Source organism: Mytilus galloprovincialis, chromosome 8 (assembly GCF_965363235.1).
Source record: "Mytilus galloprovincialis chromosome 8, xbMytGall1.hap1.1, whole genome shotgun sequence".
In the NCBI taxonomy this organism is placed as follows: Eukaryota; Metazoa; Mollusca; class Bivalvia; order Mytilida; family Mytilidae; genus Mytilus; species Mytilus galloprovincialis.
The window spans coordinates 34,287,906-34,340,794 of NC_134845.1; the positions used below are offsets into that span (position 1 = coordinate 34,287,906).

Genomic DNA, 52,889 nt, shown 5'->3' on the forward strand with positions numbered 1-52,889 from the left:
TGAGACAACAAGCCAACGAGAAGTGCTGTAAAATTGTGAACGAAAATCAGCAAACGGCTGAATTGAGTGACAAGAAAAAAATAACAGAACCAAAGCGTGTACAACCCTATATATACATAAAGAAGCATTCGAGATGTGGTATGAATGCCAATGAGACAACTCTCTATTCAAACTACTGGTATCATAGATTTCTTTTTTTTAATAAATTATTGGAAATTAGGAAAATGATTGACTGGGTTTACCTCCTGTAAATAAAGCATACTTGCTACCCTTTTTCTGTGTTTAGTAATACACTGTAGTGTTGTATTCATGGGTCCTAATGGTTACACTTTAGTATAATTTGATTGTAGCAAAACGTGTTTTACGCTGGAGAAAATGTTGAGTAGATAAAGACCTTTGGTTGGAAAGTCAGAGGCCGGATCGAAGGTCATAGAAGTGTTTGTGAGATATTCTCGTGTTCATTAAGGGGAACATTTAGGGAATACCCATATACAGGACATATTATATTCGCCCAGGAGTATAGAAAAAAGTAAAATCACAAAAATACTGAACTCCGAAATTCAAAACGGAGAGTCCCTTATCAAGTGGCAAAATCCAACACATCAAACGAATGAACAACAACTGTCATATTCCTGACTTGGTACAGGCATTTTCTTATGTAGAAAAATGATGGATTGGCCCTGGTTTTATAGCTAGCTAAACATCTCACTTGTATCACAATGGCATCAAATTCCATTATATTGACAACGATGTGTGAACAAAACAAATAGACATAATAAGTAGAAGTGACAGATGATAACCATTTGGGTTCGATGAATGTTCTTATGTAGAAGACCAGTTTATAAGCATGTTGATGATATTTTGATACGGAGTGGCTATTCATCAGGCAAGATTTTTATATGCGCCTCGACAAAATATCGGGGTCATATTAATTTACACCTGTCCGTCAGTTCGTTTGTCCAGAGTAAGATACATTCTCACTCCTTCTACAGTTTTGGAGGTACAACTTTAATATTTTGCTCATATTCAAAATGAAGTTGTACATGGCCACAGGATTTAGATATTTTTTAAATATTCTGACAATTGCATGTAGTTGGACTTAGTCATTGTTTTGGTACAAGCTGCATAAAGATATCATGGTTTGTCTAGCTATCTTCTACAGTTTTAGAGATGCTGCTTTAATACTAGTATTATGTAAGATGTTTAAACACATAATGGAGGTGTGGATTTTGATATCTTTTAATTATTCTGAAAATTACAGATAGTTGTATTAAGTCATTTTGTTGGTACTAGCTGCATAAAGACATGGTTTGTTCGGCTAAAGTCCCTACAGATTTAGAGGTACAGCTTTAATATCTAATAGGATGTAAATACACACAATGAAGGTGTGCATGGCCACAGAATTTTTTTTTTAATCCTTCTCAAATGATAGAAAGTTTTTTAAAAGTTTAGTAATTGTCTTTGGTACAAGCTGCCTAAATAGATCAACGTTTGTCCGGCTGTATCCTTCTACAGCGTTTAATACATGGTACAGCTTTAATATTTCGTCAGTGAAGCCAATTTATAATTATATTCAGAATTCTCACTAGGACAAATGTATATTATACTATCAGAATCGTCAATGAGGGCAATTTTATATTATATTCAAAATTGTCAGTAGGCCAATTTTCATTATCTGGGGCAAATTTCTAGAATTCTAGCTATTATAGCTTGCATGTATCAATTATACATCTTGTCACCATTTGGGTATTTTTGTATTTTGTAAATAAGGTTAATTGTGTGTTCCTTGAACACGAATTTTATAGTGTGTTTCAATGCTTTTTATAACAAAATTCATACTATAGATTATTGTGTAAGTTATAGATTTATTGTAGTCCAATTTTGAACAAATTGTAATTTGTAAAAGCACTCTTTGTTCAAATTACAACTTGTACGACTTTTTTGTACAAAATGATGACTTGTTCACAACATAAACATATGATGAAGGTGGGCATGGCCACAAGATTTGGATTTCTTTGAATTATCCTGAAAATGACAGAAAGTTGGATTTAGTCATTTTGTTGGTACTAGCTGCATAAAGACATCATGGTTTCTTCAGCTGTCTTCTCCTACAGATTTAGAGGTACAGCCTAAATGTTTAATATGATATTAATACGCACAAGGAAGGTGTGCATGGCCACAGGAATTTGATTTCTTTTAAATATTCTGAAAATGACAGTTAATTGGACATAGTCATTGCTTTTTTGGTACTAGCAGCATAAAGATATCATGATATATCCGGTTATATCCTCTTACAGTTGTGGATACACAGCTTTAATATTTTGTAGGAAGTCATAGACACAAAGAAAATGTGAGTGGGCACTTTATTTTGTTTGTTCTTAAATATTCTGAAAATAACGAGTTCATCCCTTTTTAAATTCAAACTGACCATTTTTTCGTGCTTTCATCGTGTATCATGAGTGCTGTGTGCGTGTATCGTGCGTGTATCAATCGTGTGCTCATCAATCACATTTCGTGAGTTGTTCGTTCAACGTGCGTTCATTCATCGTTCATTCATTCTTAACCGTGTAACGTGCACTCATCCATCATTCATTCTCAACCGTGTATCGTGCGTTCATCAATCAGTCAGGCTTATAACCGTGTTACGTGCATTTGTCAATCGTTCATCCTTAATCGTGTAACGTTCATTCATTGTAGTTTTTACTTGATAGTTGGTTGTAGAGCTCATCTAAACTCATATTTAATCTGTAAGTGTGTATATATATTCCGCATTTAGATAAAATTAAAAATCTTATTAACTTTCTTGTGTACTCTTAATTAACTTCATCGTACATAACGTTTTTTTTTTTTTTTAGAATTCTTGACTTTTGATGTAAAATTTATTTATCGTCTGTAAATTTTTCATGTTTATTCAGTGATTCTTAGCTGAGACTGGCATATTTTAATATGACTGTACATATTCTACGTTTTTTAAAGCTGCATAAAGAGATCATGGTTTGTCCGGCTATCTTCTACAGTTACATCATCATATACAGTGTTTAATTTATAACTTCAGATGGTCAGGCGGGGGCATTATTCATCTCTTACAGAAAACGTAACAATTTTAAGTTGCATGCCAACATCACTGTTTGTCATTAAATTAACAATTATACATTAATTCAAAAGTGTATTTGCTGCATATTAATCGATGTTGATATTCGTCTTCACTTGTCTCATTCGACAACATGTTTACTGTTACAGGGAATCGATGTGTTCCACAGAACAGTCATTAGAAAAATTAATCAAAGCTGGTACATGATGACTTTATTTCCGTTTTTGTTTTTCATTATTACTATTTTCCAAAACGTTTTATCTCGAGTTAATAATCAGTGACGTCCGATTGGAGAACGTGCATAACATGAATAGTTCCAATTTTCAGTGTTTACCTGCCATCGATTTTAATATACCAAATCCAATTACTTCAGCTTTATCTGCATTCACGTCTGATGTTGCTGATACACCGGTACTCGTTTCTATGTTTCTCATACCCTCTTCCTCAACATATGGCGTTTTCATTTCAAGAAAGGAAGCAAATATCATCGTATATTTAGAATCCATTTTTGACGACTTAAACCATCTTCTTAGTGCTGATTCGATGAATAGAATTTTGTTCCCGTGAATGACGTCTTTGCATTATTTAACTCAGCACAATTAGGTATAGATGAAATCCATAGTGCTCTCTGACTTTCACCCATACTCCCTCCTCTGGTTAGCCTGTAGTCTTAATGCTTCGCATTAAAGCTGGCTCAATAGCCAAAATTCCTGCTCAATATTGATCTGTTCGTCTGATCACATGGTAAACTGCTTCAAATAGAGCTGCTACTTCTACATTGTTCCTTGAGACATTCCATTTGGTTAATTTTTTTTGTCTACGTGCAATGCTTTCGAAGCATTGGGAATAACATAGGTCATGTAACCCAATAAGTGGAAATTTATGTTAATATTTAAAACAAGAAGAAACGATTATGAAGGGTTTACATTGTTAGTATTGCAATAGTAATAAAAACATGGTCACTGCATAGCTAAGTGTATATAATTATAAACATTTGGTTCCTTAAATACAAAGAACGTTTAATGATTTGAATACTATTGAAAAGTTAAATGTCTTAAATCAACATTGTTAGTTAAACAAATGTGTCCTATTTAAATAAATGATACTACTAAAAGTTAAAGACGATCACTTCATGTGGTGAGTTTTTATATATTACATTTCTGCTTTACCTATTTTGCACGTAATTTGTTCACTGAATTTTCTTGGTTTTTATCAATTTTGCAAAAACCTATGATAGATAAAATATAAATAAATAATAAAGATTCTTGGATTAACGTGATTAACTTGAACGTCTCATGAGTGCAACTGAGAAACCGAGTTTTTTTAAGGATACAATCATCAAATTTGGCAGTTGGGGTCATCGAGCACATTCTTAAACAAGATGGGTAAAACAATACAAAAATAAATTTGGTTTAGCTCACCTTGTTCGGCAATATGAGTGAAACAGTGACAAAATCCTGGAGGATATTATTTTCTTACTTGGATTATCCCGTAGAATGTGTGATTTATAATACCTTGGGAGAATCACAATATCATACATGATGTATTTTCTGGACTAAAGAAAAATCCATCAGTAGTAATAAATCATTTCTTAAAGGATATTCTTTTATCCAATAGGATATTTGTATAATAAAATAATCCTGTGGAATAAAAAATATTAGACAAAATTAATAAAAATTCAAATGGATGGCATTACAAAAAAAGATATCCTAAGGGTTAAAAGAAATTCTTAGGGAGAATCAAATTACTTATGGGAGGTTAACGAAAATCATAAGGAGAAAAAGATCCTATTGAAGGAAAAAAATCCTCATTTGAAAATGAGTTACATTCCTATTATCTTAAATGAAAATGTCAAACACTTCCACGGTGAAAATGACAGAATGTATCAATAATGGGCAGTAAAATCAGTTGCATAACGAAATCTAAATGAAATTCAAATCGACAAACTGAATGCCAAAATTTGGTTGAAAGTTGTACAACATTAATGATTATGTTAAAAGTTATATTTTTCTGTAAGCTTTGTTTAATATGAAAAATTCGAAATATTGAACTAGATGTGTATCGATTTTACACACAAATGGCAGTATACGCAATTAATACCCGTCGCCATGCCTTAAATATGTTCCTGAATCATGACTTAAAAAAACAATTCATTTGATATGGCAACATTGTTATTATCAAATTCAAAAATGTTTGACCGTTGTCAAGCGTAATGCAAATACCTAATATGCTCCTTGAATAAAAAGAACGTTAAATGATCTGAATACATTGAAAAGTTAAAGGTCTTAAATCTGTTAGTTAAATACATGTGTCCTATTTAAATAGATTATTCTTCTAAAAGTAGAAGCCGATCACTTCATGTGGTGAGTTTTTATATATTACATTTCTGCTTTACCTCTTTTGCACGTAATTTGTTCACTGAATTTTCTTTGTTTTAACATCTTTAATGACTTTTATATTCTTAATGTAATATAAAATCCAGTGTTGTTACATAGCTGTCCATTTTCTTTCACGATTCAACATATGGAGAGACTTTTAGTCGACGTATTTTTTAACCTCCTCTTGAAACTACTGGGCCAAAGTTCACTAAACTTCACCACAAGCATCATTTGTGATATCTTGTTTATATTTGTGTTCGCTGACCCCAACTGTTAAAAAAATTACTAGAGATATAACGGAAAAAAGCACGTTTTAAAACCGCTATTAAATGAGATAATTTGATATAGACAGAAATCATTTATGTTAAGAATGATGAGGTCTGATTATTGCCCTTGACATCAAAACTGTCAGATTAATTTGTATGTGGGTTATTTTCAAAAATGTCGAATTTTGAAATTGAAAAATTTATTAAAAGTTACTCATTCAAACAACCCTCCACATAAACAAATCAAAACAAACAGTACTTTAAGAACATCATATTAAAAGATGCAATCTTAAAGATGTCATACAAGAATATCTTGAAACATTTTTTGATCGGTGGTACAATATTTTGTCTATCCTGTTACCATTTTCAAAATAAATTTTGGGTTATTAAGAAAAGGTTTAGATAAAATGTTAAGCTTGTTTTACGTAGCCAGATAGATGGTTTTCAAGACAATAAACTTGAGTCTTTTGTAGACGAAACGCGCGTCTGGCGTATATACTAAATTTAGTCCTGGTATCTATGATGAGTTTATTTCTATATATATTCATTCTGTAAAATAATAGTTTATTTGCCAATTTTCCAGGTTGTACTGAAAAATCCCCCTTAAAATTATTTTTCAAAGGTTGTAAAAATTACCACCAGTAATGCAAGTCTAAGATATCAATTTATATTGTTCGGCATTTTTTCACCCTTTCAAACAAACCCAACATCAAGTAAATCCCTCATAAGTTAGTTTACTTTTCTCTTTATTTCATTGGTAACAGGAACGTACAGGAACGTACATTTCTGATATATCACTATATAAAAGTCTATCCTGTTACCGATATCAGTATTGCACATGCAAATGCTTAATTGGGAAGCTTAAGACGTTATAACCTCAAGATGAGTTCAAACAACGAAATATTTCATTCGTTTTGCACCTATATGTTAAGATAAAAAAATTAACGACGTTTTTGGTTACAATTGTCTATCCTGTTACTGTAACCATATCAACAATTGTAACAGGATAGACAAATGTCTTCGTTCTTGATTGCTGTTGTGAAATAACTACTCCCTTTGGCGAAGTGATTATGGTTTTCTATTGTGAATTTGGTTTCCAACATGTTATTGCATGCACTTTTTACAAGCATACTGTTGGTGTAATTAATCAAAATTGTTGGTAACAGCATAGACATGAAAAAAAGTACATTATTTTTTTTCACTAAATGTCTTGAAATTTCTTTTCTCTACACTGCCGTTAAAGAAACGAGGCGTTTTATATGTAAAGATTACTTTATACTTTTAAAATCAATACTGACTGATTCAATATTCATAGGGAGAATAATTTAACGGCTGATTTAAGTAGCGGTAACAGGATAGTGCGAAAGACGAGAAGGATCATTCAAAATTCAAAATTCAAAACTCAATACTCAAAAATCCTACATTAATCTATCGTGATTCCCCGCGCTTACGAAAGCCAAAAAAGATCGCACTTTACACTTTAATATACATGTACTACTGAAAGCTATTTAGAAAGTTTGTTAAGAACACGAACCCATTGAAACAAGACAAAGGGTCCGTTACACCTTCATAGGGATACATCCAACTTTACCATTTGAAACCCTTGGTAACACAGCGTCCTTGCAAGTAGCAACCCTCTATCAAGAAAATAGGAAAGGAAACCCGAGGCCTATACTACTGCAGTTGGAAAGTCGCTTCACTGAAATGGAACGTTCACAATGGAAAAATTGAAATCATCGCTTTTTCGTAAAGTTTAAATATGCATGAAATATTTTTTTTTTTTTTTTTTTTTTAATATTAAACATATTTTATTAACAGTCACCTGTTACATCAACCCTCAGTTGCCCAGGGAAACAACTAAGGGGGACCAAATTTTTACAGACTCATTTGTCGGGGGAAAAGTAAATGAGAAAAAAAACTCCCACTATAAATTATTAACATCCACCTTTATAAATATTATCTATCCTTGTACAAATGTACATGTACCTGCAATCATTATCGATCTATTATATCTATAATACCTCTCACCATATAAAATTATTTGAATAAAGTATGTTTTTATCGTTATTTATTTTTCACAAAGGCTACCTGTATTTATTAAGCAGTTTCAATTTTATCGTACATCAAGTCTTTTGTTATGTTAATTTCAATTACATTAAATTTCTGGTCGAGTGATCATTATGCATGAAATATTAACCCCTGGAGGTTATAGTACTGCAACTGACATCGAAAAAGACGCTTAGTTAACGAGTTTAATGGTCCGGAATAACACACGGCTGCAAATTGTTTTAAATAATAGAATAATATCTATATTTTAATTTCCGTCGGGTCGTAAAAAGTTTCTATGGTAACATTTTTGTATTTTATCCCTTTAATGGGGGTACCCCTCAATTTACGGTTTTGGGTAGTTACCTTAAAATCCAAAAATATATTTTTTGGTTAAATTTCCCGCTATTTTCGTAAATATTTTCTATGCACATATCATCAAGGATCATCGTAATGATGAAGACATAAATATAATACCATCTCCAAGTAAAACTTTCAAACTTAAAGTTAGCTGTTTTTTAGGTAGAAATTTAACGCGTTTTTCTTTGAAAACGAGAAAACATATGATTCAAAAATAGTATTTGACATTTGAGAGGACAAAACATATTATTGCGATACTGCATGCAAATTTTGTTTGGCAAATTCCAAACAATTTTGTCAAAAACTCAAAAATAAAACATCATTTGTACCTTTTTTAATTACGGAAATTTCCTATCCGTCAATCAGCTCCACCATTTATTTTTTCCTTCGCCATCAATTTGATAGTTTCGATGTGATTATGTAGATTTTGTAGGAGACGTTAATTTATTTTTTAGTGATTTGAATATATATAGTAGTTCTTTCGTGTATTTTCTGTAAAAAGTTATATTTTTGTTAATAAAATTTTGACTTTATATAAAAAGTTAACCAAATCCTTCGGATAAGAGGTTTTTCCGGATAATGACTATAGTTGACATTGTGTGAAAATACATTGTATGTCAATGTTTAACCTCAGAGCAATTAATATGCATGCAAGTGGTCGGGGGAAAAGTATTATTGAAGATTCGCAGAGATTTGGTGTGTGACAAGGTGATGCTAAAACCAACTTCTCTTAATATTCTGCTTTCCGTGGGCGAATCATCAGTGATGTTATGAGACTTGCACCAGAAGGCAAATTTGGTGCGTCTTTAAATTAGATTGATTGATTGATTGTTGGTTGCTTAACGTCCAGTGACAAATATTTCATGCATGTTCAGGACGAGAACAAGTTCACAATAAAAACAATAGGTAGGTTTTGTCATAATAGAGGCCATTCGGGATGATGATCGGGAAAATTTAGACTGCCACTGGAAAATGATGGTATATTGGATTGGGACAGAAATTTTCCATTGCAACAGGCCACCTTCGGACTCCTCAAAGAGTTGATGCAAGGGTTTTAACATGCAAAGAACGTGATACTCCCTTTACACGAGGCATCGGACTTAACGTCCCCATTCTGACCGGACGTGACTGCGAACTTGATACATCCCGCACTTCGTTTTGCTGCCGGTCGGGAGAAGACCAAGTGACCATATTTCGTTTCCCCAGTCACCCTTGGGGAACTTTAAATTAGAAACAACAAAAATCCGTACATGTGATCAAACTGATCGACATGTATCCTCACAACCTGACACTTTTATACGATCTCGCGCTCAGTTCTTCCTTGTAGTTTGGATATGAAAACAGAGTTTTTGTGTAAAAGACAAACCTTTAAAAAAAAAACCAGAAAACTACGCAAAACTGAGTCCTCTAAACGTGTTGACAGTCTTTTAGGTTGTGCTAATTAATGTGAGTAATCATTTATCCATGCATAACCAAGTACTTATTGAAGTCAACACCTGTGCAATTAAGTAAAACAGATACCATATGCTTATGATTGAATCGTTTTTGTAGCATTCTATTGAATAAATATCAGAATATTTCTCCTTTTTGTCCTTGTGGTTGAAATGTTGATATTTTTAGGTCTGACCTTTGACCTCAATTTCACAAAATTGTGACCACTCTGGATTTTTACGACCCAACTTTTCTTATTATACACGTTTTCCTCTTTCCATCGATATATAATTTAGGTGTGTGTTCTTCCGGACCATTAAAGTTTTAAAAAATGAACTCTGGTTGCAGTACTAATATGTATAAGAATAGTTTTGGTAGCATAAATATAATAAGACATATATTTTGTTAATTTGAAATTTCAGTTTAAGCTGAATATATAGAATTGAATTTGAATTGGGGTAGCTTTACACTGCCTTTAAATAATCAACAAGTTCCTACAAATTGAGGGGGGGGGAGGGAGGGGGCAATTTGCTACATACAGGGTTGGGTTGTAAAAATTTCTAGTCAATACAAATATTGCAAATTGCAATAAAGTCATTAATTGATAAATTCAACAACACTTACCGTTATCTTGATGATATTATTCGTTAAATAATCAAGAATTTTCTTACTGCTGAAATTTACCCCAAGGAACTTACTTTAAATAAATCAAATTTATTCGTTAATAACTGTCCTTTCCTGGTTTTAGAGATTTCGGTTTTTAAATGTATACTGTTTACAATCTCCGAACACCTGTGCAATTAAGTAAAACAGTTACCGAAAAATTAGAATTGTTAGATTGTTAGTGATGTGATTTGTTCTTCCATAAGAAAAAGCCTTTTTCATATAGCACATCCTCTATATATACCGATCAATTTTACCCAATATTGTCTCTGATGCTTACCAAACTGCCAAACTCCAGAACTAACTAGATATTGTGACACCTTACAATTCAGACACAGTAGGGCCAAGGGATATGAAATAAAGAGTTTAGCTCTGAACTCAATTTAGGGGATGCCATATCTGCTGCAGGAAAATCTATGTTAAGACTTTCAGAATTACACCAAGGTGTGTCTGAAAATATTAAGGATACATTAAAAGAAGAACAATAACTTCACCCTGCCACCAGTGATCTTATGAGCTATGTCCTCGTTTTGGTATTTCTATGGAAATGCATAGCTTGTTAATAGATATAGGAAGATGTGGTATGAGTGCCAACGATACATCACACCATCCAAGTCACAATTTATAAAAGTAAACCATTATAGGTCACGGTCCGGTCTTCAACACGGAGCCTAGGCTCAAAAGTTCATTTGTTAGTTAATTGATAAAAATAACACAAAGGCGCTTCTGAACCGTATATTGTCCCTAAAGATAACAAAAATTCGCAAATGGATGGCTATTACAAAATCAATCGTTTCTGTAGCAACATTCGCCCCATTACATTTTGGATTGGCAGTGCAGATACATCATGCATATGCATATGGGAATATGGGTCACTAACATTGATCGAAACTTTGTACTCACATTTCTTTTGTGTTTCCTATGCAAAGGTAAGACTATATCTGACGAGTTTGACCGAATCATGACGGTATTTACGCTCCAGATAGCATTTGTACTCAAAAACTGTGTTTGCTTTGAACAAACTCTGTCTTGCGCCAAACTTGTTCTTATGAAAAAGGGAAGTGTCTTGTAATGCTAATACGCGTACTGAATCCGCATATGATGACTTAGAGATTGATTCATGTCCCTATTTTATGAATACTTGAGCTATTGTGTGTCACTTTTAAAAGTTATATAAGGATCATATAGTCTTGTATTATTTTAATTTTAGTTTTTAGTGTACAATTTGGAAATTAGTATGGCGTTCATTATCACTGAACTAGTATATATTTGTTTAGGGGCCAGTTGAAGGACGCCTCCGGGTGCGGGAATTTCTCGCTACATTGAAGACCTGTTGGTGACCTTCTGCTGTTGTTTTTTTCTATGGTCGGGTTGTTGTCTCTTTGGCACATTCCCCATTTCCATTCTCAATTTTATCATGACTGATTTTGAATTACAACATTAGAAAATTAGCATTGCATTGTATAATTTTTCATCCTTCCCTTAAAAAATTAATAAGTTAACTTTTTTACCAGGATTATCCCACTAAAAAATGTTCATGCACCAAACTGACTTTGTTTTACACTCATTTTTTTTAAACCTCGCATTCGCCTCGTGTGACTATCGTATATTTTGTGTTATAACTGCTCTGTCTAGACTTTGCAAATACACAATATGTATTTATCTATAACTAGATACTAATTTTCACAAAATACACAACCTTTAAGATGCAAAATTAAAAACACTGTTTGAGCGCTTGAATTTTGTTTTTTCAAAGATAGAAAAAATATTGAAATAATTTGATAAACTGGTGTTTTATAATTCTGTAATATACTATAGTGAAAAACTATACACAATATGAAAGTTTATGGATGTGAAAAGGTCAAGGCCACTTCTTCTTTTGCCATGTTTTAAATGGAAAAAAATCAGAAGGTTCCAAATCAACGCCATTTTTTAATGGCAGCTTTTCATATAAGTAGTCAAATTTGTCGTTTTAACATCGTTTATACCATATGCTTATGATTGAATCGTTTTTGTAGCATTCTATTGAATAAATATCAGAATATTTCTCCTTTTTGTCCTTGTGGTTGAAATGTTGATATTTTTAGGTCTGACCTTTGATCTCAATTTCACAAAATTGTGACCACTCTGGATTTTTACGACCCAACTTTTCTTATTGTACACGTTTTCCTCTTTCCATCGATATATAATTTAGGTGTGTGTTCTTCCGGACCATTAAAGTTTTAAAAAATGAACTCTGGTTGCAGTACTATTAAGCAAACAACAAATCTCTTATAACAACCTAGTTTTCCAACGGAAGAATCTAGTTATTAAAATATGTATATACAAAAGACAGATTTTGTGTATCTATCGTTCATCAAATTCTGATAATTTTAATATGTTGTTATATCAACCAAATTCGTGTTAAGTTTTTGACGATTTTTCTTTATGTTATTTGGGAGTTACGCTCTATGATTGACGAAAGATGATACTTTTGGCATTTACTTATGTAATTCCATTTATTACGAAAGCTTATTAGGGTCATCCTTTTTTATTTATTTTTTTCAAATTGTCGACTTTAATCTTGGAATTATCACCTTTAATCTCGTAATTTCCAACTTTGGAATTATCAATTTTAATCTGGGTGGAGGGGTTAACTTCGATTTTTTTAGGTAGGGGTGTGCTATGTTTGTTTAAAACAATGTACCCATTTTTATATAATATTAACTAATATATGGTACCTATATTTATATATTAAAATTGTGACCCGCTATGACATTTCCAGGTTTATGGAGGTTTAACGTCATTGTTAGAAAAATTTAAACATGATAAATATCGAGATTCAATGAAATACGTATGGCTTCTTTTTTGCGGACGCCGAACTATACATTATATATAAGTTTTGAAGAAGTTTTACTTTATTGTTTGAAGTGAAAAATATTTGAATCTACATTTTAAATTGATACACAAAAAAAAATCAAAATTCTCTACTCTATAGATTTTATTTCATAAATGGAGTCTAAAATATATCCATAACAAATGTACCGTATCAAATTCATATATCAAAACACTTAGCTATAAACTGTTACGCGTCGCATACTATGTATAGAGATCTAAAATAAAAGAAGGAATTCTTAAAGCTTAATTTGACAAATTTTAAACTAACTTTATTTCAACAAGTTTAAATCACATGTTCTAAAATAGAGCTACAAAAAACCAAAATGCTCTGCTCTATATATTTCTTTCTTAAATGGAGTCTGAACTATATTAATAATAAATGTACCGTATTAAATGCATATATGAGAACACCAAGACTTATAAACTGTTACGCGTCGCATACTTTGTTTAGGGACATGAAAAATCTAAATTAAAAGACAAATTGAAAAAAAGGAATTCTTAAAGCTTACTTTAAATTTTAAACTAACTTCGTTTCAACAAGTTAAAATTACATGTTCTAAAATAGAGCTTAGAATTATTTGTATTGTAGTAAATTTGCTTCTTTGAAATTTTATTCAAATACGCTATTGAACATTACTAAGAGCAAATAAATACAATAATTTTGTATTTTATAAATTAGTGCCTTCAATAAATAAAAGTCGTCATAAAACAGTCTCATTTTCAGACCGGTATTAGAAATGACTCGTTTCCTTGCTATTACAAAAAATATGTCATAATAACAGTGTACGTATAGAAGCCAGGGGCAAAAAGGGGACAAAACTATGCCCCCTGCCATTTTAAGACAAAAATTGAAACTAAAAAATGAAAATGAAAGAGAACAATCACTAAATTTAAGATTATTACACTACATAGAAAATAGTTTTTTTTTTCTTGTCAATTTCAGAAGTTTGCCTCCCCCTTTTCCACATACAAACTTTTTTTCAAACTTATCCATTCTTATAAATGGCATATTTCTATACGAAGGTATACACAGACAGACGTGCCGCCGGAATAATCTTAGCTACAGCAGAGGGAGTATTAATTTTAACTTATACATAATGCTAATTACCACCAAACTGAGATCAAGTTAGAATTTGGCTGATATCACTTTCACCGTTCACACCCAGAGAGGTATACAGCCGGTTAAAACATAAATTAAAGCTGATACTCCAGGAATATATTCGCATAGTAGTACATTGTATTTTCACCTAATTTGACTCAAAACTTCTTCTTTTTATCTTTATTATACACAAAGTTTCTGTAGCCTGTTGTACTCGTCGTTTAATTGCTATTTTAGGAGGGAAATGATAACTTTATTTGGAAATGTTATTTTTTAGTGCAAATCTTTTTTAGCTCACCTGGCCACAATCATCTTTGGGGTATTTAATTTTAAAAAATGTGTCCGGTGACCTGGCCATCGAATCAAGATGGCCGACACGGCTAGAAATAGAACATAAGGGTAAAATGCAGTTTTTGGCTTATAACTCAAAAACCAAAGCATTTAGAGCAAATCTGACAGGGCGGAATTGTTTATCAGGTCAAGATCTATCTGCCCTGAAATTTTGAGATGAATCGGACAACCTGTTGTTGGGTTGCTGCTCCTGAATTGGTAATTTTAAGGAAATTTTGCTGTTTTTGGTGATTATCTTGAATATTATTATAGATAATGATAAACTGTTAACAGCAATAATGTTCAGGAAGTAAGATCTACAAATAAGTCAACATGATCAAAATTGTCAGTTGACCCCTTAAGGGGTTATTGCCCTTTATAGTCAATTTTTAATCATTTTCAAAAATTTTAGTATTTCTTTTAAAAAAATCTTCTCCTCTGAAACTACAAGACCAAATTTAACCAAACTTGGCCACAATCATCATTTGGGTATCTGGTTTAAAAAATGTGTGATGTGACCCGTCCAACCAACCAAGCATGATGGCCAAAATAGTACATAGGGATGAAATGTAGATTTTGGCTTATATCTCTGAAACCAAAGCATTTAGAGCAAATCTTACGAGGTAAAATTGTCTATTAGGTCAAATTCTATCTACCCTGAAATTTTCAGACAAATCGGACAACCAGTTGTTTGGTTACTGCCCCCGAATTAGTTATTTTAAGGAAATTTTGCAGATTTTGGTTATTATCTTGAATGCTATTTTATAGAGATAAAGTGTAAACAGCAATGATGTTCAGCAAAATAAGATCTACAAATAAGTCTCATGACCGAAACTGTCAATTGACTCCTTAAGGAGTTATTGCCCTTTATAGTCAATTTTTAACAATTTTCATAAATTTTTGTAAATTTTTAGAAAATATTTTCAACTGTAATTACTGGACCAAATTCATTATAAATAGAGATAATTGTAGCAACAAGAATGTCCAGTAAAGAAAGATCTACAAACACATCATCATCACCAAAACACAATTTTGTCATGAATTTATCTGTGTCCATTGTTTAGTATGCACATAGACCAAGGTGAGCGAAACAGGCTCTTGAGAGCCTCTAGTTATTGTTACTACCAGAAGGTTTTCTTGTGAATTTCTAACTTATAGTGTCTTTGCTAAAACAGAACCAACATTGAAAGATCAAGTTTTCAGTGTTTACTTAGAAGTGTAATATTTTGACACTAGATTTCCCAATGACAGCAATGAAAAAATCCGAAAACCTTTGGTAAAATTGATATCCAGGAACATTGCAAAACATTTTCACCAGTTTCAAAGGCGGTTCCGGGTTACAGAAATAACAGAAATAAATTAATAAATCATTTGAAAAAAAAACCAGTTGAAATTTTATATAACAATCAAATATAGTATGTCAAACATATGTAAGCATCCTCTACAATGAAAGAAAATTTGTCTTTTTAGACACAATGCGAAATCGTCTTAATTTCTTACAGCATAAAACTCTCAATGTGTTCCCTGTGTGGATAAAAAAAAACGCTACGATCTCCATTCTTCGCCTGCCTATTCTCTAATTTTACACCTGACAATAGTTCTTATTCACTACACCGAAAAGTGTACGACATATTTTTTGTGTTGTATAAATGAGGTTGGTGCACATCCTGTTCCAAGTCAGGAGCCTGTAATTCGGTGGTTGTCGTTTTTTGCTGTATATCAAATTTGTTTTTTCGTCTGAATTGTTTTACATTTGTCATTTCGGGCCCTTTTATAGCTGACTATGTGATATGGGTTTTACTCATCGATGAAGGCCTTACGTTGACTTATAGTTGTTAATTTCTGAGTCATTTTTTTGGCACAACTTTTTGGAATTTTGGATCCTCAATGCTCTTCAACTTTGTACTTGTTTGGCTTTATAAATATTTTGATATGAGCGTCACTGATGAGTCTTATGTAGACGAAACCGACGCGTCTGGCGTACTAAATCATAATCCTGGTACCTCTGATAACAAATTAGTCTCTTGCGGAGAGTTGTCTCATTGGCAATTATACCACATCTGCTTATATTTATATTATGAAAGATTCTCAAGTCATGAAAAGAAGAAGAAAAAAAATCGAAAAAGGATTGAAGTGACACTCGATATCTGTCTCTTCCGGAGTAAAAGTGATAACAAGAAATGTTTCACTTGTCTGACATAATGTCGGCACATGTCCTTTGAAAAGTGTTATAATGTTTGTCTGTGCACTATTATATTATTAATCTACGGTATATTTTATCAGATAAGTTGACCAGATTAAGATAATATTTATTGTGTTTGGATTGCAACTGCAATAAAACAGGATTATCTTTCTTGATTTGCGAGTTTTGAATTCTGAATTATGAATGATCCTTCTCGGCTTTCGTAGGATAGACACAAACCTCACGTACATGTTGTACGCTGATTGAATTTAGTTTGTAGATGATGTTAAATACAATGATAAAGAAGCTGCAATTTTTCGTCAGAGTAATAAATAACGTTCTTAAAAAGTCCCTTTTGCAGATATCAAGGCGACGGCCTGAAAATCGGAAAAAAATCATATGAAATGTGTTTTTCTGACACTGTACGCACACAAATACCCTCAAAATCGGTCTTAATAAATGCGGCTTAAACTTATCAAAATAGATGTAAGTTGTGTTTATTATTAATGTTCTGAATCACAAATCAGACAAGCTTTCATTTACATGATTTAAATCATTACAACTGAAATTTTCATTAGAAATACAAAAAAATATATATAGCATGGGTGTAATGAAAATTCGACATTTTTTGAAAATGACCCATATATTGTAGGAGCTGTTGCCCTCATATGACAAAGTTGACCAGTTGATTTCAGTTTTACATAATATATCTTAAACTGTAAACAGTAAAATCACAAAAATACTGAACTTTGAGGAAAATTAAAAATGGAAAGTCCGTAATCAAATGGCAAAATCAAATGACAAAACACATCAGATGAATGGACAACAATTGTAATGTTCCTAATAGAAAGTGTTAATATGGGAGAAACTGTCCTTATTAGAGTTATTACAATTTAATGACCATTTTTATCAATTTTGCAAAAACCTATGATAGATAGAGAGATACAAAATTTAAATAAATAAGAAAGATTCTTGGATTAACGAACACGATTAACTTGAACGTCTCATGAGTGCAAATGAGAACCCGAGTTTTTTTAAGGATCGAATCATCAAATTTTGCAGTTGGAGTTATCAAGCACATTTTTAAACCAGACGGGTAAAACAATACAAAAATAAATTTGGTTTAGCTCACCTTGTTCGGAAATATAAAAAACAAATACCAGCTTCAAACCATCCCTATCAATTCATCCAAGATTTAACGGAGATCTAAAAGTGGTTTTAGGAAGGTGTGATGATATCCATATGCTTGTTCTGTAAAGATGCTGGGGAAACATTATACGAGACATACACACTATCCTGAATTCGCTCAATTTCATGGTTGGCAACACTTATTAGATAGCGTCCCACTTTACTTTAAGAAGCACAAAATCCATTGGCATGCAATGTTTCAATAAGGTATTTTGAACCAAACTCATGGTACATTTGTAAAGCCAATCCTAAATGAAAAGGAGTAAAAATAAACTTGGCCACATAACTGATTGACTCAACAATTCCCAAGTATTTACACAATTGGATTTCTCTGGTGCCATTTCATGAGAATAGACTTGGCTGTCTGCAGTATCATCGAGTAACTAAAAAATGAATTGCAATAAATACGAAGGCATTGACTGAATTGAAGAAGGAAGAGACAATTCATCCGAAGTTGGGTATTCTTCTGTAGAAATTTGTAGAGTTTCAAAGTCTTTTCTAAGTATACTTGCAGCGGAATGAAATGTATGTCCGTGATTTGTGTTAAATACAGTTGACATTGAGATTTTGAGGTCAGTTTTCAATTGACTAGCACTTGATATGGCATCTCAAATAGTTATGCTGCTACTAAATATTATGTTAGATTTGCCTTGAACTTGTTGAAGTTGTTTGACAACTGAGTTTCTATAGAAATCAATTAGTTTAGACTGCATTTTACAAATATGATATTTTAAATTAGAATCAATAGGAAGAAAAGATCTATATTTATCGAGTAACGGTATCATGAGGAATGTTTTTTTTTATCATTGAATCGTTGTCAATAACCAAAATAAAGTTAGTAAAAGCAGTATCGTGATCTGAGATTTCTGTTTCCACGGGTTTTGAGTTGTTTTGTTTGTTTGTTTTTTTTTTTGTTTGTTTTTTTTTCGTTTTTAGCAAATATTTTGTAATGCAACCAGAATGACAGAGTGCTTAAAGTTTAAAAGATGGACGAGAAATTATTTCAACATTTACTTTATCTGACACGGATAAAACTTCTTAATACGCTCATCTGATTCAAACTTGCGTAGTTTTTGATCCTTCTAAAATATTTTGTTGCAATATGGGGGAAATAGATAAAAAGATGATAACATTAAAAAATATATAGATCAGCAAAACATGATCTGCAAATAAGTCTTATGGTGGACAACATCAGTCGAGTCCCTATTGAAGTTATTGCTCTTCAATATGATTTTTTACCAATTTTAGTGGTTATGCCTTTTAGGACAAAAACAAATATATGTGTTTGTTATTACATCATTTTTTTATAATATTGTAGGTAGGTAGGTAGGTGGGATTTTTTTTATCGGAGAAAGTAGTGTGGTGAGTTTAAAAAAATTTGACTGTGATTTATAGGGTTTGGTATGTCAATTTGACATACAAGTATAGTTTGTGTTGTGGTCTGATCGCAACATGTACCCTCCGGAATTGTTATGGAAATATAATAATATTATTCAACGGGAACTACCAACAAAGTAGCATTATTGAATTAAAAAAAAATAATATAAGAAGGAAAATTTCCATTTATCAATAAAATTTCAAACTTTAATTCTGTTAATGAAGTTCATTGTTTACTTTATCTGACACGTAATATTGTACCTTTTCAACACTTCGTATGTGACGTCATGGTTATGACTTTTTGCGTTCAGGCCTGGTTTGTCACTGAGTCGGGTGTGTCTATTTTCTGTGTTGGTCTTCAATGCATTATGTATTATGGTTTTGTTTTCTGTAATTAGTTAACGTCAGTTTGATCATGTAAATCTTTTATATTAATTTGATAAAATTTACTGTTTGCAATAGCATAAATTGTTCTATATAATAAGGATGTTCTTATCACAAGCAAAAAACCCTAGCCGTATTTGGCACAACCTTTTTCAACTTTTGATCCTCAGAGCTGTACAACTTTGTCCCCCTTTTTTTGACTTTCGAACTTTTATATCTGGGCGTCACTGGTAAGTCTTGTTTGGACGAGGCGCGTTTTTGACGTAATGAATTTTAAACCTGATGCCTTTTGTTATCTATTATTCATGTGTGTCTATGCCTAATACGTTCTGCTATTTATTTGTATTGTAGTCCTGTATTATTATGTTGTCATTTTAATGTTATATTTAACAATGCCATCAAAATGCGAGGTTTGGCATGCCACAAAACCAGGTTCAACCCACCATTTTTTTCTTCATATCCAGAAATCAACGCCACTTTGCTTATTTGAATATTATACTAAAGAAATCGGATACGGGTCACGGAAATTACATTAAAATGATAGGGAATTTTGAAAAAATGTCTGTTTTAATTTTAATTTAAGTGATAGACAGGTTGCCGGGGCAGAAAATGAATATACACAACAATATACACCATTTAAACGAAACATAATGACGGTTGTTGCAAAAATACAGGTTCCTGAGCTATTTTAAAAATCGAAGCGTGAGGCTTTATATATTGCAGTGTAAAATACAGGCTAAAATGGCTGAAACGTCAAATTTGCAGACTTCGTGTTGAAAATTGGCTACTAAGGTCATTACAAAAACAGGTTGCCGGGGTGAAATTTGAAACTTGAATTTCCAAAGAATAAGCAAGTCCAAACCTTGTATGTGTAGTCGTTGAACTCTAGGTTCCCACGTAAAGTTAAAATGTCACTATTTCAAGAAGAATAAACTCACGAAAGCACGAAAAATTCACTAAATTCGCGTTCATTGTTTTGATTTTGACCGCCTGACACCTTTACGGAAATATCAAAGTGATTGTAAATAAGGACTCTGTGACGGGCAACTTATAATATCCGTGTTTTAAAAATTTTAATGATTTTAATGATATCAAACCAGTCCAGTTCAAACTACTATTACGTGGTACAATTCTCATTTACATATTATGAATATTAATTAGCAAAACCACTACTAATTTCTGGCTATGTTAAAAATGTCCTGTACCAAGTCAGGAAAATGGCCATTGTTATATCATAGTTCGTTTCTGTGTGTGTAACATTTTTACGTTGTGTTTCCGTTGTGTCGTTTGGTTTCTCCTATTTTTGAGAGTGAATTCACATTATTATAAGACGTGTCACGGTACTTTTCTATCCCAAATTCATGTATTCGGTTTTGATGTTATATTGGTTATTCTCATCGGATGTTGTGTAATGCTTAGTCCGTTGCTGTGTGTGTTACATTTTGATGTTGTGTCGTTGTTCTCCTCAAATATTTAATGCGTTTCCCTCAGTTTTAGTTTGTTACCCCGATTTTGTTTTTTGTCCATAGAGTTATGAGTTTTGAACAGCGGTATACTACTGTTGCCTTTATTTACTATATCAAAAATGTATAACATTTTTTTACAAAAGACAAGGTTCAATAAGGGGCAACTTATATCAATTAATTAAAACACTTCATTTGCTTTAAAATATATACTTGTAACTACGGTGATACAACCAATTGTCTATGAATGTGTGCTGAATGAGTATTTTTCACTTTTGCAATGATTATTTTTCTGTCATCTGTGTCATTCGTCTGAAGTTATAATCATAAGAACGGATTTCCATTGACGCGTCTCTTATAAATTGTCTATGAAGAAGAAAAACTTTAAAAGAATTATTTATTATAGTACAACCTGAATATACAAATAAGTACATGTTTAAAAATACAAAAGAATCGGCCAGCCAAATAAACTTATGGTGCACTTTCTGATAATAAAAGGTCTATTCTAAATCATGAAACATATTTATGAAATCAAAATTTAAGTTTGTCACTTACATGAAAGAAAAATTGAACGCATTTACAACTTGAACATATGTTATAAGATATGACAATTGTTTGGTAGTTTATTTACACACTATGTTGATTGATTTTGCAACTGTTTTACTCTTCTTACTATTTAGGAGCTCTTTTAACTTATCCATTGATGAAAGGTCCGGGAACTCTTAGTCATGAAGCTCGAAGGAACTTTTTACGAATATTGTTATACAATGAAGATTTAATCATGAAGTGGTGCTAATCTTCTACTTCGTCACTGTTACACATTTTACATAGTCTTTGTTCAACGGGAATATTTCTGATACGCCTGTCACATCTGACTAGACACACTATATCTATGTGTATTGATATAAAAACTATGTCTACTTCACTACTTGTATGGACTTTTTGAAAGATCTAAGCCGATTTTTTAAAAGATAAATGGCTTAGAGGTCATAAGCTCTGTACCGATGATATTTATCATTTAATAGTAATTTTACTTGTCTAATTAAGTTTTTAAATTAAGAAAATTTTCAAAATTAATATTCCTTTATTTTGTATGTACTTTTATTTCTAGCAGTTATCATGTCTACCATTCAATGGTATTTATTGGTGATTTTGCATAGTGTGTATTTGAAACGTGCCACTGCAACAGTCTTTGTAAATGAATCTACGCATATTGAATTAAGAAAACTTTGCATCACACTTGCTTTACCTGCTAAAGCATCAGGTCCTGATTTCGAAATGTCTGAAAACCTATATAATGATCAATTATTTAAAGCAGGGAATAATATATTTGATAACATAAATGATAACGAAGCTCGCATTAACACTACAGAAGCAGAATGCAGTGTTTTAGATACTTCAACTGTTGGTTGTGTGTACTTACGTTTGTATAAAATTGGGCAATATACGAAATCCGATTTACAGAGACTCAGTAGTGTTTTGGACAGTGAACATGACAACATATCATATATGTATTCAGTTCTGCTTCTTGCCTGGTACCTTGATCCAGTTTTATTAAAGTTGAAGTGTGGCCCTGTTGATTTGATTTCAAAAATACCAATAGCTCAGTGGAAATATGCTGCTGAGTTTGAAACGCATCTGTTAACACGATCTAATTTATGTTCATGGACTAAACCGTTCCGAAAGACTGTTTCTGAACATCTAATTTCTGAAGTTTCAGAGTGGTGCTTAATCAACCGTGACGACCCATATTGTCAACTGATTCCCTTTTTTGAACTGGTAGATTCTATAGATAATCTGTGTGGTATGGTGACAGAGGCAGATTGGAATGAATCTTCATTGGAAATTAAAGCTGCAAAGTTTTCAATTTTTACCTTATTCCAAAGAGCACCTAAAGATATGCATCAAAATTCTAAGATAGAGAAAAGCGAAATAACAAAAATAACAACAGAAATTCTGACTACCTTTTATGATGAGTTCAGATCCAAACAATTGATCAAGACAAACAACCTTCTTAAAATACTTCCTAAAAGTTCTGCTATTAAATGCAACTTTATGGCCGAATATCCATCATTTGATTGGCTTCTGTGTGCATTCGCTAAAACATTAGACCAATTAAGGTCATTTGTGCTTACGTATGGAATAGGTGTCTCTGGATATAGTTCAAAACGAAAGGTCTTGGTAACGTCAATTGATTATAAAGAATACATAAAGAACATGCGAATCTCACAAATAAAAGAGCTGAGTCAGGAAATATCACTTGATCTGCAGGTTGCTGCTGTTCAAATAAAAAACGAAATTCAAGATCGCTTCCAACAACTAGGAACTTATTTCAAAAGCCTGGCTGAGTTTGAAAGTAAAAAATTAACAGCAGATATAGATAGTATACAATCTGATATTGATTCATACACAATTGTTCACGATGAAGCAAAAACAAAACTAAAGTCGTCACTTGGGGCTCTTCTGCTGCTTTTTACTTCAGCAGCAACAGGTGATTTAGTTGAAGCAGGCGTAAAATTAGCAGCACGTGCTGCAGAAGCATCAAATCCTCTTAAATGGATCTTTAATAGTGGCAATACAGTTGATGTTTTGGAGGCTACCAATGAAGTAGCACAAGCTACTGCAATCCTTGCTAAAGCCCTTTCTAAAATAGGTTATTTGATAAAGCTTCAAAAACTATCGGCCGAAATCAGCAAAAAAATAAATAAAAACGCACCCTTACTTCAGACAATCAAGAATATCCTAGACAGAGTCACACCAGAATCAATATCCGACGAAAAGTTTAACAGCCTGCAATCTGATTTTTTTAAACATTACGAAAATTACTCTGGAAAGCTTCAAAAGTACGAGTTGACTGTTCTTGGTAGCTATTGGGAAGGTTTCATCGATGACCTTTGTTCATCAATTGAAGAAACAAGTGGCCTGGCGTCAGCGGCGTTCAAAACAACATTATGGGCTACAAACGCTTGTCCAGATGCAAAGGCAAATGCTATAAAGCTTGTGGTGTCATTAGAAGAAATCTTTGATTTTCAAGAAAATCTACTGGAGAAGATGTCTTCGTTGATGAGATCACTGACACAAATACAAAGCTCTTCAATACTTGGTTCAGGAACACGATCAAGGTTTCCTAGTAATTTAACTATTTTCGAAATAAAATCATTTGCAGCTGCATCTTATATATCAACGAGCATTGTACAATTTACTAACGTGTATATGCTTTGTGACATCCTAGAATACAAGATGGGAAGAAGGCCAAATGACTGTCAAGGTATTTCTACAAATGTTGATAGGTTACTGTCTTTGCCAGACGTAAGGTGCAATCCAATTTTAAAATACGTAGATTTACCCACTCAATCAAACTCATTTAATGAAACAAATCGAAACTGGATAGATTTATCAAAATTGTACAAAGGTGAAACTGTTCAATTTCAAATTCCGAACTCAAACTGGCTTATTGACAGAGGGTGGATTCCGGAAGCCCATAAGAACTTTGCGATTTATGTTGACGGATTTGAAATGTACTTGCCAGTGCAAAGCAGTTCCTCAAATCAGGTAACCAAAAATATGTATAGTGAAAATTTTCATTTGATACTATTATTTTTTATTTCCTCAAATGATCAATACATAATAAGAATATCTATGTAAAAAAACAGGATTTTATATACTAGTGAAAAAAAGAAACGTTACACAAGTTTTTATTAGTTTTTGGAAAGTTCGTGCATAATTAAATTATGTGGTATCTGAACATTTAAAAGTTAATAGAATGTTTGTATTTGTATCGATTTTGAACGTTTGAATACGTTTTAGAATGTTGTAATGTCGTTTTCAGATCAGAAATTGACGTTTTTATTTATTACTTTCTAAATTAAACTTTACGGAAGCGTATTAGGGATATAGAAAAAATTAAATTAGCAGTGAACTTTTTTTTGTCAAGGTCGAAATTTTGACATTTCAAATCTTAAAATTTCGACTTTATCTCGAAATTTTAACTTTTCTTATCTTGAAATTTTGACTTTCTAAATCTTGAAATTTCTTGAAAAGTCGAAATTTTGACTTTTTTAGAATTCGAAATTTTGCCTTTATAAAATGCCGAAATTTCTACTTTAAACTCGAAATTTCCACTTTTTTAAAACTCGAAATTTCGGCTTTTTCTAAACTCGAAATTTCGACTTCTTTTAAACACAAAATTTCGACTTTTTTAAACTCAAAATTTCGACTTCTTTTAAACACAAAATTTCGACTTTTTTTAAACTCAAAATTTCGACTTGTTTTAAACTCAAAATTTCGACTTTTCCTAAGTATTTATACGTTTGCGATTACCACATTCACAGTCATTTATATCAGCAGGCGGAGAGCCATAATACATCATAAACTTAATAAGCATATTTAAATAAACTAAACCATGATTTTAAAGAGGTTATTTTAGATAGAAAATCTTGTTTTGCCGAAGAATAGATAAAATGTGTTTCACGTTCAAATACATATTTCAAGTCTGGACTTCAGATATGTGTATCAAGACGACCCCGTTATTCCGACATACCTATATTACGACATACTTTTATTCAACAGTCTAATATATAAAGACAAGGGTTAATAGTTGTGTCATAAGAATGTCAACTTGTAGAGTTTAATCAATGTTCCAGAAAAAAGAACCATTATTTCAAAATTCCAAAACTAGAAACCCGAGCAGCTCATTTGTCATCCCGAATATGCATGGCATTTTTGGCTACTTGATTTACCATTGTTTAAACAAGGCAAAGTCAGTGACTTACTATTGGGAAACCAAACAGGCCTTTGAAACTGCGATGCTAAATGTTCTCAGATCTGACAATTCTATGACAGTGTCGTGGGAACTAAAACATGGAATATGGGAAAACATTTTTTTTTTCTGTCAACATGCATGTCCTTTCCGAATTCAATATTAAATGCTAACCCATATCTTAATTTAAGAAGAAAAAACAATTTCAAAATATAAATTGTCAAAATGTGTGGATGACGCTTTAATAATTTGCGTCAATGTCTACTCCTGCTAAAATTGTAATAACTGTGTTTGAATACAAACATCAAAGTTTTAAAAGTACTTAGAAAAAGTAAAAATTTCGAGATTTCAACAGCCGAAATTTTGAGATCAAAGTCGAAATTTTGAGTTTAAATTATTAAGTTGAAATTTCGATTTTAAAATAAGTCGAAATTTCGAGTTTTAAAAATGTCGAAATTTTGAGTTTAAAAATAAGTTGAAATTTCGAGTTTAAAATAAGTCGAAATTTTGAGTTTAAAATAAGTTGAAAATTCGAGTTTTAAATCAGTCGAAATTTCGAGTTTTAAAAAAGTGGAAATTTCGACTTTTTGTAAGTCGAAATTTTGAGTTTCAAAAAAGTCAGAATTTTGACTTTTCAATAAGTCGAAATTTGAAGATTTTAGAAAGTCAAAATTTCAAGTTTAAGTCAAAATTTCGGGATTTGAAAACTCAAAATTTCAAGTTAAAGTCAAAATTTCAAAATTTGAAAAGTCAAAATTTCGACTTTGAAAAAAAAGTTCACTGCCAATTTTATTTTTTCTATGTCCCTAATATGCTTCCGTAAAACTTTATCCCGGTGTGTTTGAATTGCTATAACGGTCACACATTGTGTCGATTAAATCAGTTAACCCTATACGTAAGTCAACACCCAACTCCGTTTACGTCAAAATGAGAGGGAAAGAAGCATTGGGATGTTGCAAGCAGGAATGTCAAAAAAATCATTTGAAAACCAAGTTAACTTATATATATGTTAGGTTCGTCTTGGGGGGAAAAGGCACACCACAGGTCGCCCTCGATCCGGAAGAGAAGACCTCGAGCAACGACGTTACATCAGGACAGGCAAATTGGTAGAACGCAAATGCAAAAAGAAAAATAACGGCTAGTCGTGTAACCGGAAAAGCTAACAACAAATTTTTAGACAGAACTATCCGAAATTGCCTGTGTCAGTTGTTGACTTCGGACACGACGTCCGTTGAATGGAGCCAGCTTCATTTATGTCTTTATTTACATTGATATAAAGATGTATAATTCATGGTTATAAATGTGTTGTTATTTTATACGTTATATGACATGAAATTGATGTAATGTTTCTTTTTTACTAGTATATCTGTATCGATGTTCTATGCATAATATTGAGACGAATTTTATTATTTAAGGAATGACTGTAATATTTATTCTGTGACCTATGAAGAAATAGCATCAAAAATGTGGTGCACACTGAATAACCCGCGTAGCTGGTTATTTTTAAGTGTGCACCACATTTTTATGTTATTTTGAATAGACAGAAACTATATTTCAGTCATTTCTTATAATTTATTTCTAAATTCCATTTTAACCGGAGTAAACTATGAAAAACGTTGATGACGTCACAATCACATGACACAATGATTTCTTTGAGCTGATAAACAAAACAACGTTAGCCAATCAGAAGACGCGTTACATCCAAAATTAAATTATAATTATAATAACAGTTTAATTTTAGTTGTTTTCATCTTCAAACAAATTTTAATAGTCTAAAATAAGTACATGTAATGTGTAATGTCTTCTTTTTTTATCATAAAAATGATGTCATTCTTTTTCATTTTTTGTCTACTTTTTTATTGAAATATTTTGCTTTTCAAATTTTTATAAAAACTTTTTTCTTGCAAACTTGGAATAATGAAATAATGTCATCTGATTATTTGATATTTTTACAGACGAGTATTAAATAATTATAATTATCATCATTTCAATCTGTGCATAGGTAGAAGTGATTGTTACTCCAAGCAATACCGGAAACAGATTGTATGATTACAAAGACGGAACTGACTATATAATAACACCCTCTGTTCCTATGCGGATGTCATACTCTCTAGGCAAAGACCTTACCTGCCGTCAAGAACGTATCGAAAATCCATACCGTGTTTGCGATACTGATGGAGGGAATTTGATGCCACAGATATGCATTCACACACTAGGTAATAATGTAAAAAAACAACTATGATAAAGTATAAAAGATCAGACCAACAGCCAGCTTTTGTAAAATAAATATTCAGAATCCATTTGGGAAAATCATTTGGAATCGAAATACTAGTATACTGCGGGGTAACTATACATGTTGGTTTACCGATGTTCAAAAAACGAAAATCGTTTTGAATATACAAACCAAGAAAACGTTTCCTTTGAACCGTATCAATTTCATCCGTACAGTATGTGACAGTACAATAAAGCAGTGTCGGATGTGTCGACAGGTTCAATTTTCCCTACAATGCATACATTTCTAAGAATTAAGATCCAATTGGGATCAAGCAGAACATATAGAAAATCTCAGTAATATTAAGACTAGATGTAATATTTTTTTATTTTATTTAGGTACCGATAGTGTGATTGATCCTGATAAAATCAAGCCATCAATATACGGTCAACTAGATATTACAGTTTCCGGATTAGAAAGGTCCCATCTTTCAACACCTTCGACTAAAGTCCCAATCAAAGTTGGACTTAAATATTGCTTTATTGACCCATATGAACGGAGAAAAAAGAGAAACACGTAAGGCATTAACTAATTACAATTCTCATTATTCATCAATTACGTACTTCCAAAAATATTTATTCATTGTATCGGTAACTACTCGTGCATCTATGTAATTTTCATACACACATAAACATGTGCCACACATATCAGATTGGTGACAATCAAATACACCAATTTAAATGTGTCACGTGTCATATGAGTGACAAAAGTGACTTTTGGATTAATTTCATTCATTTTTTTTCGTAAATACTAGTATTGAGCGCCATCAATTCTACAATACATTCATTGAAAAATCTGTATGTTCTTCTCCCAAGTCTCGAGCCTGTAATTCAGTGATTGTCGTTTGTTGCCGTAAAACGTGTTTTTCGTTCATTATTTTGTACATTGATTAGGTCGTTAGTTTTCTCGTATGAATTGTTTAAAATTTGTCATTTCGGGGTCCTTTATATCTGAAAATGTGGTATAGGCTTTGCTCATTGTTGGAGGCCGTACGGTGACATATATTTGTAAATTTCTGAGTCATTTGGTCTCTTGTGGAGAGTTTTCTCATTCGCAATCATACCACATCTTCTTTTTATAATTGGTAAGATGATAGAAAACAAGAAAATTTTGCTTGAAAAAAACATTTGTACAAATCAGCTCAGGGTAGAAATGCAAAATCTAGACGAGCGCGCGCGCTTCATGACTTCAGTGAAAATAATTTATACAGTTGAAATGCCAAATATATAACGAAGTAGATTAGAAAACCTGATTATTTTGAATGATTGCATAATTAAACAGTGATATCTCAGAAAAAGGACCGTATTAACCACAATCATCGATCTAATGTACATTGTCAATCTCCTTTAATGACAGGCTTGTCGTCCATTTTTCCTCAATCAGATTGAGGAGGAAAGGACGACACGTCTGTCTATATATGAGATTGCATGGTTTTGTGGTTGTAAGCATTCGTCAAAGATACCAAATGTACCAGTATTGGTAATATTTATTTTCGTATCATAGCGTTGAAATGTTTATATTCAAGCAATGAAACTAAACGAAAATAATATGAAAAGGTTGCCTCCTGTAAAAAGTACATTATGTGTATGTGATGGAGTTTGGAGGGGGAAAATATGTTCCATTTTCAATTTATTCGTAATACTTGTATAGAAAATTGCTATGCTACGAAAATTATTGATGGATTCAAGCTGCAAGTGAAGAACTGAAAAACTTGCTTTAAACATGATTTTCTTTTTGTAACTCTAAACTCTAAAACTAAATGATTTGGAAGCTTAAAATGTCCCTTATTGCTGTCGAACTTTTGATATTTAAATTTTGTTAAGGCCTCATTTACAAGAGCCAGATCAAGAACGACCATTATGACAATTTTCAAAATTACAGATCTCATGAAATAAAATTCACAAGTCAGCTTTTTCATTATAATTTATGAGAAATTTATCTTGTCCTTTGTAGGAGACGGACGGTAGGTGACATATGTTGTAGCGGTAATAGTTTTTACAAGGATGGCCATTGTCAGGATTGCCCTCCAGGTACCATTTCAAAGTTTAATGGATTGTTCTGTGGTGAGTTTGAAAATAAAATTGGTTTTACATAGTTGGAAGCATTTTAATCCTTGCTACATTCTAGTCCATTTTTTACGAAAGACGCTTACCTTGAGTTTTGAGTTTTGAGTCTTGAGAACTAAGTATGTATCTTGGTGATAGGAATTATAGCATTTGTGGAAAGTTTTACCCAAGTGTTTATTTTATGTTGAGACATGGCACCGCCTGTTCAATCTAATGGAAAAATACAGGAGAGAAAAAATTGTATCAATGCAGTTAGTACGTCTTGTTTGATCGTAACTTAACGTTAGCAAGGACACTTTTTTTTACAGCGATGACCGTGAGGTCATTCCCGTGTATTGCTATTGCCTAGATTTCCACAATGTAATATTCGTTTTGGTTTTTTAACCGACCTATAAACATTATGAATACGCAGACATCATCAAGTGCAAACTAACATTTCTTATCGCTTGTTATAAATTCATTTCTACAATGAATACTCATCAAATTCTGTTTAAAGAATATAAATTGATAATATTAAAATGTTTTGTTATATGTATATACATGCAAGTGAAAAATCATTAATATCTATGAACACGTATGCGAAAGAATATCTCAAGAGCGTTTGCAATCTTAAGGAACGATAACTCTCCATGGATGATTAAACATTTTTTTGCGGAAAAATACGAATAAAATTGAGAATGGAAATGAGGAATGTGCCAAAGAGACAACAACCCGACCATAGAGCAGACAACAGCAGAAGGTCACCAACAGGCCTTCAATGCAACGAGAAATTCTCGCACCCGGAGGCGTCCTTCAGCTGGCCCCTGAATGCCTACTCAAATCCATTCTATTAGAAAAATCGTATTATTACAGAAGAGTGACGTGTCATCCCTGCACTTGCACTGCACTTTTATTAATATAGTAGAATTGAATGGTATACAATAAACCAGAGTATACTGATTTGTCTCACTACAATATAATTACGAAAAGGATGAATTCCCTGTCATTTATTTTTCATCTACGCACGAACTTGTCCCCCAAAAAACATATCTGTACATTAACCTTACTTTCAGGTATAGAGATGTGATTTTTATGCCCCACCTACGATAGTAGAGCGGCATTATGTTTTCTGGTCTGTGCGTCCGTTCGTCCGTCTGTCTGTCTGTTCGTCCGTCTGTCCCGCTTCAGGTTAAAGTTTTTGGTCAAGGTAGTTTTTGATGAAGTTGAAGTCCAATCAACTTGAAACTTAGTACACATGTTCCTTATGATATAATCTTTCTAATTTTAAAGCCAAATTAAACTTTTGGCCCCAATTTCATGGTCCACTGAACATAGAAAATGACAGTGCATGTTTCAGGTTAAAGTTTTTGGTCAAGGTAGTTTTTGATGAAGTTGAAGTCCAATCAACTTGAAACTTAGTACACATGTTCCTTATGATATAATCTTTCTAATTTTAAAGCCAAATTAAACTTTTGGCCCCAATTTCATGGTCCACTGAACATAGAAAATGACAGTGCATGTTTCAGGTTAAAGTTTTTGGTCAAGGTAGTTTTTGATGAAGTTGAAGTCCAATCAACTTGAAACTTAGTACACATGTTCTCTATGATATTATCTTTCTAATTTTAATGCCATATATATTTTTTATCCAATTTCATGGTCCATTGAACATGGAAAATAATAGTGCGAGTGGGGCATCCGTGTACTTTGGACACATTCTTGTTTTTTCTGAGATAAGTGCTTGTCGGACCATCCACAAGAACTTGCGGTCATCCGATGTTTAGTACTTTAGTACTTTGTTTTACCTTATCTAACCTAGAAATGCTCTTCAGTTAGGTTGGTTACACTCAATCATATCAAATAACGTGGTTCATCTGCCTGTTGTAAAGGTTTTGCTTAACATATTAACACTATGAACATTAAAAAATCAAATGAAGTTTGACTAAAGAACAGTTTTATACGGAAGTCCATAGGAGACCTTAACAACATTATATCATATCGTTATTCAAATATAGATATCGTTATTTCGATATGGTTTAATCGTTATCTCGATACATTTATATCGTTATCTCGATACATTTATATCGTTATATCCATATTTTTATTTGGTTATCTCGATCAAATTAAATCGTTATCTCGATATATTTTTATAGTGTGTCCAGATATGTTTATCCTTATACTGATATATTTATTTCGTTATCTCGATATAATTATATTTTTCTAAAGTAAAAAGAGCCATTACGCCCCTCTCAATCCGCAACTGAATGAATGCGCCTTACAGACAATTTGCAACAGACGACACATATCTCTTTGAACACTGTCATAACTATGGTCATATTGGTTACACCTAGGCCCAACACCTATATATATAGTTCAATTGTAATCAAAAGGGGTTTGATAGGTTTAGAGCCAAACTATTCGATCTAAATGTATGTCCGTTTCGTTCCCCTATTATTGTATGTCCCTTTTAAAGCACAAGAAATGCCGGGAGGACTGTAAGTTGTTACAAAAAATGTCCAACAGCCCAAAAACTATCATAATATTACGTTGGGCAACTGAGTATGAAGTAATCTATTCCATGAGATAGTGATTAAATTATATCGATACAACGATATAATTTTATCGAGATACCGAAATAATTATACCGGGACAAAACGGTATAAAATATATCGAGATACAGATTTAATTATATCGAGATAAAGATATAAAAATATCGATATAACTATATCGATGTAACGATATAGATATCGATACATGTATATGAATATTGAGATGACGATATAAATATATCGATATAACGATTTAATTATATCGAAATAACGATATATATATTGAGATAACAATAAGATATAATATTTTTAGGTCGCCTATTAGCTCCGTAGTTTTATCCACAACCTTTGATATATGTTCATTTTAATATGTATGTATAAAGTTTGGTTTAGAGGTTAAGATTGACAATGTTGTTTCACAGATAGTGATTTTTTAAATCGGTTCTACGTATATCTGAGAGTATTGCAAAGAAAAGTTAAAGAAAGAGTTGATAAAAAGCGATAAAGCTAGAGTAAAGAAAGTGACTTCGTATTATCCATGTTTATTTCTGTATTACATGTACATTACTATGTCGTATGATCATCTGAAAGGTCTCTTTTATTATTTTTTATAGGTAACGTTATTGACGTCATATATGCTGAACAAATTTTGCAAGATTTTACATATGATGATGCAGTGACCGGATGTAAAAACAGTGGAAAGAAACTAGCCAGCAAAGATAGTCTCCTTCTGGCAAGAGATTTGGGGAGTCAGAGCTGTCTTTGTGGATGGATAGAAGGCGGTATTGTCGATTCGGCAAGATCAAGAGCTGATTGTGACGTACAAACACAATGTCAATTTGATGAATATATGAAGTATGCATACTGTGATTCAACATACGAACTTGTCACACTACCGTTAATCAACAATAAAGAGCAGACGACAAGTGGATTATCCATTGGAGCCATTTTAGGGATTATTGTTACTGTTATTGTCATATGTGCTCTGATTGCTTTTGTTCTATACAAACGAAACAACTTGTGCAATGTGTAAGTATAAGTCATGAAAATCCTTTATAATACATTTACACAGTTTGTTTGATATGATAACATTGTTTGAAGAATATAGTTGTTCAAACTAACAAATGTTTGAATTTTCATGACAAAATGGGGAAAGCTGCTTTTTCTTGCAGTATCAATATAGTTACATCACACAATCTTTTGTCTCTTAGCAAATATTGCCATTTCAAGCGATCTCGACTGGCAAACTACATTTACAATTGATGTACTTAGTTATAATATGAGGATAAACCTTAAACACATTTTATAAAACAAATACATGTATTAGTTTTGAACTTCGTTAAGCACAATGCTTTAGGCATGTTTTAGGAGACTTGCACGTTTCGGAATGCCAAAAACTCTATAAATTTATTTATTTAGAGTCTGCTCAATAGATTATTTAATCTATATTGGGTTCTGCCTAATATTTGACATACCACAATCATCTAAAATGTTCTTTATAAATTTTGACCACTTGAATACGTACATAACCGTAATCTGTGTAGTAAACATGTAGCAATACAAAAATGAGGATAATTTCGTAACATACCCTTTAACCACTACACCAAATAGTTGTCATACTTATCTTTATTGATAGTGTTGTAGTAAAATAGGAAAATATCCTCACTCGCCATAAATGAAGAAAAAGAAAAGTTGACAAGAAAGACGATTTCGGTATTCATTTTGAAATATTCCTTCTATTTCAGAATCAAAAGAAGAAACATCCCAACCGAAGAGTCTGGTATGAATAGCAATAGCGCTTATCAAGACTTTGATATTATTAACGTGAACGAAAAACCAGCGAAATTTTAAAATAAGAAATTACAATGACATGTTATAAAATTGTTACTTCACTTTGATTTGACGGTTTATTTTGTTAGTTTTGGAATTTATTTAACTTATGTAAAATACCTGTGTCTAGTGTTTATATTTTTCACTGAGGTCTTCGTTCCACCCTTTATAAATACAGATGTTTTGTTATCTACAGATTGACAAATAGCTTACCAGGGGCCGTATGCATAAAACATCTTAACTTAAGTATTCCTTAAACTTAGATTTCACTAAGAATTTCCTTAGTTAAGTCAAATTCTTAAATGGTATGCATAAACTTACTTAAGAATATAGAGGTACCTTAGACTTAAGTGTTATCTTAGGCGTTTCCTTAGTATAAGGAGTTTTATGCATACCACTTAAGTTTTGTGGGCGTGACTTAAAACAACTAAGATTTTACTTAGGAAATACTTAGTTTAAGATTTTTTATGCATACCACTTAGATAAAAAGGGCGGAGTTTCCTTAACTTAAGTGTTTACTAAGGAAAATCTTAACTTAAGTAGCTTTATGCATACGGGCCCTGGACCTAATATTATTAAAGGACATCGTTACACCCGATTTCATTGAGTGTGTAGACAAAGGTATTATCTTTCAATTGGTTAACTTGCTTGTCAGCTGAACCGTTAAGTCATTATTATTTCAGGTATAATACCCTCCTTTCGTAGTAGCCTAGTCCAACAGACAGATAGATAAGTTATCTGTCGGACTAGTCTACTCTTAAAGGAGGGTAGTTTACCTAGCCTAACAATGACTTCACGGTTCAGCTAACAAGCAAGCTAACCAAAGATATTACCTTTGCCTACACACTCAATGTCATCGGCACGATAAGCAGCATATTTTAACTATATATTATGAATTGCACTTATTACATTGGTTGCAATAAATTACATTGATTTCCAAGTTAAATAAAAACCGATAATTTCACATGTGAAATAAACGTGGTTATTTCACTCTCTGACGTCATACAACAATAGGCGTTGTCAAGACGTCGATAACGTCGGATCAAAACAAATTGTAAATGCGTAGGAAAAACATATAGTCCCTTACATTTTTTACATTAATTTCATAAAAAAAAGCCATTTGACAATGTAATAAAAAGTATAACTAATCGCCGTATTTGAATATCAAAAATAAGACAACTTGTGACTGAACGCCGCTATGGATTAAACTCGTGCTGCGCACTCGTTTAATCCATGCGTCGTTCGGTAACGCGTTGTCTTATTTTTTTATATTCAAATACGGCGATTAGTTATACTATAAATAATTAATAGACTAGATAATTCTTCATATCAAAATACAAACGCATTGTTTATTTGGGTATTCGTTGACAATGCACTTAGTATGGCGAGTATTGAAATGCAGTGTACAGAACAGATATCTTTGCACAAAATATGCAGCATATTTTTTTTTTTAAAATGCAGTGCCTCAAGTAGATTTTCGGCTCCTCATATTTGTAGAATTGTTTAGTTAAACTTGGTGCAAGTAACTTTGAAAATTCTCAGCTGTGTAATATATTTAAAAGGTATTTTATTTTTATATGTCGTTTATTTTATGAACCACTGTACTTTTTATTATTGAGTATCACAGTAGCAACAAATAATAAAATTTATGAACTTCCATTAGGATTTTTTATTTTTCTTCAACGTAGGCCGTATACGTATCGCCGGGAATCCTGATTCGAAAACATCGAAAACACCGGATATTACAATATTTCAGTTTAATGTTTTAGTCATAGATCTTACGTTTCTTTATATTTATAAATCGCTTGTTTTCAACGTTTTTCTTTTAGAGTTTCTGATGAAGATATTTTGAAAGCTTCGGAGGCACTTAATCCATGAGTCTTGTTCCATTTTAATTGTATTACGTTACCTTTCCATTAACAGTTTGGCGTCCATTGCGCCACAGATGTGGGAATATTACCTTGTGGTCAACTGCATCTTTCAGGGGAATATTTTCTAAAAAGCTTGTAATAGGATAAGGCTTTTTGAAAAATGACGTGTCGCCGTTTCAATAACAGTTTGGCGTCAGATGAGCTCCCAAATGTGGGAACATTACATTGTGGACAATTGCACCCAAGCGAAATATTTTCTAACAAGCTTGTAATAGGATTAGGCTTTTTGAAAAATGACATGTCGCCGTTTCAATAACAATTTTGGCGTCCGTTGAGCCCCAAATCAAGGTACATTGATATATTTTACATTGTGGACAATTGCACCTTTTAAGCGATATATTTTCTAAAAAGCTTGTAATAGAATAAGGCCTTTTTGAAAAGATGTGTACTATGTGAAAATATAAAAAAAAATGTAGTATTTGGCATTTAATTTTTATCCAAACATAATAGTTACTGTTAAATATATATATAGTACTTGTAACAAACCTTGGACAAGACAATTGGCCAAGATTTGAATTTTTAGGGGGGGGATGTATAATTATTCAACCGAGTTTTAACACTTTTCTTAGCTTGGTTAGATTTTGGTATCAATAGTTAGGTTTAATGCCCAAAGGTTAACTGTTTTGATCTTACATACTTACTGTTTGTCGATGTGTACAAGAAAAGTTTTAAACACTTAGTCTATGTACCTGTTTGTGAATTCTGCATTAATAGTCAATATTGAAATTTTAGTAGAAATTGAAATAGCTAGATCATTTAGAATGGATTAAAACATTTGAAACAGGTTATATCTTAAATTAAAAACTAAATAAAAAAAAAACAATATTTATCTTACTTTCAGGTCAATCAATCATGAAAAAATATGCCTACCCTACTTTGAAGTTATTGCCCGGAAATTTTGATTTTCAATTTTTCTAACCGAAGTTTTCTTTGCCATTGTTTGAAAATACTATATGAGCTAACTAAAAAGAAATGAACTGCAAATAGGATCAGTATGGCGTGATGTATCCACCCTGGCAATTGTAGAAAAATCTCCCTACTTAATTTGAATAATTGCCCCTGAAATATCTATTTTTCCCCAATTTTTAACAGTTAATGACTTTACCGTGAAAATCGTCGGAACATTTATGTTAAAAATGTAGCCTTGTTCCCATCAGAATTATTGCCTCTGAAATATCATTGTTTTGTTATAGAAGCTAAGTTAAAAGTGACAAATAATAACTTAAAAAATGAAAAATGCAAAAAATACTCAGCATTACAATATCTATCTAGTATTTGGAAAGTTTCACAACCCTTTTTGGAGTTATTGTCCCTGAAATGTATTATTCTTTTTTTTTTTGCATTTCGGTTGTTATCTAATAAATAAAACTATAGGAAAAAGATTAAACATGTAAATACAGACACGACCAGCATCAACAGAGTAATTATAAAATGTGTATGTAAAAGTTCTAATTAGCAAACAAGCGACTGTAAAGTATGTGATACAGACACATGTGTGCCGATTTTTTATTTAATTATATATTTGTAGACATCTGTACATAATCAAGCAGCACATAAAACATAACGGAGTGGCTATTTGTCCGACTAGCCGGACGAATAGTACCAGGGCTATTTGTCCGGCCATTGCAATGTGCATATAAATATCATATAAAGTGCGTTCGGATGTGTGGTGTAATATTATCTTCAGTAGCAACAGGGGGCGCGTGTAACCCGATCACTGATTTTCAATTTTAAGATCATTGCTGAAAACGGCGATATTAATATTTGTGATAAATTTTGCAGTTCTCAGAATATACAATGGAATACGATAGTATGAACTTCAAAAAATGATATAATTTGGGAAAAGGAGCACACCGTGTCACCCTGACCACCTCACGTAAATAAAAAAAAAATCCACCTGGAATTTTGATATAAGGATTTAACATCTTTTTTTTTTTGTTTCCTTTTTTTTTTTAGGGGGGGGGGGGGGGTCATTATAGAAAAATCTCCCACCTCTCACTCAAAAAATGGATCAGACATAATGATTTTGTACCTTTTCAGCTAGATAAAATCTTTTACGTTAACTTAAAATGCAGGAGTCAAATACGACCCATGTTTGTTTTACAAATAATTTCTTCTCTCTTCTTACAATGTAAAGCCATAGATGAAGAAAATATATATTTTTTTTCTTATTATTCGTTATCAACATTGGACTATATACTAGTATGAAGAAAACAACAATTGCAATTACCAGTAACAAGATTGGCTCCTAACAACAATTACAGATTACAAACATTCGCTACCCCCTGGTACTGTTGAAGATAATATTACACGCACACACAAATAGTGACATGCGCATTGTATTGACCTGACAAATACAGTCCTTGTACTATTCGTCTGGCTAGCCGGACAAATAGCAACTGCCATAACATAAATATTCGAAAAACCTTTATCAGATATTAACAAGATTGGAAACAAAACAATGTGAAGAGAAAAACCCAAAAGACCTTTAACATTTTTAAACCATTCAACTTTTGTACTTGGTTTACGTAGTTGAATCTAATTCTTCTGACTAATGTTCCATTATAATTGTAGTATGCCTGTTCTTCGCTTTTGTTTTGCTATGGTGTTATTTTGCAATTTATGCAAACCACTTGATATTTTCTTTTCTCTAGACATTCTCAAAACTCTATTTTTTTTTTATCTCTGAAATAAGTACTGATCATTTCAATAAGTAAGCTCAATATTAATTTATGGTTGCAGCAGACATATAAAAAGTAGACAAGAGATAGCAAATGCACAATCAAACTAATAAACCGAAAACACATTGACAATGCCATCGCTAGAAAAAAAAAAGACCAAAAGAAAACAAAACACAGTACAGGAAATTAAACACTGGGCAACACAAATCCTATCAAAACCAATGTAGACCCTCAGGTGCTCATAGGAGTGTAAGCAGACCATGACCCACATGTGACGCTCAGCATAGTCCATGTGATAAATCCGGTCGATTATTGTAGTCTGAAAACAATAAGCAAAAATTAAGTAAGGTATAGTCGACCACGAGGAGAGTATGTGTATCACTGAAAACATCAGTGTGTTTGGTAGAGCAGAAATGTTTCCCATGATAAAGAACGCATAAATAAACCTTGTTGATCTATTGAAAAGCGTCGGTTTCTTGCAGGTAAAATGGTAACCATAACATGGTCATCTAATTAGCGTTAAAAATCGAATGAAGTTTGCAAAATGTCACACAACAAAACAAACGACAATTCGTCACATATCGCGTTCAAAATCATTTGGTCGAACTTGGGTAGGGTGGTCTTGCTATCTTATGGGATTCGGTTTTTATGTATTTGTTTGCAAAACAAATTATAATAGAATAACTTATTAAAATGTGAGTTTCTCATTTTGTTTTAATCTATATAAAATAGTGACCGCAACGGTAAAAATATTTTATTTCATATCGCTCGGTTATTTGACTGCAAAAAACACAATTCTAGTTCCTATGTTGTTTTTTTACATGGACTGCATTACAACTCGTTTTATGAAGAGCCTTTTAAAGTTTTTGAAAACTGAGTCACTCATAAAGAGGTCGTTCAATGTTACTGAAAACAAATAAACCCCAGAACAGGCCTTTTAAGTATATGAAAATAAGAGTAATATAAAATTTTAATGTACATTTAAAACTAGGGAATAGATGAACACATAGTTAAAATAAACACGTTATACTGGTAGTTTAATTTAACAAATACTTTTTGATCAATATTTAGCTACACAAATTATATACACTGATTCAATGCGACATTTAAGTACGTCAATATTTAGAGATTTAGATATACGAATGTAAATGGGTAAGAATTATAACAAAATGGATTTACTTTTTTAGCTTCACATTGAACAGAATCATGAAGGTGGCTTTAGCTTTTGCATTGTTATCATTTGCCTATGCAACTCCTGAACAATCCGTTCTAGAATACTTCCCAGTATTCAATGCTGCAAAAGCTGACATTGATGAACTGAAGCAGTTGATGACTGACTTAAAAGCAGAGGTTGCAGATTTGAGAGCTGAAAACCAACGATTTCGAGATGAACTAAACAGTAATTATACAGGTATTTATATGAATAAGAATAAGTATTTAATTATGATTCATGTATATGAAAATTTGTATGTTTTTTTCTGCATTGTTAAATGTTTTTCCACGTAGGCCCTCTGCAGTACATACACAATCCATGTTATACAGATAAGCGTTGATTGATTGTCTCTTTATGTAATAAACAGGAGTATCGTCTGGCGCTTATGATAAAGGGATCTGTTCAAAATAAGCCAAAATATCCTACAAAACACAGTACACTATTAGTGTGGTGCTGTAAACAGCTTTTTCAATATGATCCTTGCGTGACATGAATTGAAGGGACATTTGTCCTACCCATTTCCAAAGACATATATGTCTCTGCCATTTCAAATTTCAAATTGATTCAAAATTTGCCTATGAATAATTATATTATCATGATGAATAAAAATTTTTATCATTAAGACAAATATTCATGTCTGCAACCCTAAACAACGCAATTTGTACACGTAGTCGTAAGGTAGTGCAGAAGAAATGTCGAAATCTCACTACAATTTAACATAATATATGTATGAAAGAGGTAAATAGAACAAGTTTTATTTTGTCTTTTGTAGCAACGCGAGTTGCATTCTATGCATATATGTCAGTTGACAGAGGAATAGATTGGTTTTCTCTAGATAAGAAAATTATTTACGACAAAGTCAATCTTAACATTGGCGATGGCTACGATGTTTTGACTGGTGTTTTCACTGCGCCATCTAGCGGAACGTATATTTTCAACACAGGTGAATCTTAATTATAAAATTTCATTAAAAAATAATTATACAAACGTACTGGAATTCTCTTGTTGTAAGTGCGTGTTATGTATTTCAAATAATGTATTTGCAAAGTTCAGCTTGTAATGTATACATGTCGAGAGACACAGAAAATTAAGGTTTCAGCGTTTAGTATATTGAATAATTCGGGGAAAGATCTAAACCTCATTCAACACAGAACTGTAAAACGTAATTAAACTTTTACAATCAGTTAAAATAAATAGTAAAACCTGTATCTTTGTGAAAAGTAATAACATGATAGAAATTTGTCTTTTACAGTAAGTGTTGCATATAATAAGTCATACATGACCCTGTTATTGAAAATAAATGGTAATACAGCTGACATTGCATTCCCTGATGCTTTTGACCATGATGATAGGAGTACTGCAACTACTGTCACTATAGTGATGTTGTTAAAGGGGGATCAAGTTTACGCCGTAAATGGAGACAAAAAGGGCGGGAGAATGATGGAAAGTGGTGATCATGACGCTAGGTGTAGTTTCTCCGGATACAGACTATATTAACGATGACCAACATTATCAGATTCATACAGCTTATTGTTATTTACTTATTAATAAGTGTATTTCTACTGTTGTACATATGAATTCGAAGCTATTAATATTTTTTTTTATTGATTGGTAAAATGGTATTCTGTTACATTTTAAAATGTAAACTAACAAATATACCGAACTCCGAGGAAAATTCAAAACGGAAAGTCCGTAATCACATGGCAAAATCAAAAGCTTATACACATTATACGAATGCATGGATTACAAATGTCATATTCTTGACTTGGTACAGGCATTTTCTTAAATATAGAAAGTGTTGGGTAAAACCTGGTTTTATAGCTAGCTATATATATAGTTAAACCTCTCACTTGTATGACAGTCGGATTATAGTTTGTAGTCGGACTATGAAATGACAGGGACTTGGTGTATCACTAAATAGAGATTGGGTGTTTTTTTGTACTGTGTAACATATGAAGCTGTAAACTGTAGATATTTCACATTATTGTATTGGGAGCTAAAATCTAAAAAACGATTGAGTCATATTCTTGTTGTAATTTTTCCCCAATTTGGATTTGCATGTCGGGTACAACATGCGAGGATGAGACGTGATAACATGTCGGCTTCGTTTCGGTTGAATTTCAAGCGATTCCATCTTAATTTTTCTTTTAGTTTGTTTAGACGAATGTAATACCTCTAATTTGTATTTTTTAAACAAAAAATAAACTTTGGCCACTAGAAAGGCAGATTAAATCAATTATCATAACGTAGTTTTAATCTCATTAAAATAATATATTTTATTTGTCTTTAATTTGCAGGAGTGCTAATTCAAGCTATTAAATCATTCTTTTGAAAACATGAAAATTACTTCTAGAAACACAATGTAAAGTTGTTGCTATAATGTAATGATGATTAAAGCCGTCTGACAAAATCAGAGAGGCTAGAGCATGGTGAGAGTACTAAATTAACAACGATGAAAGTGTTTTCTGTGTGTGTTACATTTTAATGTCGTGTTTCTGTTGTGTCGTAGTTCTCCTCTTATATTTAATGTGTTTCCCTCAGTTTTAGTTTGTAACCCGGATTTGTTTTTTTCTTAATCGATTGATGAATTTCGAACAGCGGTATAGTACCGTTGCCTTTACTTTTTTTTTTATCTTATAATGGTTTTTTTTTTAGGAATGGCGTTGTCATTTTTTGTTCAACTTATACGTTGGTATCTTCTACATCTCTTATGGTCCTGACATTGGCTTATCTTTACCTCTCAAGATTTTTAATCAACCAGATATTACTTTAAAAAAACTATCAGTTAAAATGACATGTGAAAATATAGTGCATTTCATATTTTCGTTAATATTGTAATTGCTCAGGCGTGTTTTTTTGTTGAGATGAAATTACTAAAAGCTACCAAATGTTAACAACCGTTATCAGGATAATTCATTCGGGTTAAATTTCGGGTTCGCTGCGGGGTATATTTGCTACACTGATTTTAAAATAAATCAGAGAATTCAATTGAAAGCTACGTCTACTCGTCCAGAATTTGAAAGAAGAAAATGTTGTGTCACGTAGTCGGGGTAGTGACTTCTGGGTATCGTACCAAAGTTTACCCCTGGATATTGGAAGCTGCACCGTTTCTTATATTTTTATCTTTAATTAATTTGTTAACTTTGGCCTCTGACACACAATAACAATTTGTGGGACGTGTTGCTGTCTTTGAACAGACCTTGTGTTAAGCAACAACCAGTGCTAACCTGTGCACTATTCCAAACCTTGCTTATTTCTACCTATGCGCTACTATCCTGTTCACCGCTATCCTGTGAACTATCTGGCTTATTCAGCCTGTGCACTGCCTAACCAGTGCACGTATTTCCGCACAGTCGCCTATGCACCTATTACCCGGTGCGTAAATACAACTTTAATACTCCTGCAACCTTATTCAGGTACGCAGATAGATTCTTATTCAGATTCTATTAATTCTTTTATAAAGTGTAAATAATTACCTTTTCCCTTCTTTAAGGCGTCTGGATTATCCATCAAGCGACCCTTGTTCTGACAGCACATCAGCTTATTTACTAAGGTTTTGGACCATACCATTTAATTTGGACGATACCATATGTCTTATTCATATGAGTGTTTATAATTACCTAACCCTTTATGCTAAAACGTTTGAATGACGGCCCTTATGTTTACGACTACCGATCGGAATATTTCCGGGTATGCTAACCACGACCGGTCCGTTACTGATTCTAAATATTATAAATATCCATAGCAATGTAAACAAAACAAAACCGAAAGTAGACAACTGTTCAACTTTCAAACATAACGAGTTCGTATAACAATGTTTCAGCTTGATAAAAGAAATAAGATGAACCCTAGTAAAATAAAACAGGTGATCCATGTTCATCACAGTTGTACATTTATTCATGTCTGCTGTCAATTTGAAAAAGAACGTTTAAGTTATCGCCCTTTTTATACTTTATCATTGGAGTTGTTATAATTATGTCACTACAAATCATCTCAATCAATGTTTAACATGAAAATTAAAATAAAATTTGATACATCTTTAGAATGATTCGACCATGGGGAAAAAGTAAAGATTCCGAGTTTTTGATTGTAACCGTTTAGTATAATCTCCATTTTGTACTGTCTTTCTGTAGACTGTACCCTTGTGAACTAGCACGTTAAAAAAAAACTCAGCCTTTATGCCTAGTACGTACACAGCAGGGTTCATATCATGTCTAGTTCTAAATATTTATACTTTTTTGCTGCTGGATGTTAAACAGTCATCATCATCATCATCATCATCATCATCCGTTTTGTCCGTGTTTTTGTTTTTTTTTTGTTTTTGTTTTTGTTTTTTTTATAATTTTAACACATTTGTATATTAATCTTGCAAGGGAAACACATTATATGGATTTGACAAAAAAAAATGTCTATGCATTAAACATATGTTTTACTGCACCGAATAGCGTTTCAAGATTTATATATAATAATACATGTATGTTACTATTTTTCGAACATTATTTTTAACAAAGACAAGATAAATAATTTCAGGCTTTTTGAATTAGTTCTGAATGTGTATTAGGTGAATATAAATTTACATAACCATAATGTTACTTTGAATTACAGTAATGAGGTATTTTACTATGTTCTCTTATTGCTATATTCTAAAATTTGTAAGTTGGCTTTCACTATTCTTTGTTGAATTTATACGTCTATATTTTGTTACAACATAAATGAGAAGATGTGGTAGACATGAGTGTCAATGAGACACTTCTCCATCCAAGTCACAATGTTCAAAAAGGTAACCAATTTACATGTATGTCAAAGTAATTCCGTCAGTATGAAATTGACTTACGCAGAATCGCAAGCTATAAAAGGCCCCAAAATGACTAGTATAAAACATTTCAACCAGGAAAACCAACGGTGTTAGAAGTTGTGATAAAATTGCCAATGACACAACTCTCCACCAGAGACCAAATAGCATATAGACGTTTGCTTGTTTGCTTATCGTCAAAGACCTGCGAAGTGGATAGGAAGATTACAAAGCTTAAAGAAAAAATGTAATATTAAAAGGAGTTTAGCATGACTTTGTAAAGTCATATATCATCAACAACAAAAACCCATGTACAATAAACACACCAATAGTATATAGTGATACTGTATCAAAGAAGATTCACACAGTTATATTAGTAGCAGCAAACTAAAAGAATATCAATTTCTGGTCTAACTGAGAATATCGTAGTCTCCTTCACTCCACTTTTAGAGATTTTCTACAAAAAAATTCACATATCATTTCCAATGTCATGTACGGCGAACTACAATACAATATTGGATTTAGTGGGTTTGTTCTTAGACATTGTAAAAGTCATATTTCTAAGTGACATATCAGCTTCATGAACAGGATGTAGCTAGGATACAAGCCTGTGTATCTCTTTGTAAAAGCCATTGCTTTCAAGTTTAACTGCTTATACATGAGAGATGATTTACTTCCGAAAGAAGACAACTGACTTTACAAAAACATGTTAATTTATCTAAGACTGAAATTTAATAATTTTTCCAGAATTCAATTTTGTTATTGTATTAAAAGTGGATTTCTAAGCTGTGCAGTTCCATAGTATTCTATACGAAAATGTGATAAGAAGTAAATGACTAACATTTTTTGATTAATGAAGGCACGTCGTGATTTCGTACTGTCTGCATGATACATAATTACAGGTGTAACAGTTGATACATTTCTTTTGGAGTCCTGCTATGGACGAAATTGTAAAATACCTGTACAAGGTCTTATTCGAAATTATAAAAAACACAATGGCATACATTTTCAGTCCTAAGTTCGTTATGTCCTGCAGTTAAAAAACCAACAACAAAAACGTTGGTCTTTAAAAAACCCAAAACAAACATTTTATAATAACCGAATCCTTTGCATGCGCGATATTAGTTTGTAAGTAAAGTACAAGTCATTGACAGTAACTTGTATTACTTAGTGACATGTAAATTGTTCAGGAAAACACAAATGATATTTTTATGTTATGTCTTAACATTTAACTAACAGTAAATGTCAAACGCTCTAACTTTACATTTATACAATTAATGTTAACCTTGAGATTTTTTTATATATGTATTAAAAATTGAAATTAGAATCGTCTATTCGACAATAATATGTTGTACTGAAAACATCAAATATGACTCAAAACAAAAATACTAAAATATGTAGAATGCAACTATTTATTCGAACATTGAATTAAAAACTCTATATTCTAGCATAGCATCTAACATATCTGGTGGGAATAAGGCATTTTTCTTGTTTCTTGACTTTTGTATTCTTTGGGTACAAAGTAAAACCTTCATCTGTATATACATTAACTCATCATAGATACCAGAATTAAATTTTGTATTTACGCCAGACGCGCGTTACGTCTACAAAGACTCATCAGTGACGCTCGAATCTCAAAAAGTTAAAAAGTCAAAACAAAGTACGAAGTTGAAGAGCATTGAGGACCAAAATTCCTACAATTTTTTTGCCAAATACAGCTGAGGTAGTCTATTACTGAGGTAAAAAAAAAAGTCTTAGTATTTCAAACATTGAGATTTTTGTAAACAGTTAATTTATAAATATGACTATAATAATGATAGTTCATGTCAGCACATTTCCAGTTTCTTGTTTACCTCGTACGCTTGGCTTGACGAAAAATCATGAAAAGGAAAGAGTTTAACAATATAAAATTCTATCAAAGGCTTTGAATTAGTTTTTAGACGTGAACGTAATAGTATGCAAAAAGTTAGCAGAATTGTAATGGATAAAGCAGAATCTCTAATTCTTAGCATATTTATTTTTTCCTCGGAACAAGTAATTGTTGATATTTAATCCGCACATTGTAACAGATTCCTACGGATCGGGAATTGTCCAGAGAAGTCGGTCATTCACCCCGACAGTTTCAATGAAGGTTCGTCCCATAACAGTCGGGTGAACTCAGCCGATTGTTTCTAGTAGGAAATACAAACGTGACTATGTCGTGACAGATTCCAAAATAAAAGATCAAAATCGTAACAACGTTCTGTTAAAAAAAGACAAAAAAAAACAATGTTCTGTGTTTTTTGAGTGATGTCATGTGTAACGGACATGATCTGGAGAAATTTATCCTGCTGCTTGTTTGCTGATAGAGTCCAGATTGAATTTAGAATGCATTTAGATCTTGACGTTACTGTTCCGGAACAATCCCGTTATCAGTACGAAGTTCTGCAATAAAACTCATATCAGAGACTCAACAATTACAGAACATGATACAACTAGGTCTAGACAAAGCCATTTACAATGCGGTACAATAGACTGTGCTAGGATTGCGTTTCGACAGTACCTGAGATTCCCAAATGTTAGAGCATTTTTCTAATGGACATTTTCCGTCAGTGTCGGTTCACTGTCGGAACTCTGTCGGATCGCATTCGGCAGAGTCGGGACGCTGTCGGGACATACTCTGTCTTTTTTTATCATGCAAAAGATAGAAATCGGATTAGAACCGAATTGAGAACGGGATAATCGGGACAAATTCGGAATGGAAACGGCGGAATATACGCGGTCTGAAAAATATCTGATTGTTGTCGTGATTAAATATATTTTTTCTCAAATTTTGATTAAGCCGCGGTCAAACATTCACGATTTTTACTGCCGTTCTTAACAGGACCATTCCCGATATAAAATGGCCAAAAGTCTGATAAAGATCCTGTGAATCGTGGATGAAAATTGTAACTTAAATTAAAATTTCTAAAAAAAAAAATTTATCCGCAAACAGCGCATAAAATGCCTGTTATTTGTTCGTAGTTAACAGATACATCGTAAAAACTAGTAAGTATCTGTAAATAGATCGTTTCAGTGTGTCAAGGTTTATTTTTTCTTTAGTTTGTGTTCTCGTACAACGCAAAAGTTTAATCTAACCCAATCAAACTGTTATTCTACTAAACATTTATGTAAATTTGATGGTCTTATGTTATATATATACTTATTTCACCTGCACTTGATATAACACTTGTTAGAGTATATATTGAACATAAAACATTCGTATAGTTGTCATAAATGTTCTGATTGATGTAACCATCAAAACCTATTACCACAAAACTGAAATTTCCCCATTAATTTTGTCTGTTCTACCGGCGCAGGAAATGGAAAGGATTTATTATAAATAATAACAACTTTACAGACTTATTTTGTCTTTTTCCTCAAGTGAAGGTGAGAATACATCATTTTTGTTATATTAACGTTGATTGAGATTCTTAACTATTGTAAAACACAATTACAATGAACGTATTTGTGTTTGTTAATCGCTTTGAGTCAAGTATATTTCAATGAGACGTTGTAAAATCTATTGTTTTATTCATCTTTCAATTTTTTCCAATGTTATACTTTCTTTTGCTATAATATCTAAATATTATCTACTTGAAAACTTTTTCATAACGAAGTTTTAGTCATGTTGAGTTCGAATTTTGTTAAGTAAGTTGTGGGGGAGTTAAAAGTTTCTTCCGAATCTTAAGAAACTCTGTTTGGTTTTTGTTTTTTTCTTTCGTTCATATATTATATCTATCAAATATTTTTCCGTCCATTGTACATGTACTTTATTTCTGATTTTATAAAAGTATTTTTCGTCAAATCTTTAAAACAATTTTTATTCAATTTCTAATGCTGTAAAAATTTTAATTTCAGGTTTTTAAACAAAGAGAATGAAAAACACGATATGTTACACGTCTATGTTCATTTGTATGGTTTTGATTAACATCACGTTCACAAAACGAATAACTTTACAAGGACTTAATAAACGATCAAGAACGAATCATGAAGTGCGAGACCTTTCAAATGCATCTGATGGGAAGGGTGTCATGGTAACGCCTGGAAAGCCTCTTACTATCAACTTTTGTCTAAGAGTGCAGTCAAAGGTGCATTTAAACAATCTAAGATTTTCTAATTTTAACACCAGTGCTTTATTCAGAGTTTCATTAGATCATGGTAAATGGATGGGAACATATTTTGCACCTCCAGGTGATAGTTATAATAAATTCATAAACACGGGTCTGTTTCCAAAACAGCATGAATTTGAATCCGGATGGCATGTTTTGAAAATCAACGTGAGTGAAACATCCTCTCCTATAGCTCTTGATCAAATAGAATTTGATGTTTTTGACAATTACATAACAGAAAACATTTTAAACTGTGAAACCATATGTATACCGGATGGTAACTTTCCCGTAAAAAACTTACAATTAACAGCACGAGCAACCATGGGGACTATTTTACAACGCTCAGAACCAACTAAATGCGCAGAAGTTGATAACATAAATATTGCGCTATTTCATCCTTACATCAGCGAGTTTTCAATAACTGCATCCTTGCCTCAGTATCAATCATTCTCGAACAGAAAGGATGAAGACCTATCAAACTGTCCACATCTATCACACATTGTGTGGAAATTCAATCATTTTCGTCCACAGCCAGGTATGCAGGTATTACGAGACAAGGACTCTTCTCTACTTGTAACTAACGGAAACGGCCAAGAACGAAAAGGAAAACACATTGTTGTATTATTTTATCTAGAAGGTCTAAGCAAAGGAAGTATCGATTCTAGAATTGGATCGCATTTATTTCTGCGTTTTAAATCGCTTAATTCACGTACATTAGTAAATTTGAAATACAGAGAGGCCAATGGTAGCATGACGGAATCAGTCGAAAAAGTTTATGACTCGTCTGCCTTAGAGCATATGTGGGAAATTCCAGATTTTACATGGAGGGAGCATGTCGAAAATTATCTCATTTTATCTGTAGAAAGTCAATCAAATGAAGACTTTGAAATAGATGAATTGCGCATGGAAAAAAGGCCCATGGTAGCGGACACTGTGGAAACCATTTACAGAAGTGATGATGTTATTATAGAAGCTGTATTTGTGGAATTCTGGTGGTTAGCTCCGGAAAGTATGACTGTAACACTAACAAATGGTAAAAAAACGAAAAATGTAGCATATATACGTTTTTATCGACCACTGCCTTGGAATGGTGGTTATGCACAAGTGTTTGTCTTATACCAAGATGGAAATATTCGTTTGCTACCAGTCGCACCCGAAGGCGTTGATTGGATACCGTTCGGAACATCTGTCATTGTTGGTCAACCCCGCACAGATTCAAATAGACCATATGTTAACATACAAGAGGTTGTCATTGATCCAGAACGTTGGCAAATGGGGCTTTTGTACAAAGACGGGTCTTCTTGTCGCATGAAAATTAATTGTACTTATTCAGAAACACAATTATTTGTAAACGATTTGTACTTTACAAAAGATGCTTTTACAAACCCTTTTCTGACAATACGATCCATGTTTGTATCTGAAGGCAACAATGATGTTGACAGCATTAAGATTGACAATAAACATTCAAGACATATAATGGACAATTTTGGTTCAATACAAGGGAGATCATTTTCGTTTTTTAGACGGTGTATATCTAAACATTTAACACTTAGTCCAGATATCCAAGTTGATATTGCAAGAACATCTTTTAGACCTACGTTTGTACCTCTTGCACATAGACATTTTGCTCGGCAAGTTCGTAGAATGATGGAAAGATCTCAGATAAAGAAGACGGAATCTGATTTTCAAACATGGTTGTAATTTAGTTAACATTAAGAAGAACAATGTTTTTGATGTACAAAAATGTATCAAACTTTGAAAATGTGATTTACATATACTACAAACGAACATATTTTCACGAACACATTTTTCGAAACATACATGTTCTGCTAAACATTGTTGCAATTCCATTTCGCGATTTTCTAACTGTCTTGATGCATTCATATTAAAAAAAAAAGATTCAGACTTGATATTTTCGAAATGACGTATGTTTGTGTCAATCTCTACTTTTTCATAAATAAGTCGGTTACAAAAATAATTAGTTTTTAAATGTATATGTCCATTTGTCATATGTATTGCCATTTGTTCGCACATACCCTCAGCGAATTATGTATTTGTACCGTGACGTGTACATTCAATAACATATTTTATTCTTAGACAGTGAAATTGTAACAACAAATTCCTCATATTTGTTGAGGTTTCTTACTTTCTAGTATGCCGATGTTTTTTGGTGTTGTAATATTTTTTTGTTGCATGTACTTTAAAGACTATATAGAATATTGTTCTTGTAAGTTGGTGCATACCATGTATATATTCTTATACAGAGTGATTGGTTTTAATCTTGAAATAATGTCTCTTTCTGTTTTGTAAATAGAGTACATCAAAACAGCTACCATCATCAGTTGAAAAAGTGTATATAGTATTGATACTGTAAACATAAAGATGTAAGAATGTTTTATACAAAAAATATAATTTCCGAACATTTGATTCGTTTGTTTTGGGTTTTTTTTTTGTCGAAATATTAAAGAGCTAAATGTATGAATAATTTAATGTGGTGTTTTTTCATATTTTTATTTCAATTGTTACTATTTTTAAGTTAACTTAATTTTTTTTGACAATTATCGTAACCATATATCTCAATTAAGCATTTGTTTATACTTTGTTGAATCTATTATATCTAAGAAGAATGATAAGTTATTACAATTTGAATTGTATTGTATAACAGACTACAAAGGGGAAAGAGACATACACAATTCTATTTAAATTGTGCATGCTTTCTTTTTTTCTGTATTTCATAAGTCATTCATATTTGACTTTGACATCTGATTGATTTAGTGAACTAAATAATTACTAGATAGATTGATGGTGTGGTAAAGAATAATGGATATTTAATAAAACATTAAAAAAACATTCATTGTATGTAGATAAGTCATGTAATTTCGTTATCATTATTATATTCATTATAAATCATTTTTTTTAATTCTAGTCATAGTTTTTATCCTGTCTATTAAGAAACATATCAATAGAGTATATCCTGTATTACGGTACCATTGAACCCTTGTTTCTTTCAGTATTTCTATATGTGTTCTCCTGTTAGTAGGCGAACTAAGGTCCGTTTATACTTTCGTTTCGTATTACCTGTTAATGTATAAGCTGTGTACATAGTTATGCTTATTTATTTATTATAATTAGTATGACAGTTATGCTTGTTGTCATCTGAAAACTTTTTACCGATGATTATTGTTGTAGATATTAATTACAGGCGAAGAATGATGTCTAGTTTCTGTACTTTCTATTATTTTTATTTCATAAAATGCAAAAGTTTCCAAATAAAAACATAAAAACCTGTTAAGTCTGTTCGATATTTATTAGCACTATTTTCAGGTTCGCCACAGTTTGGTTTTTTGAGTCAAGTCATTTGATTTATAGATGGTTTTGGTTCATATTTGAACAACAACTTGACGTACTTATTATTGTACGACACCAATTTTGTTAAAATGGTCTAACAGATAACATATCAACCGCCTATATCCAACACCTGGCAAACATAATAGACGAACATAAAAGAAAACGAACAACATGTGATTTATGTTATAACAGATATATCCCTTTACT

At 32.2% G+C, this 52,889-nt stretch overlaps 2 protein-coding genes across 6 annotated transcripts; both read left to right on the forward strand.

The window, feature by feature from the left end:
• The first annotated feature begins 4,159 nt into the window (after positions 1–4,159).
• Positions 4,160–44,936, forward strand: LOC143085627 (heavy metal-binding protein HIP-like). Of its 5 annotated transcripts, none has more exons than XM_076262088.1 (7): positions 4,176–4,228; positions 22,247–24,687; positions 27,897–28,110; positions 28,505–28,682; positions 30,120–30,229; positions 33,372–33,786; positions 34,503–34,647. In XM_076262088.1, the coding sequence occupies exons 2-7, from the start codon at positions 22,255–22,257 to the stop codon at positions 34,606–34,608; spliced, it is 3,456 nt and encodes a 1,151-aa protein (XP_076118203.1). In that variant the 5' UTR covers positions 4,176–4,228; positions 22,247–22,254; the 3' UTR covers positions 34,609–34,647. The 5 variants fall into 5 exon arrangements, with proteins under 5 accessions (XP_076118206.1, XP_076118203.1, XP_076118207.1 ...); XM_076262089.1 differs by lacking the exon at positions 4,176–4,228 and adding an exon at positions 5,398–5,454; XM_076262090.1 differs by lacking the exons at positions 4,176–4,228; positions 22,247–24,687 and adding an exon at positions 26,658–26,789.
• A 4,153-nt stretch (positions 44,937–49,089) lies between these two features.
• Positions 49,090–52,620, forward strand: LOC143085628 (uncharacterized). Its single transcript, XM_076262094.1, has one exon. It carries the CDS (start codon positions 49,101–49,103, stop codon positions 51,033–51,035), a length of 1,935 nt encoding a protein of 644 aa, XP_076118209.1. The 5' UTR covers positions 49,090–49,100; the 3' UTR covers positions 51,036–52,620.
• The last annotated feature ends 269 nt before the right edge of the window (positions 52,621–52,889 follow it).

Coding starts and splice junctions, on each gene's coding strand:
- LOC143085627 (XM_076262088.1), top strand. CDS start 22,255: ATGTCTACCATTCAATGGTATTTATTGGTGATTTTGCATAGTGTGTAT. Junction 24,688..27,896: donor AAAGCAGTTCCTCAAATCAG/GTAACCAAAAAT, acceptor ATCTGTGCATAG/GTAGAAGTGATTGTTACTCC. Junction 30,230..33,371: donor GTTTAATGGATTGTTCTGTG/GTGAGTTTGAAA, acceptor TATTTTTTATAG/GTAACGTTATTGACGTCATA.
- LOC143085628 (XM_076262094.1), top strand. CDS start 49,101: ATGAAAAACACGATATGTTACACGTCTATGTTCATTTGTATGGTTTTG.